At 43.0% G+C, this 67344-nt stretch overlaps 2 long non-coding RNA genes across 2 annotated transcripts in view; one reads left to right on the forward strand and one right to left on the reverse strand.

Annotated features, from left to right (window-relative positions):
- LOC132811667 (uncharacterized) overlaps nucleotides 1-2333 on the forward strand; it is an 8814-nt gene extending 6481 nt beyond the window's left edge. The window contains exon 3 of the long non-coding RNA XR_009643349.1: nucleotides 636-2333. This is a non-coding gene — a long non-coding RNA (uncharacterized LOC132811667). The remainder of the gene's footprint in view (nucleotides 1-635) is intronic.
- Nucleotides 2334-33115: 30782 nt separating this feature from the next.
- Nucleotides 33116-59326, reverse strand: LOC132811666 (uncharacterized). The gene is made up of 4 exons (XR_009643348.1): nucleotides 59225-59326; nucleotides 54656-54755; nucleotides 34405-34516; nucleotides 33116-33874 (listed from the first exon to the last, which is right to left on the reverse strand). It is a non-coding gene; the product is annotated as an uncharacterized LOC132811666 (long non-coding RNA).
- Nucleotides 59327-67344: the final 8018 nt, after the last annotated feature.

A 67344-nucleotide genomic window follows, 5' to 3' on the forward strand; every position in this document is an offset into this window, starting at 1 on the left:
TCCAGTGGCTTCATGGGGACGACAACTCCCATAATCCCTGAGGCAGGGACCATCCGTGTGAGGGGAAGCCCAGAACTGCACATGTACAGAATATGGGCGGATTTTGGAGCATGTGCTTTGGGGTAATTAGCGGAAGGTTCCTCCTCCAGCCAATCAATCAGCTTGTAGTATTGACGGGTTGGGGGTTCAAAGTGTCACCACACCCACATGGGACCAAGTTTCATCCCCAACTTGTCGTAATGCTGTGAATCGACCAATGGGAAGCAAAGAAGGATCTGAGTCATTCTCCCAGATGAAGGTTCCTCTTCTGTCCAGGATCTGCTACCAGTATTTCTGTTTTCTTTTGATTTATTCTGCTGTAACATTATTGACTTGCAGTAACTGACGTGAAATGGAGTAAACCCAGAAAGGGTGCAGAGTCTAACCAGAACAGGAAGTGGTGGCATGGATCTGTTTATCAGTAACTCCATGAGAATGGGGAGGGTGTACATTAGGGACAGCAGAGGCAGAATGGTGGGAGAGAGTAAGTGGGCTGAAGGGTTACAGCTTTTGGGGAAGAAAGGGGAAAAAGATTTTATAGAGAAACTAGAATTGTCTGTTCTGAATTTCTAACCTGTACATATTCCTTTATACAGGGTGCTAGACGGTGAAGATTTGCAGACTGAAATCTCAAACTCGTATGCAGATTGTGATTAAGTTAACCAGCATTTGAAGAACCAAACATGGAGAATAACTTGCCCAAAATTCTGCAACCCTGTCCCTGACAGCATTGTCGGTCTCTCTGCGCCAAATGGACTGTGAATGGTTCAAGACAGCAGCTCACTACCATCTTCTCAAGGGTAACTAGAGATGGGGAATAAATGCTGGCTGAGCCAGTGATGCCCATATCCTGGAAATGGTTTCTATCTCTAATTGCTGAGTTTGGGGAGAATGTGCAAACTCCACACAGGCTGTTGACCAAGGCTGGACTCCAACCTTGTACCTGGTGCTGTGAAGCAGCAGTGCTATAGAGCAATTTAAATCAAAACAGATGACCCCTGCTCATTGCTGTTTGTGGAGAATCATTGCCCAGAGAGACATCCTGAGATTCAGAAAGAGACAATATGAATTCAATCAACTCCTGCCGAGTTAATGTGATTAACAACAACATCAATACTCCAACAGTGTTATGAGACTTCGTACCTACTATATCATTTACGATTTTTAACCCATGGGAAGTTTGTTACCATCTTCAATGACAGCCATAATACTCTGACCACTTTGACAGAGCCACTGCTAGGCAGTTCTAATAGTTATCAATAGATTGAATCTAAACAGAATGCCCCACAACAGGAAGTGCTCTGACACTCAATGCCCGTAATTCAAGGTCATTTTTCTAAAACCACTCGCGTCTGGCAATACCATTGAATGTATTTTATACAGGAGTCTTTCAGTCTCAATTGTCAGTTCCAGTCCATGAAGCAGCCAGTAACATGCCAGTGAATTGAATTCTAACAGCAGCATTGCCCTGGCAGGAGAGATTGAGGAGCTTGAAGCTGTCTTCTCTGGAGTATCTAAACATGAAACACTTCAAATGAACAAAAATCTTCAAGCGCTCGATAGGACAGATACAGGAAGGATGTGCTCCTAGGCTGATGTGCCTGGAATAAAATAAGCACCAACTATGGTATCTTTACCCAGCATCACCTTAAGCTGCATCAATGTTGAAGATTTATTTGCTGCCTAATTCAACTCTCTCGATCACTCCCATTTTTCACTGCTGTAATGTTGATGACTGTGCAAATGTATAAGATTTAATTTAATCCATCCCAAAGCCTCTCTGTACCTGTGTCTCACTTGTGTTCACTGAGATGCTCATTCAATCTGACCTCTTTACAAACCCTGCCCTGATATTTCCTTCGAGGGCTCAGAATTAATTATTCACAGAATTGTTACTGTACAAAAGGAGGCTGATTGGCTCATCAGCTCTCCAAAGGATCACCTCACTGAATGCCATTCTTCTCCCTTTACCCCATAAACCTTCCAATAACACCAGCGAGTTCACAACTAACCACAGCGATCGGATTTGTTTTGTTTGTTCATGGGATCACGGCATCACTTGCTGGGGCAGCATTTGTCATCCATTCTGACTGCCCAGGAAATGGTTCAGAGTCAACCCCATTATTCAGGGTCTGGATTGACATGTCGGCTGGACCAGATCAGAACTAACACAGTCTCCCAGGCACAATGACATGAGGAGTTGATTTCTGGTCTATTATCCTATTTCAGAAATAATAATGAATAATGTTTGCAGTTGAATTAAAAGTGAAAGACCAAAATGGGTTTTATTCTGATTGAGCCCGTCCTCCTGTTTTCTCAGTTATTATTGACAATCTCATTCCCCCCGCACCAGAACCTGTTCCAGAGGGTGTTACAGAAATAGCAGAATGGTCAGCTGCAGCTGGTCACCTGACCGGTCACTGGACCCAACGGTTCACTCTCCACAGATGCTGCTAGACCTCCTGAAAATTTCCAGCAATGTCTGGTTTTGTTTCCGATTTCCCAGCATTTGCAGATGGTTACCTTTTCAATATTCATCTTGTGTGTTGCAGGAGTTTATTGATGATTTTGGAGAGTTTTGAAAATTGCAAGTTAGGCCACAAATTAGCCATGATCTATTGAATGACAGAGCAAGGCTGAGGGGCTGAATGGCCTCCTGTTCCAATGAAAGTTGTCCATCTGCAGCTTGTGGCAACATTTCCCCTCACTGCTCACTTCACCTCCATGTCTAACACACTGTTACTGACTGAACAAACCTCCTGTGTTTGAACTAAACCATCTAATGTTCTGTAGCTCCCTCTCCTGCCACCCGGGTTTAACTCTCACCATGGAATGCTGTCTCGTATTACTGCGGGAATGCCTACAAGGATTAATCCTGGAGTCTGTATCCCCTGGGATCCACAAACCCCATTTATTTCCTTCTTCCTATTTCATCCTGGCTACTGAACTCTCGGTTTCAATCCAATCTCCTGTCATGCTCTTCAACATGCCCATGTGGGTGGACTACAGGCAGCTGGGATTTAATGAAGGGAAGTGGGGATTAGGCGGAAGCACGAGGAGAGGCGACAGCAAAGATATTTCTCATTGTAACGGCAGAGTTTCTCCCTGACACAGAGTGTGGTGAGGCACCTGAGTTTGTGGGGGGAGACAGATTCAATCAGGGATTTGGGAAAGCACACAGACACTGACTGAGCTGTCCATCTGATTGTTAACTCAGACAAAAAGAAAGAGGCACATTTAGATAGCACCTTTGATGATCTGGGGCAATGAAACATGCTTCCAACCCAATGATTTAAACCTCAAATCTCTGAAAATATGGACACAAACCTTCCTACTTGTACCAGGCTGTCTCTCCAGCGTCCTTTATTTCTTGAGAAAAGAGGTTTGAGCTGTGTACCCTACACACTACAGACCATGTTAGCACGGCCAATCCAGCAAACCTGCACATCTGTGGGAGGGTCACATATTATGTCTAAGTGCTCAGGATTGTGGATGAAGACTCACAAACACTTGAATCTGACGCAAATGCTTTTTTTTCCAAAATAAAATCTGGGGGAAACTGCAACCGGAAAGATTTCCGATTATCTCTGGAGGAAGAGAATTCAAAACTCGTGCCATTGACCCAGGGGGTGCAGTGAAGTCACAGAGGTCTGGGAACCATCAGAAATGTAACAAGTTGTGAGCAAGGTGGGGGTGAGACAAGGACAAAAAGTCAGTCTGTCACTCGGGGGAAGGCAGAAGAGATTAAACAGCAGAAATGGTCGTCCCTCAAGGCCACGGGGAATGGAGTTAGGGCTGGGAAAGAAACCAGGAAACAAGGTGAGCAGCTGCCAAAGAAATACATTGAAAAAAACAGATTATAACAACATAGAGGGCAGAGTACACAGTCTGAAATTGTTGCTGTCATTGGTGAGTACAGAACGCTGTAAAGCCTGGATCGTTCTATTACAGCCAACACATACAGGATGGACTAAGTAGCCTCGATCTGTGCTGTAACTTACTGACAAATTTAATCTGAAGTTTGGAATTCAGGTCGGATGATATTCATAAATTCTCAAATTGAGTTTAATATTCTGGAGAAATGTCAAATAAATCGCAATGATCCCATTCTGTAGACTTTAGTCCATAGCCCTGCATGTTCCAGGGTTTCAGTTACATCCATGTCCTTTAATTCTAATGTGATGCTGGCTACTGCCTTTACCACCCCATCAGTGAGTTCCTGCCCCCCACCATCCACTCCCCTTTATCTGAGAATTAGTTTCAATCTAAAACCTCCAGTTTCTGACCTCTCTGTTATGAATAGCTCCTTCCTAGTCACTCGATCTGGATTCCTCAGCATCTTATCACTTCAATTAAATCTCAGCTCATCCTCCTCGGAAAACATCCCCAACTTATCCAACCTTTCCTCAGAGCAGACATTCTCCAATCATGGAAACATTCTGATCAATCTCCTCTGTACCCTCTCTGGTGAGAACACATCAACGTGGGGACTCGGAGTGAGTGCAGTACCTTAACCATGGATTAACTCGTGTTCCTGACATTTCCAGTGTCACCTCCGTGTTCTTGTGGTTGTCGCTGATACAAGAAGTGTTCTGGTTTTCCCACATGGAACTGGATGTGCCCTCCATGGGGCTGGGATTCCCTACCATTTGTTAACTAATCCTAAATTAACTCCAGATTAAAACAAGATTATCAGTTACCAACAATCAACTTCTTTCATTATTCTCAAGTTACTTTTTTAAAATTATTACTATCTAAACACAACAGGCTTTAATTTGCTGAACAAGTATTCAGGTATCTTCTCTGTTAGAATTACTTGAAGATTACTCCCTTCAGCTACATTTGGTGAATTGAACACTGATTGTAAATATATGAATATCAATTGGATTTGAGTTTGATGATAATTAATTTAGTCTGACATTCATGTTGATTAATATCAATAGAAACAGCAATGAGGTTGATTCATACCTGCCCTCTGGGCAATTAGGGATGGGCAGGAAATGCTGCCGGGCCAGCGATACCCTCATCCTGTGAATGAATAAAGGAAAATAAAAGTCTCTACTCAGTGTGAATGTGTACATGTTCCACACTGCTGTGAACATTTCCAAAGCTAAGTTCTCTATATGCAAAAAACTTTATGAACTGCCAATACCATTGTTCATTACTTGGTGTGAATAAGAGAAAAAAAAGTCCTTCAACTTGTGGTCATGAGTAAATTCATTGGTGTCTCAGCAGAATGGCTGCCTGAGTGAATCCCACCCCCCACCCCCAACACACACACACATACACAGAGCAGGTGAACAGCTTCTCCCCAGTCTGACTGGTTTGGCCAGTTTCCAGGTGGGATGGGTAAAGAATTCCCTTCTGGCATTCCCCACATTTCCAGAGTCTGTCCCTAGTGTGGCTGCACTAGTGTTTTGATTTCAGATAAGTGCTGGCAGGCTGTTGTACACACCGTTACACACCCCACCCACCGCCCCCTCCCTTCCCCCCTCCCAGAACCCAGTATAAGGCAGTAAAACTTTATCTCCTGCTGTGGAGGACAGCCTGTGTTAGACTGAGTCGGAACACTGAGCAGATTTACCTCAATGACAATTTAATCGGTGACCAGAGCAAGTTAAGCAAGTCCAAATAAAATGCATTACAGCACAGAGAGAGGCCCATCAAATCCAAGCTTCTCATTCCCCATACGTCCCCCAAACTCTGCAAGTTTATTTCCCTCAGATCTACTCTAATTGTTTTTATCAATCATTCATCTTCTCTGCTTGCACCACCATAATAGGCAGAATGTTCTGCATATTTCCAGCCAATACAGTCAGCAGAAACACTTGCTCATCTCCCGCTGTATCAAAACTTTATATCTGATTTTAATTCTTGTGCGATCACCTATCGAATACAGATATTTTTGGCTGCTATATGTAGGTGTGTTCTAATCTTATACAGCTCTATCAAAACTATATTCGACTAGTTTACTTAAAGAAAATACAAATTTCTTCAAATCAGTTCAGTGACTGCGTTTTCTTCATCAGTGAACCACTCCAGTAAGTCTGTACTCCACACTCTGAAGATCACTCATATCATTCATTATTGATGTCTATTTTGTTCCACAAATCCAGACGAGACAAGTTTTCTGCACAACAGCAGTAGCTTTATTATTGGACAGCCGGCAAGTAGCTGAGTGTACTTGCAGAGACTGTTCTTCATGAATCTCTGCCTTACCCACAGAGACAGTATATTTAATAGGAATTAGACAAAGACATATCAGTCACATGGGCGATTGCCATTACATAGTTTAAAGCAGGTAATTATGACCTTACAAAGCTTGATGAATGGCGACGTTCTGTGATAAAGTGTGAATGGATTACAGAAACTGATTATCGTATTGTTCATGATTATGTGTTGATGGGAAGAGATTAAGGCAGAAGGGTTCTTCCTTCAGTAAATGGGGATTCACTTACCTATGCTAATATGGAGGGGAGGTAAGACAATGGGAGCGGGAGGCAGTTTAACAGGGTTGTGCCCAGGGCTCTCAGTCTTGTCTGGAAAGGGCAAATTCCTCTGTCTGGGGTTACAGGGGAATCCACATGTGTTGCTGCAAGAGGTTCTATTTTGAAGGTACAGTCCGCCTCCCCCTACTGAGGTGTTCTGTCTGTATTGTAAGAGTACAGGCCTCGTACTGTTACAATGCAGCAGTAAGGCTTTTGGCAGGAGAATGTTTAACCCTTGAGTCGCCAATGCATACTGAAAGAAAGTATGGAACTGGCCCCTCTGTGGTATTTTAACTTTCTCATCCTGACCAGGAATCCGGTGACCAGAATTGGATGCAATGATTGACTGTGACCTAACTAGAGCTTTGTCAATGACCAGCATCTTTTCCATGAGTTTGTTATCATTCCCTCTATTAATGAAGCCCAGTATCCTATACGTTTACTCAAAACACTTTATGTTCTCTCTCCTTTAATGATTGGTACACATTGTCCCCCATCCTGCTGTCCTGCTCCCTGTGTCTGTTCCAATCAAATATATATTCCCTTTCGACACTGCTTCTCTCAAAATGCATCAACTTACTGTGTGTTCTAAAGAAGAGACATATTCCACTCAAAATATTATCTCTCGCTCCACACATTCTACACCCTGGAAAACAGAACAGGACAGCACTGGGATAATCGGCCCACCGTGTCTGTGCGGAACATGATGCCATTCCAAACTAATTCCATCTCCCTGTACATGATCCATATCCCTGCCACCCCATGCCTGATTATGTGTCTGCCCAAATGCCTCTTAAACATTGTGATTGTTCCTGCTTTTACCAACTCTCAGGCAAGTACATTCTAGTCACTGACCACCTCCTGGAGAAGAAACTTGCCCGACATAACTTCCTTTAAACCTGCACAGACATTGTTGGAAATGCTCAGCAGATCATGCAGCATCTGTGAAGAAAAATCAGTTAATGTTTCGGGTCTGGTCACACTTCCTCAGAAACGTTATCGCTGATTTCTCTTCACAGATGCTGCTAGACCTGCTGAACTTTTCACAAAAATGTTTTTGTTTTTGGTTTACAGCATCTGCAGTTGTTTTGGTTTTCATTTCCTTTAAACGTCCCCCCTCTCCCCTTAAACCTATGGCCTCTAGAATTTGTCGTTTCCACCTTGGAAAAAGAGTCAGATTATTTACTCTGTGCCTCTTGGTTCACCCCGCAGCCACTGACTTTCTAGTCACAACAACCCAAGATGTTCCAACCTCTCCCAATCCAGACAACATCCTGGTAAACCTGTTTTCAGCCTCTCCAAAGCCTCCACACCCTCCTTATGCAGTGATCAAACAGCACACAATACCCCAAAGGTGGCCTGATTACAGTTTTATAATCACTCCCCTGACAGTAGAAGGCAAGCCTGCCATCCACCTCCTTCACCACTTTCAGGGAGCTGTGAACGTGCACCTGAAGATCCCTCTGTACATCAATGCTGCTCAGGGCCCTTCCGTTTAGTGTATACATTCCTCTTGCAATGTGCCTCCCAAAATGCATCACCACACATTTGTCCAAATCAGATCTATCTGTATTTTCTCCGTATCACCTTCTAACTGATCTTTCTTGCTGTGTCCTTTGACAACATTCTTCACTGTTCACAGCTTCATCAATTGTACCATCTACAAACTTGCTAATTCAGTTGTTTACATTTTCTTGCTAATCACTGATATATGTTGCAAACAACAGATGTCCCAGTTCTGATCCTTGTGGAACAGAGGCACTGGCCACAGACCTCCAGCCAGCAACATACCCCTGCACAGCTGTTGCTGGGAGAAGTATCAAAGAGGAGCCTGAGTTTAGCAGCGCGGTGAGCTTTATACAGCGCTCCTCATTTAAGCATGGTGGGAGAGCTCCCTCTCGAGAACTCTGTGGCTTCCCCAGCCAAGTACAGCTGGGTTTCCTTCATGCTTTCCGCTAATATTTTCACTCGACCTGATCTCCTGGGTTTGGAATGTTAGCTCGGATATTTCTGTGCTCCCTTTCCCAGTTTCTGATTCGCTGTCCCTCTGCAACTTCCCCTCTCAGCTCTTGCAGTTGCTTTGCCAGTTCATTCAAGAATTGTTTAACGCTATCCTTGCCATTGGACATCTCGGGCGCTCCCAATGCCACACCCTGTGGCACCTGCGTAGTCCGTCCGGTCACTAATACAAAGTGGGACTGCCTTGTTCCCTTTGCTGGGGTTGATGTTAATTTAATTAGGATGGTGGGGAGTACTGTATCCCATCTCTGCCTGTCTCTGGGAGGGCCTTAGTCAGACTAGCTTTCAGTGTCTGCTTCATTCCTTCTGCTGTACCTGAGCTCTGGGGGTGGGATGGGAGATGGGGTTTCTGTTCAGTACCAAACAGGCCACAGAGCTGTTTAACTACGTTCCCTGTAACATGTGTCCCTTGGTCAAAATCTGCAGGGGAATGCTTCCACCCACTGCGTAAACCTGTTTATTAAGACGCAGCAGGATCTCCTTCCCTGGGATTGGGATGGGTGTCTGTGTCAAATCCATCTGTAATTGTTCCCATGGGCCCCTGGGTCCCTGCTGCTGCCTCCATTTTATCCTGATTGCTTTCAGTGGCTCACACTGTGAACACACTACACACCTTCGACAAAACCTTGCTTTATCTGTCCCTGTTCCAGGCCTCCCCCTGTAGTGGAGCATCTGATATTGCATTGTATCCTGCTAAATATGGGCTGACCCATGATATGGTTTTAATAATGTTTGCCTTATACAGTGTGGTGGCACTGCTGGATCATCCAGACTCTGTCTTGTCCTATTACTGCCCCACCTTTTTCCCATTCCTCTTTCTCCTGTTGTGGGACTGTTTCTGGGAATATCTTTAAACCTTCCTCTCTCACTTCTGCAGCTCCTGCACTGCCATCTCCTCAAATGTCTGCACTGTTTCAGTCAGTATTTTACCTGCCTTATCCACATACTCACTGCCCTGTTGGTGTGGGGTTTCTACTTTCCTGTGAGCTCTAATCTTTATTATTGTTGCTTCATTGGGAAAGGTAGCTGCTTCCACTAACTCTCTGACCGGTTCCTCATGCTCTATGTGGCCCCCAGACAAGGTGATGTACCCTCACCGAGCCCAGACCAACACATGGTCATGAACAATACCAAAGGCATGCTGACTGTCTGTGTATATGCTGACTCCCTGACCCCTGGCTAATGTCCGTGCTTCTGTCAGGGCTTGTGATGGTTCTGCCAATCCTGGCCTCCACAAAAGGCCTCCAATAATTAAACAATCTAAAGTTTGCCTTACCCTTTCGCGATGTGCAGATGGATAGTTTTAAAATCATGGTCTTTTGTTCCAATGGGATTATCCCCTCTGCCTTCCTGATTTGATCTCCCTGATATGATGTCCCAGGTACGCCTCTACTTACCTTCCCAGTTACACTCTCTGTGGGTTAATTTTAAGCCCGGCCTGCCTGAACTGTCACAATACTATGTTTAATATTTGGATATGTTCTTTCTCACCAACTGAGGTAATGAGGTGTTGGTAAGATTAAATAGACTAACTCCATCAGCCATACATCGGTGGGATATACTGGAATATTATGGGATCCCTGAGATAACTGGATCCAGGTCTACTGTTTTCCTTTGATAGTAAACATCAGCTTATTCTGCCATTATGGACCAGAACCCATTCACAATATCAAGGGCTGAGACTATATCCTGTTGCAATTTCAATCCATTAAATACAGTGGTGTGGTTTGCTACTGTAGGATACTCTTTAGTGGCGGATTTACTGAGGGAGGTATAATCAATAGTGAGGTGGGATGAGCCGTCTGGATTCAGTGAATTAGTCTGGGATACTGTCGGTCTGACTGTTCCCTGCTTCTCTCAATCTGTTACTGTCACAATGACTGCCTCCTCAGCCCCAGCTTTAATGGGATCCTGTGTGTGTGGGGAGTGAGAGGGCCCTCGATCTTTACAGGATCTACAGATAATAACCCACATTCCTGTTTGAGTTCCCCACACTGCTGTTTGGGTCCTAGCTATAACTCCCCAGATTCCCTGACTGTTCCAGTCTCCCTGCAATGCAACTACTCTGGAGATGTCGCCTCTCCTTTGCTTCCTGTCTCGGGCCTGGCCAGGTTGTTCCCATATTACAGTTCCGGTCTCTACATCAATAGTTGCTCCGAGCTGTTCTAAAATGGCAACTCCCAGAATGGTCCCTTCCTCAGTTTCACACTCCCATATCTGAGTATATTTTGCCATATCGGTGATCTGCATCGGATTATTTTATCCAGCTTCCTCGATTCCCTCTCCAACTGCTCTCATTTTAGTAATTGAGAGGGTGGGGGCAAATCCATATCGGTAACTGATATAGCTGCTCCTGTATTAATATTTATTAATACAGCAAACACAGCATCAATAAATATTCATGGGCTCTGCATGTGCCTACGTGAGCACATGCCACACACAATGTGAACATCTATCTTCCTCTCTCTGCCTCCGTTCCTTGGCTATGTGCCCTTTCCTGCTTCCCTTGTAATATTGTGGGTCTGATTACCCTCCCTGTATTGAATCTATTCTTCTGTGTTTCTGCGTTTGCCTCAGCTCTCATGACCAATTCAGCATTTGGTTAGAATTATCTCCCACTGGGAGTCCCATGTTTATAATTACAGTTAAATGGGGTCCCATGTCATCTTTTAAACACATCAAACCTATTTCATCATCACACTTTGGGGTTTGGTAATCCCCCGTGTTCCTTACACACCTCAGGCTTCCTCTCTGTATGATTCTTGATATTACCTTTGGCTCCATGAGTCACCAAGGTTATTTTAGCCCATTCAGCCTGTCCCCTCCCCAGTGTGTCCCTGTAATATCTGTAAATGCCTGGAGGCACTGGTCAGCTGTGCACTGGGGGGAACTGGCTCACACACCCACCCTCTCATTGCAGGGACAGATTCTGCTGTACACGTCAGGGTATCTTGGCCTGAGAGATCTTGGCTGACACCATCATCGGTGAGACTGTGTACCTCAATTAAATAATCCATATTGTCTCAATAAGGCCCATTAATACCATTTCTCTATCAGGCTGGGTGTTCATTCACCAACACCTGTCGTTCAGCCGGGGAAACGGTTCAGGTTTGGTTTCTGTCAGTTCCCTTTGTGGCTCCCTACTGTCTAGCCACGTTGAGCTTTGATGCCGAGCGGTGCCATGGACACGGCCTTCTGGGCCTGACAGGGTGGTGGGTCATCCCACCCATTGCTGTCCCTCTGTCCATACGTGGGCGCTTCATCATCTAACCCGTTCTACCCAGTGTCACCATCCTCACTGCCTTCTGAGGAGAGCGGGGCACTAGGTACATCCCCCACTGTGACTGCCAGCTGGCCCTTTGGCTTTAAGGCCTCACGTCTGAGAGGCACCACCTTCACTTGTTCCTGTTCCCCATAATAATGGAACACATTCTGTCCTTCCAGGAATAACACAGAACAAAATGTGAATTTGGTTTTACTTGAAATATTTATAACTTGACATTCACTTTACAGATCTATAGAGGTGAGAATTGTACTGTGATTATTTAAGTGAATTTAACATGATCATACAGTGAAAATAACTCTTAACGTCAACGACAATGAATGAACTGAATAATATGTGATCATTTGTACCAGTTCTTGAAATGAAAATTTGATTTTATTTTAATGCTTGTCACCCATTACACCATGGGCATTGTTATTAGGGAATAAAGTAATGGAAGGATATCAGAGAAAATCAATAGACTTTAATTTTAGCTTCACTGCAATAATGAACCAAAACAATATTTGGAAATATGGTTAAACTACATAACAAAGTTTCCAGTGTCATTATTGACATGAAAACTATTTTAGTTTGCAAGTTGTTTGGCTCTAAGAATAACTGGAAATGAAATGTGATTATGAATTGGCCATTTAAAATGTACTTTGAAGAGAATAATTAGATATATTTTTGGAGGAAATTAGGGATTAATGGTTTAAAAATGTTTGGAGGTTGACTGGGATTATTTGATTGAGAGAGGCTGCATGATTATAAAGACTAATTCACCTTTTTCATTGCATTGTTGGTTTCACTAGAATCTGTTGTGGTCTAAGCTCTTGTTGTGTGCAATGGACTGTCACTAATAGCTTCATTAACCTGCGAGTCTCAGATCAGGTTTCCTTTGTCTGTAAGGCAGTCTGTAAGTACGCGACACACCTGCTTTTCTGAGGGGAAACAGAGACTCTTTTCAAAGGAAATAAGTGGCAGTTCACACACCATCAGCAGGGAAGGGTTTTTCTGAAGAATTTCATTGTCTATCTATAAACCGATGGTACCTGTGTTTGTCAGTTTGTGGAGAATTTAGCCCCTTTGTGCTGAGCTGTTTTATACAAGCAGTAGCTTCATTATGTCTTTGCCAAGAATGTTGTTTACTTTCCCCTTTTACTGTGATTGTGCAGGTTAGAATATTCTGTGAATCAATAATGTTGAATAACTGAACATTGAATAGTTTAGACTCTAACAGAGCAGTTGCCTTGTTTTCAGCTAATTATTCATTTTGTTATTTCCTGGTTGTGTTGATTGTTACAGAAACAGGCTCTGAGCAATGTTTCCATTCACTTGTGTTGGAGTCACTGACAGCCACGTGGTCAGTCAGTTTCAGGCTGATAGATCAGTTTCTCTGTCCAATTAGATGGTGCTCACTTGCTCAGTTTCCGATGGCTCACCTCAGCGTCAGTCCGTCAGCTGCTGAAACCCTGTATCCAGCATTTGTTCCCTCTCACCATGACTATTCCAATACAGTCCCAGCTTGTCTCCCACATTCTACCTCCATTACCTCATGATCACTTCAGATTCTACTGTCTGTGTCCTTGCAGCAAGTTGTGTCAGACACCTGCCTCAGTTTTAAGCTGATCTACATTATGTTCATGAAGAAAATTTCAAAATTTGGTTCACTGCTTTTAAACCTACCCGTGCCTTCACCCTGTCCTCCCTGTGTAGTTCCACACCTCCCTGGGGTATCTGCACTTATCCAATTCCAGCTGTGTGAGGGTTTCTTACTTTGTTCTCCTCCCTGTTTGTGGCTTTAGTTTCAGTTGCCTTGAACCTAAACTTGGTCATTCTCTTCCCCCGTTCCCTTCAACACTGCTTAATTCTCGCAGTTTGATCAAGGTTTTGGTTTCCATCCTTTGTAGCTCGGTAACAGTCCTGTGGTATCATTGCTGAACTGTTAATGCAGAGACCCAGAGAATATTCTGGATTCGAATCCCACCACGGCAGATGTGGAACTTGAATTTAATAATCATCTAGAATTATGAGTCTATTGATGAAATTATTCTCCATTGTCAGGAAAAACCCATCTGGGTCACTGATGTCCTTTAGGGAAGGAAGCTGCCATCCTGACCTGGTCTGGCCTACATGTGACTCCTGACCCACAGCAATGTGGTTGGCCCTTACCTGCCCGCTGGGTAATAAATGTTGCCCACAGCCAGTGGCACCTACACCCAGTGAATGAATTTTAAACAAAGCTCTCATTCCTTGGATCATGTGAGAGAGAAGCAGAAGGTGACCATTCGGCCCCTCGAGCCCAACCATTCAATAAGGCCAGGCCTGATCTGTTAGTGATTTGTCTTCCATCTCCCCCCAACGTCCCTTCACAAGAATCTATCAACTTGTGTCTTAAAAATACTCAGTGAGCCCACCTTCTGTGGCAGAGAGTTCCAAATTTGCACAGCCCTCTGATGGGAAACAAATATCATCATCGCTATCCTGAAAGGGTGAACCCAATTTTAAAGCAGTTCCCTCTAGTTCAGGAATGACTCACAAGTGGAAACATCCTTTCCACATCCACCTTATCAAACCATTCAGGATGTTAGATACTTCAGTCATGTCACCCCTCACTCTCCCAAACTCTAACTGTAACAAACCTATCCTGTCCAACCCATCCACATTTTATTTCTGTCACTCCGGGTGTGAGTGGGGTTGAAATGTTATGTTATGTTTATTATGCAGTGAATGTGTTGCTTCACTGTGTGGGGTCTAAGAGTCAACATGAGCCATACTCGCTTCCCTGTCTCACTGTATTACATATATCTTACATCACTGTCGTGTTTCCATCCCTTCCTACCTCATCGAACTAAAAAGAATGACAAAGATCGAGAAAAGTTGTTAGAAAATTTGTTGTTGCATAAAAGGTATTTGATCTGTTTGTACAGAGTGCATTGTAATTGGAGTAACCAGTTAATTAAAAGTTACTGACAAAATATTTTAAGAGGATCTACTGTTGGTGGTGGAAATGCTGCTGGTTCATATAAGAGAGGGCTGGGGTGAATACTGTCCTTGGTTTTGATGAGAAAGTTGAGCAAGGTCAGATTAATTTATCTTTGTCAATAAGAGGCAGAGATTGCAGCTAGGACAGTGTGGAGCTGTGTGGATCTTGTAGACATTTTGAAAATCTTTATTTGATGTGATGTGGGTGTCACTGGCTGGGCCCAGCATTTATTGCCCATCCCTAGTTGCCCTTGAGAAATTGGTGGTGAGCTGTCTTCTTGAGCCGCTGCAGCCTACCTGCTGTGGGTATACAGCACAATACCTTTGGGTGGGGATTTCCAGGATTTTGGCCCAGCGGCAGTGAAGGAACAGCTATATATTTCCAATTCAAGGTGATCAGTACCTTATAGGGGAACTTGAAGATAGTTGTCTTTCCATCTCGCTGCTGCCCTTGTCCTTCTCGATGGAAGTGGCCATGGGTTTGAAAGATGCTGGTTCCTGATTTCCTGCAGTGCATCTTGTAGATAGTATACACTGCTGCTACGGAGCATCAGTGGTGGTGCGGGGGTGGATACTTGTGGATGCTGTGCCAATCAAGCTGGCTGCTTTGTTCCGGATGGTATCAAGTTTCTTGAGTGTTGTTAGGGCAGCACTATCCAGGCAAGTGGGGAGTATTCCATCACACTCCTGACTTGTGTCTGGTAGCTGTTGGACAGGCTTTCAGGAGACAGCAGTTGAATTACTCTTGTAGCCACTGTGTTTATGTGGTGAGACCAATTCAGTTTCTGATCAATGATTATTCCCAGGATGTTGATATTGGGTGTTCAGTGATGGCAACACCATCGAATGTCAAGGGATGGTGGTTAGGTTATTTCTTATACGTGATGGTCATTGCCTGCATTTGTGTGGGATGTATGTTACTTGCCCCTTGTCAGCCCAAACCTGGATATTGTCCAGATCTTGTTGTACTTGGACTTGGACTGCTTCAGTTCCTGCGGAGGTAATTAATTATTCACGTTCAGTAACCATGAAATTATGCAAATTCCTTTTTCTATCACATGTCATGGACTGTATCTTGTGGTCACTCTGATATTCACTTTGGGTATCTCTTTACTCTCTTCCTGATTCAGACACAAATGTTGGATCATCGATCAGGATAAAATTACAGAAATTTCTCCTTCTTCACGATGCACTGATAGATTTTCAAAATCTAAGTGTTGCTAACATCTAATTATTGTTCAGTTCAGTAGGGGGTATAAATGTGTAATAATAGCTCAGTACATGAAGTAATGTGAAGATATGGCAGTGTACAAACTCACAATGATTGTGAATATCAATTTTTATTTTAACCATATAAACACAGTTGAATTGATTTAATTATATTTGACTTCAATGCTCACATTCATTGTATTTCTGATCACAATAAGAGTGAACTATTTCTTGTGACAAAATTATTTAAAATTCATGTCACTTTTTTATGGACACAAAATAGAATTAACACCCGTTTGTTCCCTCCTTTACCAATCACAGTCAAGTTTGAATTGTACAATGCTAGCTTGGCACAGCACGGAAAGAGGCCATTCAGGCAGCCCGGCCAGGTTCCCTAAACTAAACTAGCCCCATTTTGTTCCATATCCCTCTGGACGTTTTCTCTCCATGTAACTGTCCAAAACTTTTTTAGATGTTATAATTGTACCAGCCACCGCCTTTCCTCTCACAGCTCATTCCATGTGAGCCAAACACACTTTGTGAAAAAACGTTGCCCCTCAGATCCCTTTTAAATCTTTCCTCCTTACCTTAAATGTAATTTACACTGTAGAATCTTTATGACTGCAAAGTTATTAAAAGTTGAGAGGTACTTAGAAGCAGCATAAGAACATTCATGGTTTAGTCAGTGAACGGAAGCAAATAAATTCAAGATATTGTAAACATTACAATGAACAACAGATACAAGTTGAGAAAATGTTGGATTGAAAAACAATTCAGAAGACACTTAGATATTTTCTAATCAACTCTGAGGTACTTTGACACATCTCTGTTGAAGGTTGGAATTGAACCCATACCTCCTGGTCTTTCAGTACAGACATTACCAGAGCCCTTCCTATGCAAGAAGGGCAGGACTATAATCACTTACTTACTGTGGTTACTCACAGGGAAAACTGCTCAAATATTTATTGTGATAATCAGACTGGGTTGTATTCGACAATTCCAGTGTGTAATGAACCAATAAAAGGAATTAGTAATTTCTAAAGTTTTGGAACGAAGGGACAGTGATCTGAAATAAATATAAATCTCATGATAATCAAGTAATTAAATATGTTTGAAGCACTTATTTATGTACTCAAAATTAAACTGCTTTGTAATGCTCATGACTTGGAAGTAAAGCATTAGTCATTCAATGTGACTATTAATCGAAAGATAATTTCCCTCATTTTCACAAAATTGTGATTTCTAAGAATTCAAGATTTATTGTAAAAGAATAGAGCAAACATTTGTTAATTCTGGTTTGTATACACAAGAAACACGTGAAATTAATACAATGTTTAACATGAAAAATACTTAGCTCTTATTGTAATAATTAGAAATATAGAAATGTTAGCATTGAAATGAAATACAATTAATACAAGGACGCAAAAAACTGTGGATACTGGAAATCAGACACAAAAATAGCTGATAACAAATTTAAGAATGATGAGAAACCCTTACTGCAATGTAATTGTACAATATGTTGGAAAGAACTGAAATATTGATGTGAAAACTAGTTAGTCATCTCTTAATTGATAAGACTGATTAATGATCATTTAATTAAAATGAGAATTCAAATGAAAGAGAATGAGATAGTTACTATGAGTGTTGGGTGAGAAAACTTTGCTTGATTGCAGGTGTGTTGACCTGAAACGAGTGTAAATATTTCATCATGATACTGGCACTAAGAAATAATAGATTCAACTCTCATGATGGTGTGATAATTGAAATTACAATTAAAGAATAATTAATGTTGGAACTAAACACTTAAAACGATTCAATATTTTCACAGCAGTTTGTACTAGATATTCAATAAGATCAGTAAACTGAGAAATAAAATATTGGGTTAATTTCAAAACAAAAATCACACCTTCAGAGATTATTCATCAGAATAGTTTTGTCATTGAAAGAAACCTCATTTATTCAAGAATTCTGCATTTTCCTCATTTTCTGTCTTTTTCCCACAGGGATCTGCACTGGAACCCTTCTGTTTGCGGGACAAATATATATAAGAGACATGGATTAAAATCTAATTTGGTGAGTTAATAAGTTTGCAGATGATACAAAGTTCAGTGCAGTTGTGGATAATGTAGAGGGTTGTCAAAGAATGAAGCTGGAAAAAGATAAATTGCAGATATGGGCAGAGAAATTAAAGGCAAAGTTTAATCTATACAACTGTGAGGTGTCTCACTTCGGGAGCTCAAATATTAAGGAAAAGTAGGTAATGGCAGGACCCTGAACAGCTTTGTTGTTCAAAGGGATCTTGGCGTTCAAGACCATGGCTCCCTGAAAGTGACCATGCAAGTAGATAGGGTGGTCAGGAAGGCAAATGGCATGCTTGCCTTTATTGGTCAGGGAACTGATTACACGAGTAAGGATGGCATGTTGCAACTTTATAAGACTTTGGTTAAGGCATACTTAAAGTATTGTATTCACTTCTATTCGCCACATTATAGGACGGGTATGGAGGCTTTGGAGAGGGTACAGAAGGCGTTTACCAGGATGCTGCCTGGATTTGGAGACGTGAGAAAAACTCAGGTTGCTTTTTTGTAGAGTGGTGGAGGATGGAGGAAGAATTGATGCAAGTCTATACAATCAGGAGATACGGAAATAGGGTTGACAGTCAAAATGCTTTTCCCAGAGTTGAAACGTCAAAAGTATGTGACATGCGTTTAAGGTTAGGGGAGACAGTTCAAGGGGCATGTGAGGGGCAATTTGTTTTTTACAAAAGGAGTGGTAGGTGTCTGGAATGAACTTCCAGGGTTGGTGGTAGAGGCAGATACATTAGGGCTTTTTAAATGTTCATTTAGATAATTTGGAAGGATATGGACCAAGGGTAGACAGAAGGGGTGAGTTTATTTTGCATTATGTTCCGCACAACGTTATGGGCCAAAGGGCCCATTCCTGTGTTGCACAGATCGTTGAGAGAAAACTCATGTCTAACACATATGACATTTAATCTAATCAATATTTAGTCACTGGCGTCAAAAATAGGAATAAAATAAGTAGAGAATGAACTTGACTCTAATCTAAAGATATATTTTATCATTTGGTATTGCTTTGGTATTTTTTTCTGAATTATCAGCTTTGATGGAGATGTGTTGAAAATGTTTGCAGTTACTGATCTGCTGAACCAAAATGACCCCTTTTAAACTGATGATTGGACTAGACACCTTTGAGAAAACTTGAAAATATTCGGTAAGGTGAGATGCACATCATAATTTAATCCTATATTTCTTATTGACAATACTCCAATAAAACTTTTTTTTTACGTCTATACCAAAAAGATTGATTTTCCATCCCATGCTCATTGGAAATATCTGAATGCCACTCATTTCAACAATCAAAGTAACCATAGCCTCATCGATTCAGAGATATCTAATGACATTTCACCAATAATTACTGTTTATTTTAGAACATTATATGTTCAAACAGCAATGTGAGATTTCTCTTTAATATTCAGTTCACTGTCAGCATATTAATAATTTAGTTATTGCTAATATCTAATAACTGATCAATCCAGTAAGGGATAGAAAAGTGGAATTATGGCTCAGTACATCAACTGATGGAAAGATATTGCAGTGTTCACTCTCCCAATTATTGTGAATATCGATGTATATTTTGATTTGATTTGATTACATTTTTCTTCAACGTGAAGGCTTATTGTATTTCTGATCTCAGCAAGGGTTAAATATTTTAAAGCTAAAAATATTCAAATTTGTGACTTTTTTTGTAAACACGAGAAAAAAACATACATGTGTTTGTTCTTCCCTTTATCAATCAGAGTACATTTTGAATTGTTGGAAGTTGTACATTTGTGTGAGGAAGGGGAGCTGCCTGCAGCTGCATAGTCAAAGTGACTAATTTTTGTTTTGGTAATTCCACCTGGTGCTAAGCATTCTAATTATCTTTTCATTATCAGAAAAATTGCTTTAAACATATTCAGCAGTTGTATTTTTCATGAATTTACAATAAGCGCATGATATATCTATTTACTTTTCCTTCAATTGTCACGATAGTAATTTTTACGTAAGAGCCTATATACTTAGTACCATCATTATTGTGAATTACCATTTCATTCTCAGTCCATTGCATAGAAACAGTCAAATTAATTCCCAGCCCAATTATCGGAGTGAACACTGGTTAATTTTCATTTGAGTAATCACAATTAATTATAATCCCACCCTTCCTTGGTGGGAACATAATGAAAGGAACCTGTGGAGCTCCAGTAGAGTGTCTCCCACGAGACCAGGAAGTGTGCGTTGAGTTCCCATCTTCAACAGAGATGCACCAAAACAGCTTAGAATGGTGATTAGAAAATATCTAAGCAGAGTTTGAATTGCTTTTCAATCCAATTTTGGATTTGCTCTGTCTGTTGTTCATTCCAATAATCACAGATTCTGCAATTTATTATCTTCAGGTCATTAATAAATGTATGTATCACATTACATTGTCTCTAAATTTTAGATTTGAGGACACTGTAGGGTTTTTCAAATTTAAAATATCACAATACTACTTCCACTTATCTCACTTTGTGTATGACGGCTTCAATGCATTTTGCTAAGCAATTCTACTAAACATAAAGATTTTGTTGACTTTAAATAGTATCTTTAGCACTCGCTTATCAATCTATTCCTAAATCAAAGAATCATAGAGTCATAGAATCCCTACAGTGTTGAAACAGGCTACTTGTCTCAACAAGTCCACACCGACCCTCCGAAGAGTAACCCACCCAGACACATTCCCTTGTTCTATTACTCAACATTTCCCCTGACTAATGCACCTAACCTACACATCCATAAACACTATTGGCCATTTAGCATGGCCAACTCACCTAACCTGTAGACTTGTATACTATGGCATTGTTATTGAAATCAATGCTCACACAAAACACTATTCATAAAGCCAGACAATGGTCTCATGATCATTTAATTACTGTTCAGTGGAATAATCTGAGTAACTGTCTTATTGTTCCTGAGATCAATCACCACAGTAAGCATCTGATTATCATTCCCTCCAGTAAATACAATGAGTGTCTTCTGAAATTTCTGTTCTGTAATTACCCAAGATACGTATTGCTCACAGCAGTGTTTATTCTTCATTACGAGTGGCCAAGGATTCTAACAGCCATTGATCTTGATCTTATTGCTACAGAATGCAGTAACCACAGTAAACATTTCATTATAATTCTTGCCAATAAATACAAGAGCTATCCTCTTACTTTTCAGCCCAGCAATTACACATGATTGTCAATGCTACTATATTAATACATATTTGTTCAGGCCAATCCAAAGACAAAATGACCAATAATATCCCTTGCAAAATTATTTGTAAATATCTGATTTTTGCTCAGGTGAAACATAACAATTATCTCAGCCTTTGAAATTCAGAGAGCTCCAATTATGTTTCCCTGCAATATTATTCTTCATTTCTATATATTACTCAGTCTAATATCAAGATGAGATAAATCATTATTCTCAAATTCACGAATATGATTTTTAAAATCCCTTTGTTGCTAATATATCTTATATATAATAATTGTGCAATCCAGTAAGGGGTATAAATGTGGAATTATGTTTCCGTACAATAAATACTGCAAGGACATTGCAATGTGCAATCTCTCAATCATTGTGAATATTGTATTTATTTTAAACTTGGAAACATTTTTGAATTGATTTGATTATAATGTACTTCGATGCTGACATTTACTGTATATCCAATCACAATATCAGTAGATTATAAGGAGGTATCATCGTTCATTCCAATAATCACAGTATCTGCTATATACTTTCATCTGGTCACTAATAGCAAGATGTATCTAATTCCACTCAATCAATATTCCTCAGAAAATATTTGAGAATGTTGCAGTCATAAAGCTGAAATATACAAATCATGATACTCATTAATTTTCTCTTGTTCTGTCGATCTTAGTTAAAACAACACATAGAATTTTATGTTCCAGTGCTATAAATATGAGAAAAGATCAATTTATTCTTCAGTAAAATCAACAAATGTCACATGATATTATTTATCATTTTTTAAATTACTGGTCAATTTATGAATTGTGTGAGATTTGATTTTAGCTTTCCAGTCATTTATTTATATTAAATGTGACATTGAAATGGTGTGAAAATATCAGGTAGTGTTCATTTGAAAGTTGGATTTGCCAACTCTCACTTATCCCATTGATTGCATGATGGTTTCAGAACGTTTCACTCAGCAATCGTAGTAAATATAAAAAACTGTCAGATTTTAAATCAGATCATTCGCATCCAATTATCAATCTGTTCCTAATTCAAGTAAATGTATCAATTTTATTGAAACCAATGTCCACGCTAAACAGTACACATAGAGCTACACAAAGACGTCCATTACCATCTGATTAATGTTCAGTAGAATAACCTGAGTAAGTACCTTATTGCTCCTGAAACCAATGATAACAGTAAACATTTATTTACTATACCATGCAACAAGTGCAATTGATATCTTCTATTTCAGTTCAGGAGTTACAGATGATTTATGTTGCTTAAAACAATGCTTCTACTTTATCACGGATATTGACTGTAATACAATCATGCACACAACAAACGTTTTGTCATTCTAAAAATCTTTAAGTTTACTTATTTTATATTTGTGTGCAAGAGATATTTCAAATTACAACAATTTTTGTTGTATAATTCAGCAAACTTAAACTTTGAATTTGGCAAAGTCTCCATTTTTGCAAAATGGAATTCGTTTTCAGTTTATATAACACAGTAAATGACTTTTTTTTCCAAATCACGCTTTCTACAAAATGATTATTGATTTCAGTTAATTGTAAGAAAAGAACTGCTTTGAACACGTTGATTATTTTTGTCTTTTCTATTCCAACATTATTCATCACTGTACAATAATGACACAATTATTATAATTCCTTGATGTGCCAAATGTCTGCATCATTTGTTCACTTTCATGCTCACTTTCATTATCTATTAACTTTCTTCCAAATTTTGACACAAATGTCTGAAATCTGATCATAATATTAATTACCTGAATTAAAATAACATGTCTCGATGAGGAAACCATTTTAATAGAAATTCATATTTCTTGTGTTACCTGTATTTGGTAAAGAAAAAAAAGTTCTATAATCACTGAATGGCCCATTTGTACTTCAATTCATAAAGCTAGTTACTATATTGTATTCCACAATTTACCAATTTTAATAAATATTCAATCAACAAAACAGCAAAGTGTTTTTGAAATATTGAATCATTTTAATTGCTCATATAACAACATTATCAAGTCATTGTCATGATAATAATTGTGCAATTATTTAAGAAAGTCTTGAACAAGTAACGTGAGATTCACATTTTAATTTAACCAATTGTTTCTGAGTACCAACACTGCAATATGAAACTTTATTTTCAGGTCAAGTTTCCCATGATGGATCCAAGGACTTCCCATCCAACATTAATTATGAATGTCTGATGTTTGCTTATTTGAATGATCTCCATAATCACAGACTTTAAATTCACAGACCTGCAATTACTTTTCACTGCAATAATTCCTGTTTGTTTGCACATTCCTCAGTCACATAGCAAAACGAGATTTCTCACTATTTCTAAATTCATTGATCGAATTTTATAATTCAGTTGTTGCTCATACCTAATAATCATTCAATCCAGTGTTTGCTGTAAATGTGGAATTACAGCTCTTTACATAAATAACTGAATATATTGCAGTGTACAATCTCTCAATCATTGTTAAATATTAATTCTTATTTTACCCACAGAAACATAGTTGAATTCATTTAAAGATATTTCACTTCAATGCAAACATTTATTGTACTTCTAATCACAATAAGATTTAAGTATTTTTCATGCAACAAAATCATTTAAAATGTTTGCGTTTTGTTAAGTCAAATGAAAAAGAATTAACATCTCTGTATTGTTTCATTAAACAATGACAATGAATTTTGAATTTTTCGAAGTTGAGCATTTTTGCAAAGAAGGGATGTTGTCTTCAGCTGAATAATCGCATTGAATAACTAATTCACAGAATCTGCTGTTTATTCTCTTCGAGTTCCCAAGCAACCAAATTAACTAATTTTGCTGGTTCAAAATTCCTGGAAAGTATTTGATATTGTTGCAGTCTTAAAGATGAAGAAGTCATTCTGATTTCACTGATTTATTTTATTAGAAAGAGCTTAATTCAAACATTTCAGGCACATAAATTGCTATTCTGCAGTGTTAAAAAGATGAAAAGAAAATTAATTTCTTCATCAGTGAAATAAACAAATGTCACTTCCCATTATTCGTTAGTTATCTCATTCCCAAATTTGTAATTAAACAATGCAATTCACCTGAATATTGTTGTGTCCTTTGATCATATTAATTTTCTAATTATTGTTCATTCATGATTTGTTAGAGATTTTTATTTTTTGTTTTGCATGTCTCTTACTTATTTTACTTCTTGCATGGGGGCTGGGCATTGAGAACAGAGGATCAGTGGTTAGCACTTGCGTCTTACAGTGTTATGCACTTGGGTTTGATTCCATCCTCGGCCACATGTTTGTGTGGAGTTTGCATGTTCTGGTTTTCTCCCACAATCCAAAGATGCGCAGATTAGGTAAATTGGCCATGCTAAACTGCACGTTCTATTAAGTGATGTGTAGATTAGGTGCATTAGTCAGGGGTAAATGTCCAGAGATTTGACTGCAGAATGGTGCTGAGTGGATTATTCTTTGGAACGTCAGTGTAGACCTGTTTCTACACAGTAGGGATTCCGTATAATTAGAATTGTGTTTCGCTAAACAAAACTGACATTTTAAAAAAAAGTTGCCTTTAAAACTTATCTTTAACAGTCAATTGTCAATCTTGTAAAATATCTCAATGTTACTGAAATCAATGTTCAAACAAAACACTGCACAGGAAGCCACACAAAGATCTTCATCTGTGGGTTTCCTCCGGGTGCTCCGGTTTCCTCCCACTGTCCAAAGATGTGCGGGTCAGGTGAATTGGCCATGCTAAATTGCCCGTAGTGTTAGGTAAGGGGTAAATGTAGGGGTATGGGTGGGTTGCGCTTCGGCGGGTCGGTGTGGACTTGTTGGGCCGAAGGGCCTGTTTCCACACTGTAAGTCTAATCTAAGTCTAATCTAATCTAATTACTGTTCAGTGGAATAATCACAGTAAATATCTTATTGTTTCTGAGATTAATCACCACTATCACAGAAAGGATCTGGTTATCATTCCCTCCAATAAATGCAATCGTTATCCCTCTGGTATTTCAGTTCAGTAGTTATACACCACACTGGTTGTTCACCGCATGGTTATTCTTTATTATGAATGGCCAAGGGTTCTAGCGGCAAGAGATGTTTTTCGATCTGATTTGTTGCATGTTCGCAAACAGGTTTTCTCTATAAATATTGCAAAAAAATGTGTTAACTTGGTCTTGTTCAAGTGCTGATGCTAACCTTTTCAGTTCACGTTCATTAAACTTATTTGGAGAAAGTGGGGAAAGCTGAAGCTGAAGATCAGAGCCAAGAGTGTGGCATTGGAAAAGGGCAGGCACATCCAAAGAGCAGGAGGATCGACCTTTCGGGCATTAGACCGTCATCAGAAAAGATTCCTGATGAAGGGCTTATGCCCAAAACGTCGATTCTGCTTCTCCTCGAATGCTGCCTGACCTGCTGTGCTTTTCCAGCACCACGCTCTCGACATTAGAAAAATTTGAATATTCAGAGATTATACTAAAAGTTGCTTCTGTCAATTTAATTTACTTTGCTTTCTATTCACTAAAGTTTTCATGTTAATTGTTTATCCTTTTCTTCTTAAATCGGATACAAATCTCAAAATACAGAACACATTAAAATTCACATGAACTATAAATCTGCATTCTCGACAAGAAAACCAATGGAAGGCGAGATAGAATTCTTGAACAGTCTACACATTTAAATGAAAAAGTAATGCCTTCCAAAAATGTTTGCCCATCTGTATCTCTCCTTCAATTCAATAATCATGCAAATAGTTTATAATTGTTAATTGATCTTTCTGAATGAGTACCTAATCAATGTCAATGTAACCCGCTGTAACATTAACAACAGATTGATAACTGGGTGCTATAGATCTTATTTGAAGTCAACAAATGTTTGGAATTTACTCGAATTCCACCAGGAAGCATTCTTCAATCACAATACAAGAAATGAGATATGTGAGAGATGTGCAAACCTTATTTTTAAATGAACAAACTCCAATATTTTCAAAACATTTCAATCTATCGGTCAAAATGAACAGGTGAATGGAAAAGTAAAAACAAGTTTGACAATTCATAAACCGAACAATTACAAATTCACTTTGATAAAAGGACAGAGTAATATTTAGATTAATCACAACATTTAGTTACAAAGTAGGTAACCAGCTGACTGACATGTAATTGGTGGTAGCACTTGTTAGTTTACTGAAGATATCAACTTTATTTCAAATTTATAGCACAAGAGAATAATGTTTAATGTGTTTCAATTGTTTGGTCTTGCCCCTTCATAACAAAAAAAGATCAATCTCATTACTTAGGCATCGTAATCTTTAATTCTGCAACAATTTCAAATATTCTCCAGGAACTTATAAGCAACAGAATTAGATACAGGTATCCCCACTATCCGAAAGTAGAGCGTTATTATGAAACCTCACATAAACGGAAAAGGGGCAAATCGAAGACGCATTAATTTAAATGGGAAACATCTCCCCTTTTTTCGTAAAAGTGAAAATCCTCTTCAGATTTCTTTCAGTTAGAGAAAACAGGGACAGATGTAAGTCTTTTGTAAAAGCAATGTGGCTAAAGTGAAGTTTCCAACAATATTTCTTGGTAACCTGACACAAATAAATATCAGATTTTGTGATTATTGATATAATAGATAATAGATAAAAGCAGATCTAATGTTGAATTGAAAAGCAGTTCAGTCTGTGCTTAGGTACTCTCTAATCACCATTCAGATAGCTCTTGATATATTTCTGGTGAAGGTGTGATTTGAAACCTTCCCTCGGGTCTAGTAATAGAGACACTGCCACAGCTCCACAAGCTCCTTTCATAATGTTCCCACTCAGGACGGGCAGGACTGCAATATTATGTTTAATGTGGTTACACAAATGAAAACTAATCAGCTGTTTATTGTAATAATTCGAATTAGGTAGTTTCTGTCTGTAATGGACTGGAAATTAAACAATATTTAACAATAACAATACAATGGTGGTCTTAAATAAAGAGGAATCTCATGACAATTCTTTGAAGGACAAATTGATAAAACTGCATGATCATTGTACTTTGATTTAAAAATGCAATTTCCCTTCCTTTCAACAATGTACAACTTCCACAAATTCAAAATGAACAGTCATCGATAAAGAAAGGAACAAGCAGATGTTAATTCTATTATCTGTACATAAACGTGCGATGAATTTTAAGTAAGTTATATATATGTAAAAATGAAACTGTTGTTGTGCTTGGAAACACAATAAATGTTAGTATGAAGTGAAATATAATCAAATCAATTCAACTGTATTTTCTCAGTTAAAATACAACTCAATATTCAAAGTAATCGAGTGATTGTACACTGCAATATCTTTACATTAATTCACTGCTAAGATTTAATTCCACATTAATACCCCTTATAGTGAAGCAAACTTGTGCCAGGAGTCAGAGGGGATGGGGAGGTCCTTAATGAGTACTTTGCTTCAGTATTCATGAGTGAGTGGGACCTTGTTCCTGTGAGGACAGCGCGAAACAGGCTGATATGGCCGAACAGTTTGATGTTAAGGCAAAGAATGTGCTGAAAACATTGAAACATCACAGGGATAGATGTCCGCTGGGCCAGAAAGGATATAACTTAGGTTGTTATGGGAAGGGAGGCAAGTGATTACTGTGTTTTGGCAATGATCTTTGCATCCTCACTGTCCACTGGAGTCATACCAGATGATTGGAGGGTGGCAAACATTATTCCCTTATTCAAGATAGGCAATTGAGATAATCCTGATAATCATCGATGAGTCAGTCTTACATCGGTTGTTGGCAAATTATTGGAGAGGAGTCTGAAAGACAGAATTTATGATTATTTGGAAAAGTATTGATTGATTAGAGATGGTCAGCACGGCTTTGTGAGCCGCAGGTTATGCCTCACAAACCTTACTGAATTATTTTGAGGATGTGACAAACACATTGGTGAGCACAGAGCAGTGGATGTGGAGTATATGGATTTTAGCAAGGTGTTTGATTAGGTTCCTCATGGTAGGCTCATTTAGAAAGTAATGAAGCATGGGATACAGGGAAACCTGCCTGATTAGAGAATAAATTAGATGGCCCAAAGAAGACAGGGTGAGATTACATGGATAGTTTTCAGCTTGGAGCACGGTGACCAGTAGTATTCTGAAGGGATTAGTTCTGGGACCTCTGCTTCTTGTGATTTTTATAAATGACTTGGATGAGGAACTAGAAGGGTGGGTTAGGAAGTTTGACAATGACACGAGGGTTGGTGGAGTTGTTGATAGTGTGGAGGGCTTTTGTAGTTGCTAGAGGACATTGGCAGAGCTGGGCTGAGAAGTGGCAGATGGAGTACGACCTGGGAAAGTGTGAAGTTATTCATTTTGCAATTTCAAATTTGAGTGCATATTTTCGGATTAAATGCAGGATTCGTGACAATGTGGAGGAACAGAGGGATCGTGGGGTGCACGTCCATACATCCCTCATGGCTGACATCCAAGGTGATAGGTTTATTGAGACGGTATATGCTGTGTTGGCTTTCATTCGCAGGAAAATTGAGTTTAAGAGCCATGAGGTTATGCTGCAGCTCTATGGATCCCTGGTGAGAATACACTTGGAATAATGTGTTCGGTTCTGATCACCTCATTATACATAGGATGAGGAAGCTTTAGAAAAGGTGCAGATGAGATTTACCAAGATGCTGCCTGAACTAGAAGGCATGTCTTATGAAAAAAACGTTGAGGGAGCTGGGGCTTTGGTCATTGCAGTGAAAGAGGGTGAGAGTTTACTTGATAGATTTTTATAAGATGATGAGAGACATAGATAGAATGGGTAATGAAAGAGTTTTCCCCACAAAGTGGCATAATTTTAAGGTGAATGGGGGAAGTTGTGGGGAGATGTCAGAGATAGATTCTTTATAGATAGTGGTGGGTGAGTGGAATGCACTGCCAGTGGTGGCAGTAGATTCAGATCCATCAGCGACTCTTGGATAGGCACATGGATGATAGTAAATGAAGGGCGTGTTGGTTAGTTTGATCTTAGAGTAGGAGAAAAGGTCGGAACAACATCGTGGCCAAAGGGACTGTACTGTGCTGTACTGTTCTATATTCTATGGAATGAAATGAATAATTATTATATATTAGCAACATATAGATTTTCAAAATTCTATTAGCATACTTAAGAATAATGATAAATTTCATCTTGGTATTTTACTGTGCTATCTGCAAAAACGAACTGGAATTGTTGCAGGGAGAAGTAATTAGGTTTTTCTAAATTTATAAGGCTGGGATTACACAGATCATTCAAATGAGCAAAATTCATATTTTTAACAGTGATGTCAGAGATAGTTTCTTTATAGATAGTGGTGGGTGCGTGGAATGCACTGCCAGTGGTGGTAGGAGATTCAGATCCATCAGCGACTCTAAGCGACTCTTGGATAGGCACATGGATGATAGTAAATGAAGGGCGTGTTTGTTAGTTTGATCTTAGAGTAGGTTATTCAACTCAGATACATATGTTTCCTTTATGGTTCTGTGGGTGCTCACTCACTCCTTCCCTTCAGTTTTACATCAATTTCACACTGAATGTGAGGGTGGGAATGAATTTGCAAATATAAGTACTCCAACCGAAACCCCTCACAGGTCAGGAACTGTTTTTGCTACTTTCATCACTCACAAGGAAGAGGAAAATAAAAGGTTCAGTCACAAATCTTACAGGAACATAGCGGTTATAATCACCAGGAAAGGCTGAACAACTCAAAACGCTTTTCTCAAGGAAACAGGAGGCTCAGAGACAGCCTGGTACAAGTAGGAAGCTTTGTGTCTGTGTTTTCAGAGATTAGAGGTTGAAATCATTGGGTTGGAAGCATGTTTCATTGTCCCAGATCATCAAAGGTGCTATCTAAATGTGCATCTTGCTTACTATCTGTCTGAGTTAACAATGAGATGGACAGGTCAATGTCTGAGTGTCTTACCAAATCCTTGATTGAATCTGTCTCCCCCAACAAACTCAGGTGCCTCACCACTCACTGGGTCACGGAGAAACTCTGCCGTTACAATGAGAACTATCTTTGCTGTCACCGCTCCTCGTGCTTCCGCCTAATCCGCATTTCTCTTCATTAAATCCCAGCTGCCTCTAGCCCACCCACATGGGCATGTTAAAGAGCTTGACAGGAGAATGGATTGAAACCGAGAGTTCAATAGCCAGAATGGAAGAGGAAGAGGGAAATAAACGGTGATTGTGGATCCCAGCGGATACAGACTCCAGGATTTATCCTTGTGGGCATTCCTGCAGTAATATGAGAGAGCGCTCCATGGTGAGAGTTAAACCCGGGAGGCAGGAGAGGGAGCCACTGAACATGAGCAGGTTTAGTTCAAACACAGGAGGTTTGTTCAGTCAGTAACAGTGTGTTAGACATGGAGGTGAAGTGAGCAGTGAGGGGAAATGTTACCACAAGCTGCCGATGGACAACTTTCATTGGAACAGGAGGAGGCCATTCAGCCCCTCGACTTTGCTCTGCCACCCATGATGATCATAGCTGATGTGTGACCTAACGTACAATTTTGGAAACCCTTTAATTTCATCAATAAACTCCTCTGTAACAGACAAGATGAATATTGAAAAGCTAACCATCTGCAAATGCTGGGAAATCGGAAACAAAACCAGACATTGCTGGAAATTTTCAGGAGGTCTGGCAGCCTCTGTGGAGAGTGAACCTTTGGGACCAGTGACCGGTCAGGTGACCAGCTGCAGCTGACCATTCTGCTGTTTCTGTAACACTCTCTGGAACAGGTTCTGGTGCAGGGGGGGATGAGATTGTCAATAACAACTGAGAGAAACAGGAGGACGGGCTCAATCAGAATAAGGAATTCGCTTACCCCTCCCAGTGGGACACTCACCGACACAGTCACAATGCAGAAAGGCCGCTCACCTGCCCCACGTATGGGAAGGGATTTACTCGATCTTACAACCTGCTGAGGCACCAGAGATGGCACAGTGGGTTTAGACCCTTCACCTGCTCCATGTGTGAGAAAGGATTCATTCAAATCTCTCACCAGCGGAGACATCAGTGCATTCCCACTGGGGAGAGGCCATTCACCTGCTCAGTGTGTGGGATAGCATTCACTCAGTCCTCTGACCTGCTTAAACAGCAGTGAGCTCACTCTGGGGAAGTCATTCACTTGTTCCCAGTATGGGGGGAAATTTACTCAACTGCACCAACTGCGGAGCCCCCAGTGAGCCCACACAGGGGGAGAGGCCATTCAGATGCTCAGTGAGTGAGAGGGGATTCAGTGATTCATCCTGCCCCCCCTGAGACCCCAGTGAGTCCACACCGGGGAGGACCATTCAGATGCTCAGTGCGAGAGAGGGGATTCAGTGATTCATCCTGCCCCCCTGACACCCCAGTGAGGCCACACAGGGGAGAGGCCATTCAGATGCTCAGTGTGGGAGAAGGGATGCTGTGATTCATCCCGCCCCCTGAGACCCCAGCGGGTTCACACTGGGTAGGAGCTGTTCACCCCTCTGTGTGACAAGGGATTTGCTGCGTCTTCAACACGATTGAGAGCCCAGTGAGTGCTCACAGGGAAGTGGTCATCCACCTGCTCCGTGTGGACTGCAGGACTCTGATTCTAATGTTACTGTTCAGCAGAGTCAGGAGTGGGCCTTGTACATGATGACATTATTGATGTTGTGGTTGTTAATCACATCAACTGGGCTGGAGTTGACTGAACTTACATTGCCATTTTCTGAACCTCAGGGTGTCTCTCTGGGCAGGACATCTGTACAAACAGCAATGGGACAATAAACAGGGGTCGTCTGTCTTGATTTAAATTGTGATTGTAGCACGGCTGCTTCACAGCATTAGGCACAAGGTTGTAGTCCAGCCTTGGCCCACAGCCTGTGTGGAGTTCCCACATTCTCCCCAGGATAGTGTGGGTCCCCTCCAGGTGCTCTGGTTTACTCTACAGTCCAAAGATGTGCCGGATAGGTGGATCAGTAGTGCTAAATTGTCCAGTATCCAGGATTGTGCAGAATAGGTGGATCAGCCATGGGAAATGCAGTGTTATAGTGATAGAGTGCTCTGGACGTGATGTTCTTCAGATGATGGGTGCGGTTTGTTGGACAAATGCTCTCCTCCCACACTGTAGGGATTTTATTCTATGAGTGAGGATAAAGACTACACAACAGAGTGTCCTCGGAGAAGGAGCATGTGGTGTATATCAATGCTCTCGATGCCTTTAGATAGAGGTGGGCACCGCAGGGGATACAGTGCTTTATCTCCACCGCTGCCCCCTCCCCACAACTCTACTTTGATTTAGTCCCTTCTCACTCGGTCACTTGTAATGGTTTGCTTGGCCCGTAATGGGCTCTGTTTGGAAATATTAAATTGGTTACACAAATGGTTTACTGCTGGTGATTATATGTCTAGATTAGAGTGGTGCTGGAAAAGCACAGCAGGTCAGGTAGGATCGGAGGAGCCGGAAAATCAATGTTTTGGCAAAAGCCCTTTTCCAGCACCACTCTAATCTAGGCTCTGGTTTCCAGCATCTGCAGTCCTCACTTTTGCACTGCTGGTGATTATATGTTAACCAAAAGCAAAATGGTGTAATGATGATTTTGATGGTGGGAAGGTTGCTGTGATCACAATTCTGTGTCAGAGAAATGGGGAAAAAAAACGCTTCGCAGCTCACAGACCGAGAACTGAAAGACAGTTAAATCAAACCAAAGGTTCAGACAGGGAGGGAATATTTCCCTGGAGTTTGAGTAGCTGGAAAGTGATGGTGCCTGGGAATAGACAGGATTTTTTTTAATAGGAGATTAAATACAGTTTTAAAACTTGCAGAGTGTTTAATTTATTTTCTTTAATTTTATTTGCTGTGCAAAAAAACTTGTACAACATTTTTAAGCCAAAATTTACAAATCTAGTGTTAAAGATAAATGTTAAATAAAATCGATCAAACCATCCCTCCACTGTTGTGGAAGTGCAATCTCCTGGAGAATCCCTGCCCACTCCTTCCTACCTGGGCTCCATGACTATATACATACCTGGGAGATAGCAGCAGGAGGAGACCATTCAGCCTTTCAATCCTGCTTCACCACTCAATGGGAAACAGCTGACCATCCAGCTCAGTCTCCTGTTCCTGCTGTGTTCCAATCCCCTTTACCTCAAAGAACTATATCTAAGTCCTCCTTTGGTTTCACTGCCTTTTGTTCCAGTGACGTTGCGGTGTTACTGTGTGGGTGTAGGCAGGGGTAATGTGATGGTGCTGCCTCCTGGAGGATGCACTCAGCATCCCTCACCATCCTGCAGTAACATCAGCTGGGGTTCAGCAACTAGAGATAGAACCCATTTCCAGGATATGGGCATCACTGGCTCAGCCAGCATTTATTCCCCATCTCTAGTTACCCTTGAGAAGATGGTAGTGAGCTGCTGTCTTGTGCCATTCACAGTCCATTTGGTGCAGAGAGACCGACAATGCTGTGAGGGAGAGTGTTGCAGGATTTTGGCGGAGTCATTCTCCATCTTTGGTTCTTCAAATGCTGGTTAACTTAATCACAATCTGCACATGAGTTTGAGATTTCAGTCTGCAAATCCTCACCATCTAGCACCCTGTATAAAGGAATATGTACAGTTAGAAATTCAGAGCAGACAATTCTTGTTTCTCTGGAATATCTTTTTCCCCTTTCTTCCCCCAAAGCTGTAACCCTCCAGCCCACTTACTCTCTCCCACCATTCTGACTCTGCTACCCCCTAGTGTACACCCTCCCCATTCTCATGGAGTTACTGATAAACAGATCCATTCCACCACTTCCCGTCCCTGGTTAGACTCTGCACCCTTTCTGGGTTCACTTCCTTTCCCTTCAGTTGCTGCAAGTCAATAATGTAACAGCAGAATGAAACAAAAGGAAACAGAAAGGGAGGTGGCAGATCCTGGACAGAAGAGGGTCCTTCAGGCCGGGAGAATGGGTCAGATTCTTCTTTGATGCCCATTGGTCGATTCCCAGCATTACAATGAATTGGGGATGGAGAGTGGTCCTACATGGGTGTGGTGACACTTTGACCCCCCAGCAGATCAATACAATAAGCAGATGCATTCCTCCTCCAGCCAGTGTGAAAAACTTTCCGCAAAGTATACTTACCCAAAGCATATGTTCCAAAACGTGCCCACATTCTGTACATGTACACACGCGTGGTCCCTGCCTCAGGGATTGTGGGAGTTGTAGTCCCCATGAAGCCACTGGAGCCCTGTCTCTAGAAAGTGAATGAAAAGTGTGGGCTGGAGGGTGTTGTGTATACGATCCCCATTCTGACAGACAGGACCTGTGGGCTGTCACTGGGTTTTACTGAGACATCTGCTTCCACAACCTGATTTTCTGATGTAAGGAATATAGATTCAGTCAACTGGGGGGTGGGGAGGTTCATAGGAGGAGCAGATTTTAAGTAGAGGTGGCTCAATGGTTAGCATTGCTTACTCACAGCGTCAGGGACCTGGATTTGATTCCAGCCTTAGGCGACCCTGTGGAATTTACATGTTCTCCCCGTGTCTGTGGGGTTTCCTCTGGGTGCTCCAGTTTCATCTCACAGTCCAAATATGTGCAGGTAAAGTGGATCGGCGATGCTAGATTGCCCACAGTATCCATGCATGCGCAGGTTAAACCATTAACCATGGGAAATACAGGGAATGGGTGAGTCTGAATGGGATGGTCATTATAGGGTTGGTGTGGACTCCATGGACGAATACCCTGTTTCTGCACTGTAGGGACTCTATTCTAATTTCATGAAGAAGAATGTACCTATCTCAATGTGCTGTGAATCTGTGGAATTCCTCTTCAAAATACAGTGGATGCCAGGACAAAGAGGAAATTTACTGAAGAGATACAGATGTTGAATTTGCAATGAGATGAAGGGTGAGAGAGAGCAGGCGGGAAAATCCAGCTGAGACCGAGGTGAGCTCAATCATCACTGTATTAAATGGTGGGGCTGGTTCGAAGGGCTGCATTGCCTCTCCTGTGCCCAGTGCTCATCTTCTTACGGTAATAACTGGAAAGCTGAATCCAAAACTCACCACCTTCACCAAAGGAGATTTTTGGAAAAAGCAGGATAGTCAGGTGGATTAGTGTTCCAAACTTAGATAGTGAGGAAGCATGTAGGAGATAATGATTTTGCAATTTTAAACTGAGATGAGTTAAAAATCACACAACAGGTTATAGTCCAACAGGTGTAATTGGATCATGATGAAGGAGAAACGCTCCAAAATCTAGTGTGCTTCCAATTAAACCTGAAGGACTATAACCTGGTGTTGTGTGATTTTTAACTTTGTACACCTCAGTCCAACATCGGATTCTCCAAATCATGTAAACTGAGGGGAGACAGTGATTTATGGTTTTAGACTGTGTAGTACATTCACATCGTCCAGAATACTCTGTTGTGAATATCCATCCTGTACTTTATTACAAAGCCAAGGTCTCTGATAATGAAAACCAAAACACCCAGGAAACATCCCCTCACCTTGTAATCTGATAAAAGACTTGTGATAAGTATGGTTGAATTTAGAATACAGTTGGAAAGCGGGAAGATTGAATCCAATCCAGATCCTATGCTTAAACAAAGGAGACTACAATAGGATGGGACAGGAGCTGGCTAATGTAGACTGGAAGCAAAGACTTTAGGGTGGGACAGTTGACAGACAGTGGAGAAATATCAAAGGATATTTCAAACTGCTCAGCAAAAGTATATATCAGGGAAAAGGAAGGACTGTAGGGAAAGGAGTAATCTGCCCTGGGTGGCTCAGGAAATAAGGGAGTCTTATCAAATTGAAATAGAAAACACACAAATTGGAAAAGAGCAAGGAGAAAGTAGGAGATTAGAAAAACTTTAAAGATCAGCAGAACGTTAAATGGGATTGGGGGAGACAAGTGATGAGTAGCTGTCCCCAGGGCCAGAATAGCAGTTTGCACTGCTAGAGGGGAACCTATTGTGTGGGCAACATATGGCCTCTGTCATTTTTGAAACACGAAACTGTGACAATAGAGATAATCCTGATCAAGTTCAAAATCACAGCACATTCCTAAAGCTTGTACTTCCAAATAATCCTGTTGGACTATAACCTGGTGATGTGTGTTTTTTTTTTAAACTTTGCCCACCCCGCTCAAACACCAGTTCTTCCACATCAGAATCCTGACAGACAGCCCAGCTGAAACTGAAGTGCCTGTCAGATACCTCACTGAGCCACAGGGGCGTGGGGGAGGGGTATGTGGTTTAACCACAAAGTGCTGAGCTGAACTCGACTTTTTAACTGCCATCGCCATGGAGAGAATACTGAGAGGCAGCATCCATTCAAAACCACAAACCACAAAGGTATAAGAATGGGAGCCATACATCGGACAAGCGGGGAGTTACCTGATGCTGCCTGGAGGTGTTCTGCATGTACACTATCCAGGTAACTGCCATGTCTCATCAATAAAGACTCAAAGAAGACCTCTCAGAGTTCTGCTAATGTAGTTATTCCTATCCAGCAGGGTTCAGGAATAGGAGTACACAGCAGTCAGTCTTCACAGTGGATGATACGAAGAACATGCCAAGAATTGATTAAAAAAATGGGGAAGGTGAGGAAAAAGAAATAACCATTATCACAAAAGCGTTAGAGCTGGGCAAGCTAATGCAGCTAAAGGTAGATAAGTCTCTTTGCCCTGATGGAATACATCCCAGGGTGCTCCCAGAGATAGCAGGAGAAATAGTAAATAGACTTGGAGTCAGAGTCCTACAGCAGAGACAGGCCCTTTGGCCCAAACTGACCAGAATGTCCATCCACACTAACCCCATTTCCCTGCACTTGGCCCATCTGCTTCTGACCCTTTGCTATCCATGTATTTGTCCAAATGTCTTTTACCTGTTGTTAATGTACCCACCTCAACCACTTCCACTGGCACCTCAGTCCTTATGCATACCGCCCTCTGTGTAAACCTGTTGCCCCCTCAGCTTCCCTTTTATTCTTTCTCCTCTAACCTTCAACTGATGCCTCCACTCCTTGATTTCCTGGGAAAGAGACTGAGTGCATTCACCTTACCCAAGCCTCTCATGATCTTATACACTTCCAGAAAAGATCCCCCCTCTGTTTCCTCTGCTCTAAACAAAAAACAAAAATCCTCGCTTGTCCAACCTCTCCCTATAACTCAGACCCCTGAGCCCTGGCAAAACTTCTTGTAAGTTTCGTCTGCACTTTTTCCAGTTTAATAACTGAAACCTACGTTACATTCATCACATTTCCAGTATTTCCCCATGGCACTGGAACCGACGTGACAACACTAATGGATAAAAAACCATGATCGAGAATCAACTCCTTTACAACAATTCCATTTTCATTGCATTTTCCATGCTGCAGGTATCCTTGTGTCTTTCTGATTGCATGGTTAATTTAAAACTTATCCTCATACAAATCTGTGACTTAATTGTCCCTTGGAAATGTGCCATGTTTTTTCAGACTTTTAAAAGCAAATTAAATCTCTCTCCACAGTCACCACGCTAACATGGACTTGGCTGTGTCTCAGTATTTTTTCCAGACACACTGACATTTGAAATATTTGCCCACGGACAGAATACTCCCCTTTCCTTCCACATGAAAAGCCCAATGATATTCAGATCGGCACGGATCAATTAACCATCGGGTCTGAACATGAAGCTCAATTTGAATTTCTCATCCACAAATCTGCCCGTTCAGTACCCGACAACTGAGAAAATAAGTCACCACCGTTAACACAGGATGGAAATTCATGAGACAATTATAGTATTAAATTGTAGTTTCTTTGTTCCCCCAAAACATTAAATCTCAGTCTCACAATTTCTCTCTTCTGTGAACTGAAATCCAAACCAATCTCCTCACTCCTTCCCTCCACACCCAGCTCTAACTCACTCTCCTCTCTTTGAATTCAGCTTCCTAGCTCCTGCCTGCAGACAAAGAACCAAAAAAAAAGGGTGGCATGACAGCACTAGGGTCCCAGGTTCAATTCTCCCCGTGCCTGCGTGGGTTGCCTCCGGGTGCTCCGGTTTCCTCCCACAATCCAAAGATGCGCAGGCCAGGTGAATTGGCCAGGCTAAATTGCCCAGTGTTAGGTGCATTAGTCAGAGGGAAATGGGTCTGGGTGGGTTACTCTTCCGATGGTCAGTGTGGGCTGGTTGGGCCGAAAGGCCTGTTTCCACACTGTAGGAAATCTAATCTAATCAAGTCAAATCAATGAGTCTGACTCGGAGCCTCCTGGGTGTTAGTGAATCCTCCCCAAACCTCTCAGGGTTCCCTTCTGGGGCAGAACGCACTGATTTTTTTTTTCCACAATCTGGAACCTCTTATTTATTTTCCCCACTCCCATCCTCTGATGAGAACCATCCTGCACACACTGGCCAAAATCATATCTGGTTGAACTAAAATGAATCAAGTTTGAACTTTAATTGCAGGCCCATCTTTGTTCATTTCCATAACATTCCCGAGTTCTGATAACTTTCTGCAAAATGCTCCCCACACTGATACGCTGACCACTTGTCATAATACCGGGGGAGGGGCCATTCCCCTGGGTCCTGTTCTCAGAGGGAGGAAGGGAGGGAGCTGCCAATGACAGATTAATCCCACACACCCACAGCCTCCCTTCCTGGCACTGACCCAGCCTGCACATACGCTACCAATTGCCCAGCACTGTGCCTGTGCACTGGTCTCCCTTCCTACAGAGCATGCTCCAGATTACACAGGAGCCCTGGTGATTGACAGCAGCTGCTGCCCAATAGGGTGAAGGGGCGGGGCTGGAGGACTGGGACAATGGGATTGTAAACAATGAATGAATGTGGAGGGACACGGGGAATGGACAGGTCAGTGAGGGACAGGAGCAGTGCAGCTGCAGGAGGGGATCCTGGACAAACTGAGCAATGGGAGAGTCTAACAGGATAGAAACTACAGGAAGGTTCTGTTTGGAGGCTCAGGCAGGGACAGCTGGGAGACAGTATGGCCTGGTTGCTTGGGCTTGGGCCTTTTCAAAGATGCTGTTACTCAACCCTGAACCCGATCCTCCTGGCCCAGAGGTAAGGACACGACCACCATTTCCTGGTGGGCTAGCGGAAAGAAGGGAAGATGTTCTCAATCTCACTCACATGGAAACTCCATGAGCTCCTCCCACTTACTGTCGACGGTGGGGATGGAGGAGGCACAGCAGATGGGAGGGGGGTTAGGGATATAGGGACTGCCTTTCCAAAGGAACCCACCTGTGTTGGTGATATTAACAAGATACAATACAAAGTCACTAACACAAAGCTGGTGTACATGAACTTCATCCAGAATATTAACACCTATAACTGGGTGACACCGACCCCAATGTACAGAATTAAGTCGTGGATATTAATAATGGCATTGTGTGTGAGAAATCACGTCTCATGAATTTGAGTCAATTCTTCTGAAGTAACAACAAAGAGGATTGACAGTGCAAAGCGGTGGAGATGAACTACATGGTCTTCAGTAAGACATTCATCAAGGTTCCCCATGGGAAACCGGTTAGCAAGATTAGATCTCATGGAATACAGAGAGAACTAGCCATTTGGATACAAAACTGGCTCAAAAATAGAATACAGAGGGTGGTGGCGGAAGGTTGATTTTCAGATTGGAGACCTGTGACCAGTGGGGTGTCACAAAGGATCGGTGCTGGATCCACTAATTTTCATAATTTATATTAATGATTTGGATGTGAATATAGGAAGTAATGTTAGTAAGATGACATCAAAATTGGAGGTGTAATGGACAGTGAAGAGGATTACCTCAGATTACAACAGGATCTTGATCAGATGGTTGAATGTGCTGAGAAGTGGCAGATGGACTTTAATTTAGATAAATGTGAGGTGCTGCATTTTGGAAAAGCAAGTATTAGCAGGGAGTATACACTTAATGGTAAGCTTCTCGGGAGTGCTGCTGAACAAAGAGACCTTGGAGTGCAGGTTCATAGCTCCTTGAAAGCAGAATCGCAGGTAGATAGATTAGTGAAGATGTTTAGTATGCTTTCCTTTATTGGTCAGAGCACGGAGTATAGGAGTTTGGAAGTCATATTGCGGCTGTACAGGACATTGGTTAGGTCACGCTTAGAATATTGTGTGCAATTCTGGTCTCCTTCCTATCAAAACAATTTTGTGAACCTTGAAAGGGGTCAGAAAAGTATTACAGGCATGTTGCCAGGGTTGGAGGATTTGAGCTACAGGGAGACGCTGAATACACCGTTTTCCCTGGAACGTTAGAGGCTGATGGGTGACCTTATAGAGGTTTATAAAATCAGTAGGGGCATGGATAAGGTAAATACACAAGGTCTTTTCCCTGCGGTGGGGAGGAGGTATGATGGGAGGTGGGAGACAGAGGGGGGAGACCAAAAGCGGAGGGTGACGGTTAGTTTGTAGATCTACAACACAACCCTGTTCCTGTTTTCTCCCCAACTCCTTCAAGCCCTCTGAAGGGCTCAGCACAAGTGCACAGTCCCTGGACAGTAGAGCTTCAGGGTGACCAAGTGCTGAAGGTTGCATTTGGGACACTGACCTTTATTGTTCTGTGCACGCATCAATAAATGGACCTGGGTTCAATTCCACTGTCCTGGATTCATGTCTGTGGCCACAGACGCGCCTGTCTCTGACCCTGACTACTGGATCCCCTGTCACTATAGCTCTGCCATTCTCCTTCCTCCCGTTCTGTGCAGCGGAGCTCTCTGTGGGGTCATGGACCTGGCTGTTGCTGATTTCCCCTGAGAGTCCACCCCACCTGTTCCCCCCATTATAGAATCCCAAGCAGTGCACAATATCTGTCTGAGAAGGGGGAATGATTACTGGGGAGTCCTGCACTCCCTTCCTGAGCCTTTTCGTTGATCTGATGGTCACCCATTCCCTTTCTGCCTGTGTAACCCTCACCTGCAGTGTGACTAACTCACTGAACGTGCTGCCCATAACATTCTCAGTATTGCTCCACAGTGAGTCCACTCTCAGCTCCAGGTCTGAAAAGCAGTTTCCCAGTAGCTGCAGATGGGCACTCATCCTGCACACATAGCCGTCACGGACACTGGAAGTGTCCCTTATTTCCCACATTGTACAAGAGGAGCATACCACGGGTCTGAGGTCTCCTGTCACAACGTCTCTCTAGTTTCAGCTAGTTACTCCCATTAAGAGAATTTAAATGAGTAGCAACTATCTTTCACTTCAAACATTTCCATTACATTCAAAAGCCATTCCCTGTGAATTTCTAGTCAGATCCATGTTCCCCACCAACCCACCGTCCCCTCCCAGCACCTTCATTTGCCACTGCAAGAGGTGTAAAACCTGTGCCCACACCTCAAAAGGGCCCTTCCACATCCAGCAGAGATTTTCCTGCGCATCCAAACACCTCACCTATTATGGCCTTTGCTTTCGATGTGGTCTCCTCTCTACTGGGGAGTTGACAAAGAACACCAACTTGCAGAATGTTTCAGGGAACATTTCTGGGATGCATGCACCAACCAACCCCACCATCCTGTGGCCGACCACTTCAACTTCCCCACCCACTCCGCCAAGGACATTCACGTCCTGGGCCACCTCCACCACCAAATCCCAGCCACCCGACGCCTGGAGAAAGAAAACCTCATCTTCCACATTGGGACCCTTTAACCACAGAATCAAGGTTTCCTCATCTCCCCTCCCCTGCCTTATCCCAGATCCAACCCTCCAACTCGACACCACCCTCTTGAACTGTCCCACCTGTCCATCGTCCTTTCCAATTATCCACTCCACCCTCTCTCCATTACCCTCCACCTACATCTACCTATTGCCTTCCTAGCTCCCTTCCCACCAACCGGACCCACCCTTCTTATTTATCTCTCAACCCTCTTACTCCCTCCCACCCCACCCAATCCCGGCATTCCTGATAAAAGGAATATGCCGAAAACGTTGATTCTCCTGTTCCTGGGATGCTGCCTGATCTGCTGTGCTTTTCCAGTGCCACACGTTAACACAAGCTGGAAGAACAACACCTCATCTTCTACTTGGGGACCCTGCACACCTCTATCCCCAGTATCAAATTCAATAATTTTACGTCCTGAACTCTCCAATGTCCTAGCGCCCTAGCCTCTTAACCCACACACAAGGCCTTGTTATCACATAGCCTGCCATTACACATTAGCTATAGTTAGCCACGAACAGTCCCCAGAAACAGCTATTCACCCTCCCCCAGCCAGATCGTTATCCACTCCTTTGTCCAACTGCTCTTGGACTATATTACCACCTATCATTTACCCCTTAACCCCTACCTTCTGCATATAAACCGACATTAATTTTCAGTAACATCAGTTCTGAGGAAGGGTCAGCGGATCCAAAATGTTAACTCTGATTTCTCTTCACAGATGCTGCCAGATCTGCTGAGTTTTACCAGTACCTTCTGGTTGTTGTGCGAGATTTACAGCATCCGCAGTTCTTTTGGTTCTAATTTACCAGGAATTTCGAATTCAGGTCTAGCAGCCTAAAACTGTGCGTTTATAAACCCTCCCAGTCCACAATAGCTCCATTTCTTCCCCAGACTTTGCAGTCTCTCCCACTCCCTTCACACTCACTAGGTCCCCCCCCCGCCTCACCGTGACACTGCGCCTGCACAGCTCATGGCCATGTGTTGGCCTGCTGGACCCACCCCAATTCACTCCCATTGGCTGGAGGATCACACCAATTCTCCTATTGGTCTGAAGCTGCTGTCAATCACCCGGGCCCCATTGTGACATGAGTGGGCTCCTCCCAAGAGCATCGGATGATGAGGGGTGACCTCATAGAACTTTATAAAATCATGAGGAGTATGGTTGGGAAAAATAGACAAGGTCTTTTCCCTGGGGTGGGGGAGTCTAGAACGAGAGGGTGTAGGTTTAAGGTGAGGGGGAAAGATTTAAAAGGGACCCAAGAGGCAACTTTTTTTCACACTGAGATGGGTGCCTGTATGGAATCTTCTGTTCAGGAAAGTGGTGGAGGCTGGTACAGTTACACCATTCGGCATCTGGATGGGTATGTGAATAGGAAGGGTGTAGAGGGATATGTGCCAAATGTTGGGATATCTGGTCGGCATGGACCAGTTCGACCAAAGGGTCTAATTCCATGCTGTATGTCTCTATGACTCTGCCCTGGGATAAGCTTCATCATTCACAGTGAATGGGGCAGTAACACAGAGGACAAGGGTGTGGGGCTATTCAGCTGTACTGGCCGCTCTGGACATGGTGCCAGTCTATCCCAACTCACCTCCCATTTGTCTGTAGACCTCCAAATCCTTCCTTAAAAAAGTTACATTCTAAATTCGTTTTCTCAATAACTACTGGATCTGCATCCAGCTGGCGGACAAACTGTTCCAGATGCTCAGAACTTAGTGAGTACAATAATCTTCACATTTTTAACCTATTTTATTAGCCATTTACCTGAAGGTAGTTACTCAAAATTGTGACGTTAATAATTTCTCCCTCTGTCTCTCTGTAAATTAAATATCCTGGAAAGAAATCTGCTCCTGGTCGAAATTCCTGCCTAACCTTCTCAGCTCCAAGAAGAATTAGTTGATCTTCTGCTAACTCTCCATAAAATAGAAACCCATCTTAATTTTAGTAGTGCCATAAAGATGTACAAGTAAAAAATGAGGTCTGCAGATGCTGGAGATCACAGCTGCAAATGTGTTGCTGGTCAAAGCACAGCAGGTTAGGCAGCATCTCAGGAATAGAGAATTCGACGTTTCGAGCATAAGCCCTTCATCAGGAATAAGAGAGAGAGAGCCAAGCCGGCTGAGATAAAAGGTAGGGAGGAGGGACTAGGGGGAGGGGCGATGGAGGTGGGATAGGTGGAAGGAGGTCAAGGTGAGGGTGATAGGCCGGAGTGGGGTGGGGGCGGAGAGGTCAGGAAGAGGATTGCAGGTTAGGAGGGCGGTGCTGAGTTAAGGGAACCGACTGAGACAAGGTGGGGGGAGGGGAAATGAGGAAGCTGGAGAAATCTGAATTCATACCTTGTGGTTGGAGGGTTCCCAGGCGGAAGATGAGGCGCTCCTCCTCCAGCCGTCGTGTAGTTGTGTTCTGCCGGTGGAGGAGTCCAAGGACCTGCATGTCCTCGGTGGAGTGGGAGGGGGAGTTAAAGTGTTGAGCCACGGGGTGATTGGGTTGGTTGGTTCGGGCGGCCCAGAGGTGTTCTCTGAAGCGTTCCGCAAGTAAGCGGCCTGTCTCACCAATATAGAGGAGGCCACATCGGGTGCAGCGGATGCAATAGATGATGTGTGTGGAGGTACAGGTGAACTTGTGGCGGATATGGAAGGATCCCTTGGGGCCTTGGAGGGAAGTGAGTGTGGAGGTGTGGGCGCAAGTTTTACATTTCCTGCGGTTGCAGGGGAAGGTGCCGGGGTGGAGGTTGGGTTGGTGGGGGGTGTGGATCTGACAAGGGAGTCACGAAGGGAGTGGTCCTTGCGGAACGCTGATAGGGGAGGGGAGGGAAATATATCCTTGGTGGTGGGGTCCGTTTGGAGGTGGCGGAAATGGCGGCGGATAATACGTTGTATGCGCAGGTTGGTGGGGTGGTAGGTGAGAACCAGTGGGGTTCTGTCTTGGTGGCGGTTGGAGGAGCGGGGCTCAAGGGCGGAGGAGCGGGAAGTGGAGGAGATGCGGTGGAGGGCATCGTCGATCACGTCTGGGGGGAATCTGCGGTCCTTGAAGAAGGAGGCCATCTGGGTTGTGCGGTGTTGGAATTGGTCCTCCTGGGAGCAGATGCGGCGGAGACGAAGGAATTGGGAATATGGGATGGCGTTTTTACAGGGGGCAGGGTGGGAGGAGGTGTAGTCCAGGTAGCTGGGGGAGTCAGTCGGTTTATAATAGATGTCTGTGTTGAGTCGGTCGCCCGAGATAGAAATGGAAAGGTCTAGGAAGGGGAGGGAGGAGTCTGAGACAGTCCAGGTGAATTTCAGGTCGGGATGGAAGGTGTTAGTAAAGTTGATGAACTGTTCAACCTCCTCGTGGGAGCACGAGGCAGCGCCGATACAGTCATCGATGTAGCGGAGGAAAAGGTGGGGGGTGGTGCCAGTGTAGTTGCGGAAGATGGACTGTTCCACATATCCTACGAAGAGGCAGGCATAGCTGGGGCCCATGCGGGTGCCCATGGCAACTCCTTTAGTTTGGAGGAAGTGGGAGGATTGAAAAGAGAAGTTACCTTTAGTTTGGAGGAAGTGGGAGGATTGAAAAGAGAAGTTACCTTTAGTTTGGAGGAAGTGGGAGGAACAGACCCTTCGATCCAAAACTTGTCCATGCTGACAAGATATCCTAAATTAATCTCATCCCATCCACCAGCTCTTGGCGTATATCCTTCTAAACTTTTGCTAATCACATACAACATCTCAAAGGCATAATTGGGTAATTGTACCAGCCTCCACACTTTCTCTGGCAGCTCCTTCCACACACGTACCATGTTCAGCTGGAAACATTGCCCCTTAGATCTCTTTTAAATCTTTTCCCTCACATCTGAAGCCTGTGCCCTAAGCTTTGGACTCACATATCCTGGGAATAAGACCCTGGGATTTCACCCTATCCTTGCCCCATACAACTGTATCCGATGCTCCAGGGGAAACAGCCCCAGCCTATTCACCCTCTACCTATATAGCTCAAACCCTCAAACCTGGCAACATCTTTGCACATCTTTTCCGAACCCTTGCAAGTTTCACAATATCATTCCGATAGCAGGGAGACCAGGACTGAAAGCAGAATTCCAGAAGTGGATGAATCAATGTGCTGTGCCGCTGCAAAATGACGTCCCAACTTCACTACTCAAATGTACTGACCAGTAAAGGCAAGTACACCAAACACCTTCTTCACTACCCTGCCTATGATTCCACTTTCAAGGAACTATGAATCTGCACTCCAAGGTCTCTTTGTTCAGCAACATTCCCCAGGACCTTCCCATTAAATGTATAATTCCTGCCCTCATTTGCTTTTCCAAAATGGAGGATCTCACAATTATCTGAAATAAACTCGATCTGACAATCCTCAGCCCATTTGATTGAAGTCCCATTGTACTCTGAGTTAACCTTCTTCGCTGTCCAGTACACCTCAAATTTTGATGTCTACTGTAAACCTACTAACTATACCTCATATATTCACAGAAATCATTGATATAAATGATGAAAAGCAGTGAACCCTGCACCGATCCTTACACCATATTGCTCATCACAGGCCTCCAGTCCGAAAAGCACTATCCTCCGTCCCCAACCTTCCCGCCAATTTGTATATAATAGCTGGTTCTCTCTGCATCCCATGGTGTCTAACTTGCTAACCAGTCTGTTATGTGGACCTTTTTGAATGTCTTTCTGAAGTCCAAGTTAGTGATGTATGTACAAAGCCATGCTGACTATTCCTAATCACTTCTTACATTTCCAATTACATATAAACCTGTCCTTCAGAATTCCTTCCAACACCTTGTCTGCCACTACCCTCAGGCTCACCGGTGTATTGTTCCCTGGCCTTTCCTCATCACCTTTCTCAAATAATGGTGCCTGTCTTGCAGCACCTCACCTGTGGCTATCGGTGGTAGAAATATCTCAGCGAGGGACCCAAAATTCACTTCTCTAACTTCCCACAAAGATTTGGCATACACCTGATCAGGTCCCACAGATTTACTCAGCTTTCTGTATAAGACAACCCGTACAACCTCCTCTGTAATATGGACAGTTGTCAAGATATCACTATTTATTTCTCCAAACTCTCTAGCTTCCATATCCTCTTTCAGTAAAAGCTGACATGAAATCCTTGGGTAGTATCTCTCCCACCTTCTGTGGTTCCACAGACAGCCTTGTTGATCTTTGAGGGTCCCTATTCTCTGCCTGGTTACTCTTTTGTCCTTAGTGTTTGGTAGAATCTCTTTGGATTGTCCTTAAACCTCTTTCCCCCCCCCCCAAAGCTCTCTCTTGTAGCCTTTTTGCCCTCCTGTTTTCCCTCGAGTGTACTCCTATTGCCCCTATACTCTGAGGGATTCATTAAAACCCAGCTGTCTGTACCTGCCATATCCCTCCATCTTTTTGACCAGTCCCTCAATTTCTCTCGACACACAGCATTCCCTACACCTACCAGACTTGGCCTTAACAGGAACATACTGTCTATGGACTCTTGTTGTCTCATTTTCACAGGCCTATGGAGGCAATCGCAGATGAGGACATGGAAACAGTCACTCTCAGTAAAGAGGTAGTGTTGGGAAAGATAACAGCCCAAAAGTACATGGGTCTCCTGGCCGTGATGGAATGCATCCCAGGGGACTAGAAGAGATGGTGAAGGGTGCATTGTCCTTCCTTGCTAGAGGGATAGTTATGCTGCAGCTGTATAGGGTGCTGGTGAGGCCACACCTGGAGTACTGGAATACAGGTTTGTCTCCTGACACTGGAGGGGGTGCAGAGGAGGGTCACTAGTTTGAGTTGGGAGTTGAGAGGGATGGTGTATGTGGAGAGATTGAATAGACTGGGACTATACTTGTTGGAATTTAGAAGAATGGGAAGTTGTATTGGAAAAAATAAAATTAAGAAGTGAATAGATAAGATAGAAGCAGGGAGGTTATTTCCACTGGGAGGTGGGTCAACCTAGAGAGCACAGCGTCAAAGTAAGGGGGTATCTGATTTAGGACAGAGTTGAGGAGGAACTTCTTCAGCTAAAGGGTTATGAATCTGTGGAATTCCCTGCTGAGTGTAGCAGTTGACGTTATCAACTTGAATGTCTTTAAGGCAAAATGTAGATTTGCAAACAGGAAAGGAATTAAGGGTTATGGTGAGAGAGCAGGAATGTGGAGCTGAGGCCATGAAAAGATCAGCCCTGATCTTATTGAATAGCAGAGCAGGCTTGACGGGCCAGATGGCCTACCCCTGCTCCTATTCCTTCTGTTCTTATGTTCCCACTTTCCAGCCGTCCCTTTGCCTGGGGTTGCAAAGAAATATTGAAAGTTCTCGCCTTGTACCGTCAAAATTCACCTTGGTCCAATTTTGAACACCAGCTTTTAGATCTGGTCTATTATTTTCTGCAACTATTTTAAAACTAGTAGAATTATTGTCAGAGAATCCCAAGTGTGTAAGCAGGCCATTCGGCCCATCACATCCACACTGACCCTCACAGCCTCCTATCCTACCATTGTAACGCTGCATTTCCCAAGGCCAATCCACATAGCCTGCACATCCCTGAACATTATGGGCAATTCAGCCTGGATTATCCACCAAACCTGCACATCTTTGATCTGTGGGAGGAAACCAGAGCACCTGGACGAAACCTACACAGACAACCTCAATGAGGTATCATCCTGTTCTTATTTCCCAGTTCCACCCAAGTAATTTCAACAGGCGAACCCCCATGAATATCCTCGCTAAGCACAACAATAACGTTATCCCAAATCAAAAACACCATCCCACCTTCTCTCTTATCCCCCTTTCTATCCTTCCTCTTACATCTGTTCCCTGGAACATTAAGCTACCTGTCCTTTCCAACCTAAGCCACGTTTCTGTAATGCATACTATATCCCAGTCCCATGTTCAAAACCATATCTGAAGCTCATCTGCTTTCCCTGTAAAACCTCTTGCATTGAAATAAATGCAGTGCAGTGCTATCAAAAGGACAGACTGATGGGCAGAGGGGGTGGGATGGCCCTATTGGTGAGGAATGACGTTCAGTCCCTTGCGAAGGGGGAGATACAGAATCAGGAGATATAGAGTCAGATTGGAGGGTGGCTAATGTTGTCCCACTTTTCCAGAAAGATGGGAGAGAGAAAACAAGGAATTATAGACCGGTTAGCCTGATGTCAGTGGTGAGAAAGACGCTGAGTCAATTACAAAAGATGAAATTATGGCTCATTTGGATAGCAGTAATAGGATTCCTCAGAGTCAGCATGGATTTACAAAGTGGAATATACTGACTGGGATTGAAAATTGGCTGGCTGACAGGAAGCAAAGTGTAGTGATAAACGCTTCCTTTCGGAATGGCAGGCAGTGACTAGTGGGGTACCACAAGGTTCGGTGCTGGGACCGCAGCTGTGTCCTCGGTCCTGGGACCGCAATATACATTGATAAAATAGATGAACACATTAAAAGTAATATTAGCAAATTTGCTGATGACAAATCTGGGTGGCAGGGTGAAATGTGAGGACAATGTTATGAGAATACAGGTTAACTTGGTCAGGCTAGGTGAGTGGACGGATGCATAGCAGATGCAGTTTAAGGTGAATAAATGTGTGGTTATCCATTTTGGAGGCAAGAACAGGAAGGCAGATTACTATCTAAAAGGAGTCATGTTTTGTAAAGGGAAGTACAACGAGATCTCGGTGTGTTGTACATCTTTCAATGAAAGCAAGCATGCAGGTACAGCAGGTAGTGAAGAAAGCTCACTGCATGCTGGCCCTCATAACAAGAGGAATTGAGTATAGGAGCAAAGAGGTCCTTCTGCAGCTGTACAGGGCCCTGGTAAGACCGCACCTGGAGTATTGTGGGCAGTTTTGGTCTCCACATTTGAGGAAGAGCATTGTGGCTATTGAGGGAGTATTGGGTAGGTTCACGAGGACAATTCCCGGAATTGGCGGAATGATCATATGTTGAAAGATTGGAGCGACTGAGCTTGTATACACTGGAGTTTAGAAGAATGAGAGGGGATCTGATTGAGACCTACAAGATTATTAAAGGGTTGGGCACTCTGGAGGCAGGAAGCATGTTTCCATGGATGGGTGAGTCCAGAACCTGAGGATGCAGGTTAAAAATAAGGGAGAGGCCATTTAGAAGAGAGTTGAGGAGAAACGTCTTCACCCAGAGTGTAGTGGACACATGGAATGCACTGCCCCAGAAGGCAGTGGAGGCCACGTCTCTGGATAGTTTCAAGAAAGAGATGGATAGAGCTGTTCAAGATAATGGAATCAAGTGTTACGGAGATAAGACAGGAACAGGATACTGATTGTGGACGATCAGCCATGATCATAATGAATGGTGGTGCTGGCTCAAAGGGCAGAATGGCCTATTCCTGCACCTATTGTCTATTGTACCTTGTCAGTCCGACCTCATTCTGTGCCTTGCCCTTGCCTGTCTAACTTCTCAACTGTACCAGCCTCAGACTTACCTCCTTTCTCACTATCTCTTTAGGATTTCCCCCACACCCTCACTGGTTTAATGCCTCCCAAGCAGCACTAGCAAATCTCCCTGCTTGGATATTAGACACCTTCCAATTCAGGTGTAATCCATCCTTCTTATGCACGTCAATTCTACCCCGGCAGAGATTCCAATGATCCGAAAATGGGAATCCTTCTCCCCTGTATCAGATCCTTGGCCACGCATTCATCTGCTCTACCCTGCTATTCCTACTCTCACTAGCATGTGGCACAGAGAGTAATCCAGATATTACTACCCACAAGGACCTGCTTATTATCCTCCAGGCTAATTTGCTATATTCTCTCATCAGGACTTCATCCTTTTCTCTGATGTCATTGGTACCAATGTACAGCGACCTCCCATTGATCATTCTCCCCTTTCAGAATATTCTGCACTCTCGGAGCCATCCTTCACCCAGGCAGTAGGGAGGCACCACCCCATTCTGATGTCTCACTGTCAGCTCCAGAAACTGCAGTCTGTGCTGCAGATGAGAGAGCCCCCATCATCATCGATCACGTGGAACCTGGTATACCTCACATTACACTAGATTCATTACACTAGTAACTTGGCTGTCAGTGCGATATTCCTCTGAGAGTGTGACCCCCGACACTTTCCAAAACAGTATACTTGTTTGAGATGGAAATAACCACAGGAGACTCCGGCACTACTTGCCCTCCACTCCTCCCTCTCCGAGAGGAAACCCATCTACCTGACTGGATCGGCAGTTTTCCTTCCTTTCTGAAACTGTCACCTATCACACACCCCGGCTCCTGTAAATTCTTCATTACCTTTAACTATTGCTCCATCTGATCCATGAAATCCTACAGGATTTGCTTCCTCACTTCCTGCAGTGAAACATGATCATTGAAACTTTCCTTAATCTCCTACATCCAACAGGAAGAGCACATCTCTGTACGAATGGCCATCTCTGCACCTTAACAGTCCACAGACCCAGAAAAAGGCACACAGTCTTACAGCTTTACAAAACATGACTCTAGAATAAATTAGTACCAATATTTTATATTAAAAAACTTAATCAAAGTATCATAAGATGTGTATTTAAAGAAACAAACCGTCGCCCTACTGAATGTTGTAGCTTTACCTAAATAAAACAGACTAAGATTTATCTTTGAAGGGACCGAAACCCTATGAGTCACAGATGAACAGCACTAAACAGAACCTTCGGTCAAATTTGTCCATGCCGACCTGATATCTGAACCTAATCTTATCTCTCTTGCCAGCACCTGGACCATATCCCTCTAAATCTTTCCTATTCATGTCAAGTATCCAAATGCCTTTAAAATGCTATAATTGTCAGCCTCCACCACTTCTTCTGGCAGCTTATTCCATACACGCACCACACTCTGCGTGAAAAAGTTGCTCCTTAGTTCCCTTTTATATCTTTCCCCTCTCACCCTCAACCTATGCTCTCTATTTCTGGACTCTCCTATTCAGGGAAAAGGCCTTGTCTGTTTACCCTATCGATGCTCCCAATGAGTTTATAAACTTCTATGGAGGTCACCCCTCACTCTCTGATGCTCTAGGGAAAGAAAACCCCAGCCTTTTTGCTCTCTTCCTGCAGCTCAAACCTTGGCAATATCCTTGTAAATCTTTGTTGAACCCTTTCAAGTTTCACAACATCCTTCTGATTGATGGAGAACAGAATTGCACACAATATTGCAAAAGAGGCCTAACCAATGTCCTGTACATGACCTTCCAACTTCTATACTCAATGCTCTGATCAATAAAGGAATGTATTCCAAACACTTTCTTCAATATCCTATCTACCTGCAACTCTACGTTCAAGGAAATATGAACCTGCACTGCAAGATATCTTTGTTCATCAACACTATCTAGGAATTTGGCACTACGTGTATCAGTCCTGTTAAGATTTGCTTTTCCAAAATGCAGCACGTCACATTTATCTGAATTAAACTCCATCTGCCACTTCTCACCCATCTGAACAACATCCTGTTGTAATCTGAGGTAACCCTCTTCGCTATCCACTATACCTCCAATTTTGGTGACATCTGCAAACTTATTAACTCTACCTCCTATGCTCATATCTAAATCATATATATATAAACGACGAAAGGTAGTGGTCCCAGCACTGATCCTTGCAGCACTCCACTGGTCACATGCCTCTAATCTGAAAAATAACCCTCCACCACCACCCAGCCTTCTACATTTGAGCCAGTTCTGTATCTAAACGGCTCGTTCTCCCTATATTCCATGAGATCTAACCTTGCTAACCAGTCTTCCATGGGGAACCATGTTGAGTGCCTTACTGAATTCCATCGATCATGTCCACCTCTCTGCCCTCATCAATCCTCTTTGATACATCTTCAAATAACTCAATCAATTTTGAGAGACATGCACAAATTCATGCTGACTATCACTAATCAGTCCTTGCTTTTCAGAATACACGCGCATCTTGTTCCTCAGGATTCCCTCCAACAACTTGCCCAGCATCAATGTCAGGCTCACCGGGCGATAGTTCCCTGGCTTGTCCTTACCACCTTTCTTAAATAGCGGCACCACGTTAACCAACCTCTAGTCTTTCGGCATCTCACCTGTGATAATCGTTGATACAAATATCTCAGCAAGAGGCCCAACTATCACATTCCCAGCTTCCCAGAGCTCTAGGGTACACCTGATCAGGTGCTGGGGAGTAACCAAGCTTTACGGGTTATAAGACGCCCAGCACGTCCTCTTCTGTAAGATGGACATATTCAACATGTCGACATCTATTTCCCCACATTCTATATTGCCCATGTCCTTCTCCACAGTAAACACTGATGCAAAATATTCAGTTAGTATCTCTCCCATCTCCTGCAGCTCCACATGTAGGCTACCTTGCTGATCTTTGAGGAGCCCTATTCTCTCTCGAGTTACACTTTTGTTCTTAATGCATTTATAAACACTCTTGGGATTATTCATAACTCTATTTGCCAAAGATATCTCTTGTCCCCTTTTTGCCCTCCTGATTTCCCTCTTAAGTATACTCCTACTGTCTTTAATGCTCAGGGTTTTTTGGGATTTTTGGTCTGGAATAAATGCAAAATATTACATCTTGAAAAAACAAACGAGGGCAGAGTTACAGTAATTAAAAACAGGGCCTCGAGTAGGGGTTCAGGATTTTCAAGTCTGTGTCACATGGAGACAGGGTGGTTAGGAAGGTGCTTAGCACACTTGTCTTCATTGCTCAGACCTTTGAGTACAAGAGTTGGGACGTTATTTTGGATGTTGGGGAGGCCTTTTCTGGAATTCTGTGTCCAGTTCTGGTCATGCTGATATCGGGAGGTCATTATGTAGTTGGAGTGGATTCAGAAGCGATTTCCCAGGACGTTGATGGGAATAGATAGTTTGAATCATAAGCAGAGGCTGGATAGGCTGCGACTTCTTTCACTGGCGCGCAGGAGGCTGAGGAGTGACCTTATTAGACTCAAATCATGGAGGGGTAGTATCAGTAATGTGAATACCAGGTGTCCTTTCCAGGCAGGGAGGCGATTCAAGACTGGGTACATAGCTTTTAAGGTGACAGCAGAACGGCTTTAAAAAGGCGTTTCTGTTTTTTTTTTGTTCAGACAATGGTTTATGTGTAAAATGAACTATCAGAGGAAGTGGTAGTTGTGAATCAAATTACAAGTTTAGGGTGGCACAGTGGCTCAGTGATTAGCCCTGCTGCCAGGGCCCCAGGTTCGATTCCAGCTTTGGACAACTGTCTCTGTGGGACTTGCACATTCTCCCAGTGTCTGCATGGGTTTCTTCCAGGGGCTCCAGTTTCCTCCCTAATGAGGGAGCAGCTCTATGGTCTGGGAGGACAATGCTGCCTTTACATTTTACACAGTGATGCCACTGTGTCTCTGGGGTGGGGAGAGGGAATGCTGAAGGTGGGGGATAGGACACCACTCAGGCACAGTGCTTTGTCCTGGAGGATGTTCACTTTATTTAATATTGTTGGGGGCTGCACTGATGCAGGCAAGTGGAGAATGTTCCAACACAATCCTGATGTGTACCTTATAGAGAGCAAACAGACATTGGGGAATCAGGGGTTTGGGGAAACTGAGGTTGTTCTCCTTGTAGCAAAGGAAATTGAGAGGGGCTGTGACAGAGGGGTTTAGAAAAGTTACACGTTATAATAATAAATCTTGAACCCATCAGCTCATTACACAAGGATTACAGGAGACACATTAAAGGTTTGGGAAGATTCAAACGAGAACTTTTATGCTGCAAATGGAATTCAGATGGAATACAATACTCACACACAATGCGAACATACAGGTCCTGATGAACTGACTAATTCAATCAGAGTTTGGTGTTACAATGACTGGGATTACCATCTGAATGTCCACCTGTAGTATCCTGTAATACAAGTTTATAAAATCCATCACTGTCAGTTCAGGTTAGAAACTCACACCATCCCCTCCTCCTAGCCCAGGATGACTGGACACATTACCCCTTGTGGAGGTCAGCAGTCAGTTCAGTGGGAAATCTCCGTGGATTTCTATCAGTTTCCACCGTGGGTCTTCATGTGACTGAACAGGTCAGACCTTTGACACATGGGACAGAATGTTCCAAGAGTCAGTGAGATATGGAGAGCAGGATGTGCTCCTTTTTTTCCCTTCCTTGCTGCCGCTGTGCCTCATCAATCAGACATGGGGTGTGAAAGGCTCATGCAGTTCGATGGGCAAGTTGCCTCCATTCTGACCAATGGGCAGCAAACTCCTCCCATAGAGTGTCTCTAAAAACAGAGCAACTCTGCAGGCTTCCCACTGCCCAGTGTTCCCAGTAAATGTTTAGAAGAATGGGGGGGGGGGGGATCTCCTATAAAAGGCACAATTGTAAAGTTCTAAGAGGATTGTGAAGAGTGAGAGATGCACAGGAGAAGGGGGCAACAAGTTGCTAGATGGATTATAATTTGAGAAGATGTGAAGTCGGTCAGTTTGGAGGGGATAATTAGAGAACAGAGTGCTATTTACATGGTGGAAACTGTAGAAAGCTGCACCACAAAGGCATGGGAGGCAGGGGGATCATTGTGCAGGAAACACTGAAAGCCAGCAGATTCTTGGTCAGTCACGAAATCAAGGGTTCTGTTTCAGATTGACCAAGTTTAAGGCAACAACGACACGGGTAAGGGGTTTCAGTAGCAATGGAGCTGGGGTGAGGTGCAGACAAGCAACATTTTAGAGGTTGGAATTCCTGGTGTTTGTTATTGTGTAGATGTCTGATCAGAAGGTCACCTTGAGGTCAGATATCACAGCAATGTTGTAAAGAGTCTGGTTCTACCTCAGACTGCACCCAGCGAGAGGGAGGGGCTCAGCAGTAAGGGAAAGGAATTTGTATTAGCAACTGAAGTTAATGGGTTTAACCATTGCAATTTTTCATTGGAGGAAATTGCAGTTAATTGAGTAGTGGGAATGTGAGAAGCCGTTTGGTAACTGAGCAACAGTGGAGCAATGGAGAGGGATGGTGGGGAGGGAGAGTTGGGCATTGTGTGTGTTTACATGTGAAACCTCACACTGTGCTTTTGGACGATGTCACCTCCTGGTAGTATGTAGGTGAGAAACAGGAGGGACCAAGGATACATCCTTGAGGGACACCAAATACAAGGAATTCAGAAAGGAAAGGGATTGTGGAGATGAAGCAGAATTTACAAATGATGGTGAGGTCAAATGTTAGTTTTTTTTGCAGAATGGATGAGAAGGACATAACCAGGAAAGACAGACAGACAGAACAAGGAACAATACCTGTGATTTGGCGAGGGGGAGTGATGAGGAGGAAACAGAGTTGGAATGTCTGTAGTTTAGTGAGACTAGTAAAAAATCAAGATGAGCTCCGATAAGGCTTGACAAGAGACTGGAGAAAGATGTAAGTTTGGGACAAAAATCAGGAACACCATGTGAGGCAGTTTGTCTCAGTGGGCTAGTGGGAGGGAGGGAAGCAGCAGAGGCAGCTGGTCAGATTATCTCAGTCTTAGTGACAGAGAAACTCAATGTGCTCCTGTTGTTGGAGGGAAGGATGAAGGAGACAGGATGATGGGCAGTGTTTTACAAAGAAACAAAACCGGGGTTAGTGATATTTAAAATGAATGAACAAAACTAATATATTTAACTTTTATCCAGAATATTAAAATGTACAACTGAAGTCCTCGTTCGAATCCCAGCTCGGCAGATGGTGGAATCTGAATTCAAGAAAAAATAACTGGAATTAGGAATCTCCTGATCTCCATGGAACCATTGTCAATAGCGAAAAAAATCCTGCCATCCCGACAGTGGCCCGGCCAGCTACTCACTGTATTCATCACTGCAAAGTCTCAACAAAGGAATTAAACTAGATGGACCACTTGGCATCGAACAGGGCATTAGGAAATACAACCACAGAATCAGCCCTCTCTATTCTGCAACATCTTGCTCACTAACATCTGTTTTTTTGGGCCAAAATGTGGCGAGCTGTCTCACAGACTAGTCAAGGAACAGCCTGACACAGTCATACTCAGAGTAATCCCTTACAGATAATGGCCAGACACCACCATCACCATCCCTAGATATCGAGAGTGTGGTGATGGAAAAGCACAACAGGTCAGGCAGCATCCGAGGAGCAAACAAAATCGACGTTTCATGCCTAAGCCTTTCATCAGCCTGACCTGCTGTGCTTTTCCAGCACCACACTCTCGACTCTGATCTCCAGCATCTGCAGTCTTCACTTTCTCCTGAAATTTCTGGATATGTCCTGTCCCACCAGCAGGACAGACCAGGCAGAGGTGATGGCACAGTGGTGTACACACAGGAACCATTTGCCCTGGGAGTACTCAGCATTGACTTTGGACACCAGGAAGTCTCATGGCTCCTGCTGATTACCACGTACCGTGCTCCCACGGCTGATGAATCAGTTCTCCTCCATGTTGAATAACACTTGGAGGAAGCACTGAGGCAATAACATAGTGACAAGCCTACTCTGGGTACAGGATTTCAATTTCCTCTACCAAGAGTAGCTCAGCAGCAGGATTACTGACTGAGCTGGTCGGGTCCTCAAGGACATAGCTGCTCAACTGGGTTTGCAGCAGGCGGTAACCGAACCAGCAAGAGGGAAAAACATACTAGATCTCATCAGAATGAATCTACCAGCTGCAAATGTATCTGTCCATGACAGTGTCGGTAAGAGCGATAACTGTTGTTATCCCACAGTCTTTTTGGAGACAAAGCTTCACCTTAAAGTTGAGGAAAACCTCCGTTGTGTTGAGTTCTTCTATCATCATGCTAAATGGGACAGATGTAGGAACTCAAGTTGGACATCTCTGAGGCACTGTGGGATTACAACAACAGCAGAACTGTACTCCAGCACAATCTGTAATCTCATGGGTTTGTAAATCCCGCACACCCATCACAATGGACAGGTAAGGAGGGCATGCCATGAGCAGCACCAGGCATACCTAAAAATGAAGTGCCAACCTGGTGAAGCTACCAAACAGGACCATCTGCATTTCAAACAGCATCTGCAGCAAGCAACAGAGCTAAGTGATCCCACAATCAATGGAGTGGATCAGGGCTCTGCAGTTCTGCCACACCCAGTTGTGAATGGTAATGGACAATTAAACAACTTGTTGCAGGAAGCACTAAAGATATCCCCACCCTTACTGATGGAGGGGTTTCACACATCCATGCAAAAGATAAGATGACAGCATATGCAGCAATCTTCAGCCAGATGTAAAGGGGATGAAACATCTCAGCCTTTTCCAGTGGTTCCTAACATCACAGATGTGAGCTATAAGCCAGTTCAATTTAGTTCGAACAATATCCAGAAATGGTTAAGTAGTGTAAAGGCTATGGGTCCTGCTAACATTCTCGGCAATAATACTGATAGCTTGTGCTCCAGAACTTGCCACCCATCAAGCCACATACTGCTCCAGCACTGGCATCTACCGACAATGTGGAACATTGCCCAGGCATGTTCAACACAAAAACACAGGGCAATCCAACCCAGGCAATTTCCCTCTGTCAGTCCACACTCAATCAGAAGTAATGTGATGGAAGACGTCATCAACAGGGCTATCCATCAGCAGCTGCTCAGCCACAGCCAGCTGAGTGACACTCATTTTAGGCTCCACCAGGGCCACTCAGCTCCCGATTGTGTTACTGCCTGATTCACAACCTAACATCCAGCTGAATCCCAGTGGAGCCCAGTCCCACTCCAACACAACTATTTCTAGCTGATTCCAACCTCATCTCAGCTCATATACTGAAACTCTCATTCATCATGTGTTATCTCCAGACTTAATTGTCCAAACACACTCCTGGCCAGCCTCCCAAATTCAACCACCCTGTAATCTCAAGAAAAATTGAAAGCTCTGTTGCCCACGCGCTCACTTCTCCCCAAACATGTTCATCTGTCAAAAGGATCCTATTCATAAGGAACAACAATTTAAAATTCTCATTCTTGATTTGATTCCTGGCTGTGATCATCCCTAGCTCCCTGCACCACACATCCTTTGAGACCTCAACAACCATTTTCTTTGAGACTCCCAACGACTTGTTAATTCATTACTTCAACTATGTGGCTGATTCTACAGTTGCGACAGCACTATGGTCTGGAATTTGCAGAGAAAACCTCACAGGTCTGCTTTCCACCGTTAAGACATCCCTCAAAACCTGCGTTTTGGCAATGCTTTTGATCACCTGACCTAATATCTCCATCTCTGGCCTTATATCTAAAGTTCTCAACAGTATTTTTGTGAAATTATAAGCATGATAATAAAATTACAAACTGTTCTTGATTTGGACATTATCTTCAAATCATCACTGTTGCTGTAATGAATAATCTGTATTGTCTCTTACCCAACCACATTGTGGGAGCACCTTCACCACACAAACTGCAGCTGTACAAGAAAGTCAAGCATCACCCTCTCCACAGGCAACAGGGCTTTGGCAATTATCACTGGGATCTGTGGAAGGTGAAACACAGTTGATGTCTCAGGGAGTGCAAAACGGATTACAAGGAATGAAAATGGTTCAGAATTTGATAGTCAGAAATGGAAGGAAAATACACTTGCTTATTGGAAAAAAGAATTCTTGACTGTCAAAAATATTCAAGATAAAAGTAATCTGATAATAGAGCAGCACATGGTCAGGGGCTGGGCCGCAGTGAAAAACTCATTTACAAAGGGTCTATAAAAGTAATAATACAGTATTAAACAGACCAAACATACCCCCATGGTTGGAGACTGATGAAGCTGGACATTGACAAAGTGGTCCTGAGGGAGCCCAGAGGTGAATCAGAGCAGGATTGGCTGCTGTCATCACAATGACTCTGTACCAGAGAGAGGCTGCACATGCGCCTGGCTGCACCTTGCCCCCTACAAAGATGGCGGCTCCGCACGTGTCCAGTGAATCGTTGTCCCGAATAAAGATGGCGGCGCTCACTCAGCCCTGCAGCCGCTGAGGCAATTCCCCATTTACTGCAAACACGGGACTGGGACGTTCACATTTGTGTTTTCCGACATGCACAATTTGTTTGTAAAACCTCTCCGCTCATAGCAACACAGTTTCTGTCCCGTTTCCCTATTTATTTATTTCTTTCCTTACCGTATCCGTTTGCTCCATAACTTCCCGAGCTTTCATTACAACGACTCTGCGTCCGGCGCGAGGTTGATCACATGGTTTAGTTTAGCCCCGCCCCTCATTGACTGTGATTGGTTGGAGAATCAACCACCCGGTCGGTCCTCCAGCCCCGCCCACCGTCCTTTCATTGGTCCGGTGCTGACATCAATCACCCGGGGTCACTGTTGGCTGGAGCATGCGCAGTGTGTCCTGCTTGTACTGAGATGTTGGGTCATGTGATGGGAGGTAACAACAATGACTGCAGATGCTGGAACCCAGATTCTGGGTCAGTGGTGCTGGAGGAGCACAGCAGTTCATGCAGCATCCAAAGGGCAGAGAAAAAGCCCTTCATCAGGAATAAAGGCAGTGAGCCTGAAGCGTGGAGAGATAAGCGAGAGGAGGGTGGGGAGAAAGTAGCATAGAGTCCAATGGGTGGGTGGGGGAGGGGATGAAGGTGACAGGTCAGGGAGGAGAGGGTGGAGTGGATAGGTGGGAAAGAAGACAGGCAGGTAGGGCAAGGCCGGACAAGTCATGGGGACAGTGCTGAGCTGGAAGTTTGAACTAGGGTGAGGTGGGGGAAGGGGAAATGAGGAAACTGTTGAAGTCCACATTGATGCCCTGGGGTTGAAGTGTTCTGAGGCGGAAGATGAGGCGTTCTTCCTCCAGGCATCTGGTGGTGAGGGAGCGGCAGTGAAGGAGGCCCAGGACCTCCATGTCCTCGGCAGAGTGGGAGGGGGAGTTGAAATGTTGGACCACGGGGCGGTGTGGTTGCTTCGCGGGGGTGTCCCGGAGATGTTCCCTGAAGCGCTCTGCTAGGAGGCGCCCCCAGTCTCCCCAGTGTAGAGGAGACCACATCAGGAGCAACGGATACAATAAATGAAATTAGTGGATGTGCAGGTAAAACTTTGATGGATGTGGAAGGCTCCTTTAGGGCCTTGGTTAGAGGTGAGGGAGGTGGTGTGGGCACAGGTTTTACAGTTACTGTGGTGGCAGGGGAAAGTGCCAGGATGGGACGGTGGGTTGTAGGGGGCGTGGACCTGACCAGGTAGTCAAGGAGGGAACGGTCTTTGCAGAACGTGTGAAGGGGTGGGGAGGGAAATATATCCCGGGTGGTGGGGTCTTTTTGGAGGTGGATGATTTGGTTTATGCGAAGGTTCATAGGGTGGAAGGTGAGCCCCCGGGGCGTTCTGTCCTTGTTAGGGTTGGAGGGGTTGGGTGTGGAGGGCGGAATGTGGAATGTGGATGAGATGTGTTGGAGGGCATCTTTTAGCACGGGGGAAGGGAAATTGCGGTCTCTAAAGAAGGAGGCCATCTGATTTGTTCTCTGATGGAACTGGTCCTCCTGGGAGCAGATACGTCGAAGGCTGAGGAATTGGAAAACGGAATGGCATTTTTGCAAGAGGTAGGGTGGGTAGAGAGTTTACTGAGGGTAAGAATTCCCTTTGCGTGAGCTCTGCAGTAGATTTCCTTCATTCATGGAGGGAATTGCCTTCCTACGCATGATTGTATAGCTGTGATTGATGAATCATTGCTATGTGAATTAGTGTAAAAACACCCCATTTTCACAACATCTAAAATCTTTAGCACATTCTATCACGCTCATCTTTGGAAACAAAAAAAAACATGAAATGGAGCCTCAAGGAATCGGAGCAGGTGTAGGCAATTCATCCCTTTCAGCTTGTTCCCCACCATTCTGTCAGATCATGGCTGGGCCAACCCAGACCTCAACACCTCTTTTATGCTTGATCCGCATAGCCCTCAACTGATCAATATTTCAAAAATCTATCTCCCCTCTTTTAAAATAATTTGAGATAGAATCATAGATTCCCTACTGTGTGGAAACAGGCCCTTCAGCCCAACAAGCCAGAAAACCCTCCGAAGAGTAATCCAACCATTCCCTTCCCACATTTAACTTTCACAAAAGTTTGGGTGAGAAAATTCTAGCCATTCACTGAGAGAAAAAAAATCTTGACTTTTTCTAAAATGAATGTTCCCCTCTGTAATGTCCCCTGGTTTGAGACTTCACTGGTGCTGGAAGATCTAGTCAACATCCACCCTGTCAAGCTCCTCAGAATCTTGTTTCCATAAGATCACCCCTGCTTATCTATTCTTGATAGGTCAACCCTTTCATGCTCGAAGCAGCAAAGTGAATCTTTTTTGAATGGTCTCCAATGTTGGTTTATCCTTTATTAAATATGGGAGCTAATATTGTATACAGCACTGCAAGTGAGGACTCAGCAACAGCCAGCGTGGTTAATCAATCCTCAATACATGCTAATACATTACCCCGATACCATGAGCTCCTCAATTGTGCAATTAACTTTTATGTAGCACCTTATCATTTGCATTTTTAAATTACAAATACAGAACATCATTGGATTGCCCTGCTAGTTATCTCCTCAATGAACTGTCGCAAATTTGTCAAATATAGTTTCTCTTTCACAAAACCCAGACTACCATGTTTAATGATAAGCTTTTTTAAATGTCCTGCTATTTCTTACTTTAATATTCGACTCTGTAGATTCTTTCAGTAGATTTGCTAAGTATGATTCCCCTCTCTTAAATCCATGCGGACTCTGTCCAATCCTGTCACTGTTCAGTAAGAAACTTGACTGTACTCCAATATAGTTAGTAAATGTATTTGTAGTTATTTTTAAAAATTGATTACTTGTAAATGCTGGACCCATACAACATCAATGAATTAGTGACTCTGAATTTGGGTTATTGTGTTTTTTACTGTTAATTCCTTTTCGTACTGTGTTATGCAGACAGTACCAAATGATCACTCTTAATTGTGAGTAACTTTGAAAATAATATGTTTTAAAAATGACATCCCAAAATGCTGCCTCATTATTGTGCAAGGAGGATTTTATTCAATAGTTTGCAGATAAAATTGAACAGCTTTTTGCTGCAATTTGGCCAGACTGCAGGTTACACCAAAGTATCAGTGCCTCACCTTTAGAGTGTTCCCAGATATCGTGCAGCTGCAGTATTTTGTTTTGCACTCCGCTATATGTTGTTCTCACTTGTTTCTTTGTGAAAGATTACAAAATTAACTTGGATGAATGAAGTTATGTTTTCTTTCACCAATGTTGGGAGAAAAAAAGTCAGTATTTCAAGTGCTGATAAAGTAAAATAAACTGATAATCAGCAGAAAGGGTTTAAGATTGATAGATTCTTGTTGCCTCGAGGAATTAAGGGCTACAGGGAGAATGCGGGTAAGTGGAAATGCCCATCAGCCATGATTGAATGGCGGAGTGGACTCGATGGGCCGAATGGCCTTACTTCCACTCCTATGTCTTATGGTCTTATGGTCTAAGATGGATATGGAACAAATGCTGGCAAATGGGACTAGATTAATTTAGGATATCTGGTCAGCATGGGCAAGTTGGACTGAAGGGTCTGATTTATGTATTGTACAACTGTGACTTCATTCTCTCAATTATTCAAGAAGTTGAATACTTCGAGGAGGAAAAGGAGAATTTATGCAGAGAATGCACTTGAAATGATGATTGAGGTATATCAAACTCACATTGTTTCATCACCTTTTCCTCTGGGTTCTTCAATGAACAAACTTGTTTTGTTCTCTGAATAACTATGTATCATGTGATTTGTTTTGCACAAAATATTTCGTTAGGATCGAGTGAACTATTAAGAAGTGTTCATGTTTAAAATTTAGGCAGCTTGATTGTGAATCTCATCTTGGCCTGAACACCACTTTCCTGCCAGCCCTCCTTAACTCTTCAACCCATTACTGATTAAAAGTCTGTGTGTCTCTTATTTAAATTTACTTCATGTCCCAGAATCCACAGTGTTCTGAGATAGGGAATTCCCCAGGTTCCCCATCCTCTGAGAGAAGTAATTCCTCCAACTTTCCCTTCATTGTAAACTTAGGACGACTCATTGTAGATTGAATCATCTTCTCTGCCTCTACTTGGTCAATCCCTTGACCATTTTATAGACCCTCAATGATACCACCTCTCATTCTTAGGCTGCAGTGAATATGAATGTAAATAGTGGTTGTCGTTCAGCTTGTGGCATTTTGATAACTGTGGCAGAGGATGTTTGTTCAAAACTGAGCTCGACAGTTAGTGCTTTTCAAATAAGAAATAGTTGACGAGATTAGGTACATTAATATGTTGGCGTTTTGTTTTTAGGAAGACTTACTGTTGGGAAGATTTGGTTAAGGGAATATTGCAGTCAAAGCTGTGGAAGATTAACCTCCACCCATGTGTGAGGTAGTACACTGTGGTCAAAAGAATAAAGAGACCACTTCCTCTTTGGAAATATGTCCTTAAATAGGGCAGAGGGATCTGGAGATAGCAATGAGTCACTGGCAGCAAATGGCACCAGTTTGTGAGGTTAAATAGAAAAGTAGATCATGGGTTTATTTCTGGGACGACAGAATGGAAATGTGTTCGATATGTGTAGAACCATGGACAGATCACCCTTGGAGCACTGCAAACAGTTCCGATCTTCATATTGTAATGTGAATGTAGAGGCAGTAGGGAAGATAAAGAATAGTTACTGGAATTATATTCAAACTGAATTTGAATTCATCAAGTAAGATTGGACAGTCTTGTCTCATTGAAAAAGAGTGACATGGTCCAGTTACGTTTGATCGGGTAGACATGGAAAAGATGTTTCTGCTTGTGAATGTCAGAATCCACTGGATCTGTGGATATAATTGTAATCACTATTAAATCTCACGGGGAATTTGCAGAGGGCGACAAAGTCTTTACCAAAAAGGGGTTTGAATGTAGAACTTACTTCATCAGGAATAATTGAAGTAAATAACAGATGAATTCAAGGAGGAGCTTGGAATACAAGAAATCAAAGAAAACTATGTTGATGGGTTTAGGTTGGGAAGGAAGCCTGTGTAAATCACAGATACTGAGAACCTGTTTTTGTGTCCTGAAACGATGCATCTGTGTTGTTCTGTGACATTTCTATAGGAGCAGCAGCGGCAGCAGTAAACAAGACAGCTCACCCTTACCATTCTTGGAGAAAAGCAGAACCTCTGGCCACACAAAAGGGAAATAGCTCTACTGAGGAGGTGGTTCAAACAGTGGCCAACGACTCAATCTGCAGAGACAGTGTGCCTTCATTACCTGGTGAGAAAGGGGAATTCTTTAACCAGAAATGATGTTTTGTCCTTCCAATGATCTCATGACTTAAGCAGGGAAATGTGTCTCTTCAGTTAGATGATTTGAATCAATCAAATCTTTTGCTACGTTAGCACTCCTTCCCTACCCAAAGGATATGTGGGTCAAATAGGCACATGTCTTGCACTGCTTTAATTCAAGATTCCTTTATTCAGTCATGAGCTTAACCTATTCAATCCAAGTTCCTTGTGTTTCCCTTGGATCTGTGGTTGTGCACAAGGAAACTTAAACAATGTATGATTCAATATCAAAGTTGTGTTGTATCAATAATTGTAACCCCACTCTGCTCCTTGAGCAGATAGTTAATCCAAGGATTCTAGCTCAGCCCTTAACTTCAAGTTCAAGTTCTAAACCTTTCAGTTAGCAATGGAAAATAACAAAGAACAATGTCAATCATTTATTGTCTCTCCAGCCTCTGCTTCTGTTGCCAGTAAATACTCCTATAAGGTTGGCGAGCCAATGACTAAAGATGAGATTGAAGAGAAATCCTTCCATTCCCTTCTGCCACCAGAGAGCCAACACCACTTTCATATGGGGAAGGAACGCAGCCAGCAGGATGGTTCAGATGAGGACATAGTGCGGGACCAGTCGGCTTCTCTTATGGATTAGGGTGAGTGGTGTTACCAATTAGTGGATCTCAGTGCTTGGAATAGTTGCTCCTCTCTATGTTCGAGGTATCTTGCCATGAGATTCAGATGGAGAGGACGAGGACCATATGGTGTAACAAGTGTGAGCCAACAGTTGGGCAGGGCCTGTGTTTCTGAAAAAAAAAGCGAGTACCACTCGGTCACAATGTGCCCAGAGTTTATAAATCATGAAGGAGAATAAATACTTGACATTGTTAATCTTTGTGATCGAGTTCCCATATAGTGAAGACAACGATTAATATTTACTGGGATTCCTTGCTCCCCCAATCAGATAAACACAAGGCAAATTTGACTGTGAAGAATGTCCCTGAATTTACACCTTTCTACTGTTCATGAAAGGTAATAAGATGCAAAAGATATTTTTGCAGAGGAATTTGATTTGAACAAGAGACATTTGTGCAGATAGTAAGAGGTATTCTAATTGGAAGGATATGTTTAGTGATATCCTGCATGGATCGATGTTGGAGCCCTAATTATTCACTATTCATAATGAAAGGAAAGCCACATTCAACATTTGGGGCCATTCTGCAGATGACAGCGATTCCAAGTGTCGGTAGATGGAAGCACAGCATTAGAAAGCAATCTTGATAGATTCAGGAAATGAAAAAAAAAACGACAGATGAGTTTGTGTCGACAAGTGAGAGGTTGGATCAAAATCGGATATTTTGTGATTGTGAAAATAGAGAGAGAGTGGACTCCAAAGAAACTACGTGGGATTGATCCAGCTGTATAGTTCACGAAAATGTCTCAAACAGGTTCAGGAAAGTGACCAAGGGGCCGGTGGAATGTTGACATTGATCTCGACAGAAGATGAGATACCAAAGGATTAGAAGTCATGCTTCAGCAAATCCGAACCTAGTTAGACCAAGCTGTCAGGGCTGGGCACCATGGCTGAAGGAGAGTATCCCTCTGAGGGGAAGTGCAGTGTAGATTTACTGAAGTGATACTTGGATTCCAAGGCTTAACTTAAGAAGAAAGATTAAACAGATAAAGTGTTCGAGTCAGAACATTGAGGTGTGATAACGGGGAACACTTTTATACACAGAAATGGATAGTTTGATAAAGTTCCACAAACAGCGATTGATTGGAAATTATTTGCAAATTTCAAATTTGAGGTTTGGAGATTTGGAATGAAAATGCTGAAGGATTATGGGACAAAGACAGGGATTTGTCACGATGATGAAGGTTACGATAGATTGGGTGAATGGTGGAATAGGCTCACGAAGCTAAATAGCCTCCTCGTGTTCTGATGTTGATGTAACCGTGGCTCCCTTATTCTCTGCAAGTGCAACTCCTGTTGTGTTTTTGGTTATTTATCAGAACCTGGCAGCAAGTTAGTGACTGGAGTCCTGACCAGAACGTTATCAGGATGAGGGACTTCGCCGGTCTTAATGTGTTTCACAGATGATGAAATGACTTAGCCAGCACTCTCCTTCCGTCTCTCCCCGACTCTCTCCCCGTCTCCCCGTCTCTCCTCCCCTCCCACCCCCCTCCCACACGCTCTAGCGCCCCCCAGCACACCCCTCTTAACCACCCACCCCTCTCC

Source organism: Hemiscyllium ocellatum, unplaced genomic scaffold (genome assembly GCF_020745735.1).
Source record: "Hemiscyllium ocellatum isolate sHemOce1 unplaced genomic scaffold, sHemOce1.pat.X.cur. scaffold_2275_pat_ctg1, whole genome shotgun sequence".
Taxonomy (NCBI): domain Eukaryota; kingdom Metazoa; phylum Chordata; class Chondrichthyes; order Orectolobiformes; family Hemiscylliidae; genus Hemiscyllium; species Hemiscyllium ocellatum.